Source organism: Nelumbo nucifera, chromosome 3, assembly GCF_055504915.1.
Source record: "Nelumbo nucifera cultivar China Antique chromosome 3, China Antique-T2T, whole genome shotgun sequence".
NCBI lineage: Eukaryota > Viridiplantae > Streptophyta > Magnoliopsida > Proteales > Nelumbonaceae > Nelumbo > Nelumbo nucifera.
Window position 1 is genome coordinate 55,633,259 of NC_142651.1, and position 58,200 is coordinate 55,691,458.

General features: G+C 35.2%; 2 protein-coding genes, 1 long non-coding RNA gene and 1 pseudogene across 16 annotated transcripts; 3 read left to right on the forward strand and 1 right to left on the reverse strand.

Annotated features, from left to right (window-relative positions):
• Positions 1–9,551: 9,551 nt before the first annotated feature.
• LOC148801230 (uncharacterized) lies at positions 9,552–15,533 on the forward strand. The gene is made up of 3 exons (XR_016084131.1): positions 9,552–10,536; positions 10,646–10,776; positions 13,855–15,533. It is a non-coding gene; the product is annotated as an uncharacterized LOC148801230 (long non-coding RNA).
• Positions 15,534–15,852: 319 nt separating this feature from the next.
• On the reverse strand, positions 15,853–38,885 carry LOC104600986 (histone-lysine N-methyltransferase family member SUVH9-like). 14 transcript variants are annotated; one of them, XM_088901390.1, is made up of 6 exons: positions 36,629–38,885; positions 34,415–34,541; positions 34,214–34,336; positions 17,525–17,615; positions 17,331–17,433; positions 15,853–16,239 (listed from the first exon to the last, which is right to left on the reverse strand). In XM_088901390.1, the coding sequence occupies exon 1, from the start codon at positions 38,677–38,679 to the stop codon at positions 36,715–36,717; it is 1,965 nt and encodes a 654-aa protein (XP_088757516.1). In that variant the 5' UTR covers positions 38,680–38,885; the 3' UTR covers positions 15,853–16,239; positions 17,331–17,433; positions 17,525–17,615; positions 34,214–34,336; positions 34,415–34,541; positions 36,629–36,714. The 14 variants fall into 14 exon arrangements, with proteins under 14 accessions (XP_088757516.1, XP_088757517.1, XP_088757518.1 ...); XM_088901391.1 differs by lacking the exons at positions 34,214–34,336; positions 34,415–34,541 and having other exon boundaries at positions 15,853–16,070; positions 16,164–16,239; XM_088901392.1 differs by lacking the exons at positions 34,214–34,336; positions 34,415–34,541 and having other exon boundaries at positions 15,853–16,070; positions 16,164–16,239; positions 17,318–17,433.
• Positions 23,262–23,780, forward strand: LOC148801231 (uncharacterized). The gene has a single exon (XM_088900360.1). The coding sequence runs from the start codon at positions 23,262–23,264 to the stop codon at positions 23,778–23,780; it is 519 nt and encodes a 172-aa protein (XP_088756486.1).
• Positions 38,886–40,244: 1,359 nt separating the features above from the next.
• LOC104601033 (aquaporin PIP2-7 pseudogene) lies at positions 40,245–40,622 on the forward strand (annotated as a pseudogene).
• The last annotated feature ends 17,578 nt before the right edge of the window (positions 40,623–58,200 follow it).

Below are 58,200 nucleotides of genomic sequence, written 5' to 3' on the forward strand. Positions count from 1 at the left end.
ACTAACAAGTGCTAATGAAAACCCGGGCGACTCGGGTTGAGTCGGTCCGAGTTGGTCGGTTTGGTCGGGTTGGGCCTTCTTATGAACAACCCTATTTGGGTAATTGATGTTATGAAGTTCAAATTAGTAAGATGAAAGCTTATAGATTTTAATTTTATGTGGATTTTGATTTTTGATAGTTGATGTTAAAGTTCAAATTAGTAATTTAATGAAAGCTTTTAGATTTCGATTTCTAATATATGTTAAAAGATTATTAAGTTTATATGGATTTTGAATTTGTTATTTGATGAAAGTTTAGCAGGTTTTGATGTTCAAATCAGTTATTTGATTTCAATATTTGATGGAAGTTTACTAAATTAATATGGATTTTGATTTTTTATGTTTGATGTTGAAAATATATCAAAAAATCATTTTGAAAAATTGACAGAGGTCTTGTGATTGTTGTAGCGCATGCTGTTGCTCTGATAGGTGACAAGAGCCCTTCAGGTAGGAGCAGTTTACACGTTAAAACATCGAAAAATCAAATGATGAAAACTATGTGGTGCAAGTGTATGGTGTTGAAGTATAAGTCTAATGCCCCTAATAACGGTTTAGACTCTATGAAGGTGGTTTAAGGACAGGGTAGTCTGGTTATGAGTTATCAAATTTTCTATACTTCTAGACATATTGTTGTGCATTGGAAATAAAAAGATTTTTGAACTCTATAATTGATTTTAAGAATGTACATGAACTGAATTTTTTTTGCTTGCTTTATGATTATGTACGAGTGGAAAGCTATTGATTGATTTGCTCGAAGGCAGCTCACACAGGATGAAAGATTTTTTGCATTTCTCCAAATTAGGATTGTTGGATTATGCCAAGTGAATACTTTTGATTGATCTTAAGATTATTTCTGAAGGCGGGTTGCACGAAACGAGAGATTTTGATAGATTTTGGATTATGCCAAAGGCGGAATGCACTAAGTGAGCGATTTTGATAAATTTTGGATGGATTTTGGATTGTGCCAAAGGCGGATCGCATGAAGTGAAAGCTTCTAATGAAATTTGATGAATTTTTTGTGGATTTTAGATTATGACTGAAGGTGAACCGCACGAAGCAAACACTTTTGATGAATTTTGATGGATTTTAGATTATGCCCGAAGGCAAATCACATGAAGCAAAAGTTTTTGATAAATTTTGATGGGTTTTAGATTATCCCCAAAGGTGAACCGCACGAAGTGAAAGCTTTTGATGAATTTTGATGGATTTTTTATTATGCCCGAAGGCAGATCGCATGAAGCGAAAGCTTTTGGTGAATTTTGATAAATTTTAGATTATGCTCGAAGGCAAATCACACAAGGTGGAAGCTTTTGATGGATTTTAGGTTATGCTCGAAGGTGAATCACATGAATCAAAGTTTTGGATGGATTTTAGATTACATCAAGAGACAAATTACACGAGATGAAAGCTTTTAATGGATTTTAGGTTATGCCCAAAGGCAAATTGCACGAAGCGAAAGCTTTTGATGATTTTTGATGGACTTTAGATTATACCTAAAGGCGAATCACATGAAGTGAAAGCTTTTGATGAATTTTGATAGATGTTAGATTATGCTCAAAGGAAAATCGCACGAAGTGAAAGCTTTTGATGAATTTTAAATGGATTTTAGATTAGATTTTGGATTTAATGAAAGAAATTTGAATAAAAACTTTTGGATTTGGACAAATTATATGAAATGCATTTGATGAACTTGCGTAAAAAGGATTCTGGATGAAAAAAACTTGATGCAAACAATTTTAGATAATTTTGAATTTGGATGAAAGAATAGGATAGATGATGCAAAGAACTTTGGGTGAAATGTATGTCAAAATTTGGATGAAAAAATTTGATGAAAGATTTTGGATAATAAAAGAAATTTGTATGAAAAATTTTGGATAATGAAAGATTTCATTTTAACAAATGCCCAAGCATTGGGGGAAACATGAATTTGACGTTTCCCCAAATGCCCCATTCACATAAATCAAAGCGTTTCAGTTTTCTAATGTTTATTTGATAAATGCTGAAAATAAACAGTAGTTTCATATACAAAATAAACACCAACGCCCATGTGATGCTGATGTGATGATGTTTTTTCAATAAACACTCACATAACCAAACATATACTTATTTTTCCTCACATACATACATCTTTCTAATTGAAATTCATATATGACGTGGTAACATATTTTTCTCATAAATTTTTATTAATCAAACCAAAATGCAATGGCAATAAATTCCACTGTACCAAAGACCTCCCTTGGTAAAACGGTTTATTATGAGTATTGCATTGGTTTCCAGTCATGTATTAAACTTAAGTCTAATGAGATGCAACCACTGTAAAGCTCCGTACAGTCAAATTTTATGGCTTAGAAGATAATTGTCATGAGTCTGGAGTTCCCATATTTGTCACCTTGTACTAAGTCATACACTAACCAATGAAAATTCATCAAAATTTATAGGGATTTTGATTGTCAAACCTCCTCAAATGTTCAAATGTAAGAGTTGGTATGATACCATAAGATCTCATATATTAAAAGTTTGATTAATCAAAATCAACCTTGATGAATTTTCATCGGTTAGTGTACGCCTAACTCTTTTATTACCGAGGTGATGATGAGTCATTGAGATACAATGTTTGAGTCTTTGAGATACAACATTTCCTACAATGCAAAAGCTTAACAAGGATAAATGATAAATGAGATGGATCTAAATTAGTGTTGGAAAGTGTGATTATTGATCTCTTCAACTAATTATAATAAGCTATTAATTAATATGGGTTAAATCATATACAATGCACGTGTGACTTAGAGAAGGTGGCTTTATCAAAGGAAAAATGTCTAGATGGGTTTCACTATTTCACTAATCTTCAGTGACACATTTCAAAAAAAAAAAATCTTCAATGACAAACAACAACTTAGCTTTTGGCTTTTGTTTTATATAAAAAATACATATAAATGAAACTCTAAAAGGAGTGGAGGTTGCAAAACTATAAGGGTGTTCAATAGTGTGGAAAATTTATGGATTGTCTAGTTCTGAAACACGCTTTGATGTCACAAAGTATCTTAATATTAGCCTGGTGTAAACGGGATTGGATCCCAAGCCTCCACTACAAGAGACCGGATCTTCTCCTCATACGCACATCCTACCATGCATTAGGAATATCTCCAGTACTTATAAGTTATTATTCACCAGAAATGTTCCCAATGCATGATGGATGTGCCTGTGAGCCGTCCCAGTGTAAGGATCAGATCCCGTTCCCCACTACAACCACTAAGAAGCCTTACCAACCAACTAGTTGGCACCTTGCAATTATTGATACTTGCCATGCACAAAAACTGTGTACCACAACATTTCAAAAATAAATGTATTAGAAGGAATTCTAATGTTTAAACCTATAGAACCCTCCTAAATCCTAGTAATTTAGTGTATCCACAACGTTACACTTCAATACCATTTACAAATAGTACAAAAATGTATACAATATCGCAGTTTTGCAATAAAATAGCATGGATTCTAATGTTGCTCGATAGACAAGGAAAAATCTTGAAATGCACCAAAGATCATGCATGGCTGAAGAGGCCACCTAATGTCACAAACAAATGTTAGAGACCTCAGAGTGGGGTCTTGATATGAAGACTCCGACAGTCAAATTAGCAAGAGTGGGAGTGGGGATGAATTGAAGAGTTCAGTTAATAAGTTGAGGTGCAAGGTGAGCCGAGGTGATTAATGAGTAGGGGAATTAGAGAGTAAGAGTGTCCAGTGAATCATACTTTCGAAAAAGCTTGCTTGTTTATAGGTGAAGAAACAGTTAGATGTTAGAGCAGTAGGTCTCATAATGGCTCTCCAAGTCGGACCTCCTCCTTTGCCCATAGGGGGCAAGTTGTGCACATGTGGTCGATCGTTAATGGCATGATCAGGTCAGCCGATGTGTAATGATCGAGCGTTACAGCTTCACATGTTACATCCAAGTTGTCTGATAAAATTTCCAAATTACCCTTCAAGAAGTGGTGAATTGACCAAATTACCCTCTGGAGTGAGACATATGGTGCTTCATCATTGGCATAATTAATTCGACCACATTAGCTATCCCAACCATCCATTTTCTTCATTATGGGAGTTCATAACAGAATTGCCCTCTAACAGGGAGTTACAAATCTCTTGCCACATTCTGCTTAATCCAAAACTTACACACCTAACTTTGGTGCCTTTCACATGACTACAAAGTGGAGCCTACTTAATGTAATAATTATTATGTGATTATGACCCTTTACTATTTATGCATGTTTCATAGTCATCAATAATCACTCGAAAACAAGATTTGTGGGTCAGTGTTAGAAGGGATCAGCCTATCTAGTTATAAAGTGAATCCATACCCTGCAGCCCCATTAGTCAAAAAGTGAATGGAGAAAACCCACCCAACTCTTAAGATTCAGTTTGGAAGGAGTATAAGTACAAACATATAGAGTGAAAAATCTTATATTTTGTATTATTTTATATGTATTTGTACTATTTATATTTGTATTTGTACTAGCTCAATTTGGAAGGAATACAAATATAAATATGTACAGTACAAATACATACAAAATAACACAAAATACAAGATTTTGCACTCTACATATTTGTATTTATACTCCTTTCAAATAGAACCTTCAATTTGGGAAGAGTGCAAATCAAATGTTTTAAAACTCGGACCAAATTAATAATAAGGTGCCAATCAACTAGTTGGTAAGGTCTCCTACTGGTCGTAAAGGAGACTTGGGATCGAATCCCGCCTACACTTGGGTTGGGATTTGTATTTGCACTCTTTCCAAACTGAGCATAATAAAATAAGAATATTGTCTCTAAAATCAATTAAATGGAATAATTTTCTTTTATTTATTAATTTGCTTATAAGATTTGATTAATGATACAAATGATTTCTTACCCCATATTTGAATACACCCTGTTCATGGAGGAGCAATTGGTTTGATTTAACCACTCAAGAATAAAAAGCAGAAAGAAAGAGAAAATAAATATTTATTGAATGGCCACTTGAGATATACAAGAGCAATCTACAAGGTCTGACGATTCAATTTAATGATCACATGTTCATAATTTATAATTGAATGATTTGTTACTTTTGTCTTTCAGTGGGTAATATAATTATATGAACCAGAAGACAAAGCAATAAATCATTCAATCCATGTATTTCAACTGTTACCAAACAACCTCTTAAAAGGTTAGGTTTTGTCACGGGGGGTTTCATGTGATGGGGCCCATTGAACATGGAATGGCCGAATGGGCTTTAACTCATGCAGCTACATGAAAAAGTCTAAAATACAAAGACCTGACAATTTACAAGTGGGGAATTGCCTCATAATGCCTATGTTAGTATGTTCGGAGCTCGGAGGTTAGGCGTCTCTCTCTCCTCTCTTCCCAGTGCTTGCAAAGTATGGTAGTGAAAGTCACAAACATGATTTTAAAATCGGATTGGATCGGACGGTCAGGTTGGAAAAATTGGGAATCGTTCTGTTTTACCCCTTATTTTGTTAAAAACTGTTGATTTGGTCAATAAATTATTGATTTGGACAATTGAATCATACGAACTGTTTAACTGTTTTGGTTATTTTTTAATTTTTTAAATTTTTTTGTTAGAACGGGCCATCTGTTCAATTTGAATGATTGGACCGTTCGACCTGAAAACTGGACCCCTGACTGGTTCGTTGTCCAATTCAATTTTAAAAACCTTGGTCACAAAGGACCTACCAGGATTTATCAATCAAAAAGAAAAAAGGCCTACCTGGATTCCTGCGGCTTTGCACTTGTTATCTTGCTTTGTCTTATTACTTTAATTTTTAAAGGTGTTTCTTTTTTATCTTTTTTTTTCTTGTTTTTGGGTAAATTGTTTAGACTTTCCCCTTAATTTTGTAACATAGTTGCAAGTAGACCCTTTTTTGTTAAAATCCTCTCTTTATAGGCATTGAAATGTCTAAAATGCCCATACAGTTAATTTTCTCTTCATTTGAATTGTTAGTCTAATCCCTCTAAAATTGATTTATTTTCCAATCAATCACTCAGGGGAGATGAATGCTATTACCAAATTTCAGAGGAGGTTTCAGCTATTTACCATTTTTCTTTTGATATCTCAAGGTGGCTTCCTTGTGAGTTATGATGATTGTAAAATCCTTTTGCTTCCTTGTGCGCTATGATCATTAAAAGCCTTTTGCTTTTAATAATTAGTATCAGTTATTTGTTTTTCTTGCTCTACTACATTCTTTTGAAACCCAGTTCCGGTTTAATTGTTCTTTTGGATCAATGGTTCAACCATCTAGGTCAAATAATCTTTTGTAATATAACGAGTTAAAGATGTTGCCATTAAAGGTGTCAATGGACCGGTTTTAGATTGGACCCCGTCCAGTCCAAAATCAATTTGGATGGATTAGATGGACCAACAAGACATTGGATTGGACCAATCCGATCTAAAATATTTATTAAATTGGATTGAACCTGATCTGTCCATAACAAATTTATATTGGATTGGATTGGATTAAGCCAATATCTGGTCTATTGATATAAGATAAGAATATATGTGTCAATGGACCGGGTTTGAGTTGAAATCAATCTAAATCAAAATGAATTTGAACAGATTGGATGGTCCACACATTAAATTGGACTGATCCAAATTGATCCAAAACATTCATTGGATTGGACTGGACCTGATCCAATTATAATGGGTTCACATTGGACTGGATTAGATTGGACCAAATCCAGTCCAATTGACACCCTTTAATGTAGCCATACTGGCTGGGCTGGGATTATGACTGTTACCATACCACCGTTCACCGGGTGGTGATTGTGCGTCTGCATCATCCACCATATGCAGTGATCAGTGATGGATAGTGGTAGATGAACCATTTGTATCTCACGCAGATGTAAATGCAACAGTAAGAGTGTTGGAGAGAGGCTGTGGACAGCCAAAGTTTTCTTGTGGTGTTGGGCCGGCCAATCATGATCTGCCATGTCAGCTGTAGCCATGTACAAAGCTGATGTGGTGCATAATGATCGGCGGCCTGATAATGAATGATAGATATATTAAGGAAAGCCTAGGGCTTTCTTTTGACATTTGACAGTTGACACCATATGTTGAAGCACAATGGCTTTTGGGTTTTCTAGGTGGGCTTCATGGACAGCCCAAAGCGACTGTCCCTCAACGACAGAGATACGAACCTTGACGATGAACAAAACTCTTGGAATCAAGGTTTAAAATATCGATACGCCCTACGTTAATAGGGGCATATTGGGCATTTCCATATTTGATTTTTTATTTTTTTTTTTCAAAACTGGTTTAGGGGAGACGGTCTCCAATACATCCACTGTAAGGACATATCAGAAGGGTCCTGGAACGATGTATCGGCCGATATGGCCCGATACATAACAATACTTTGAACCTTGCTTGGAATGAAACCAAGGCCTTGATCAAGGTAGACGACCTGTTCAGTTGAACTGTTGGCATCGTTTGGATTGGATTGTAATAGGCACAAGGTAGAAACAATCTCAGCTGTGATGATTGGAGAAAACCCAAATTGGCACAAAGCTCAAAGGAGTCGACTAGAATTCAAAAAAACAGGTTTGGCAAAGAAGAAGAATAAGAACCCTAGATTTGTGACTTATAACTCATGACGTGAGAGCTTTTATCAAACATGTGAAAGGGAGTGAATGGACCGGCAATGGTGAAAGTTGTCAGTGACCAACAGGGGAAGCAGTCGAGCAGATGGAGGCGGGAGAGAAAGACGACGTGCTCTCTTATAACTGACCTACAGCCCACTCAACGGCAATGGGGCATTCTACAAATTCAAACTCGCCAAAAATTTTTATTTTTTTATTTTTTGTCTTTGTTGTGCTTTTGGGCTTTAAAAGCACAAACCTTGAAACTCCAAACACAATCTACATTTTTGGTTGATAATGCGTTTTGTTCGAAGAAGGAAGACGTGCTGTTGTAGATGAAGAAATAAGATGCCATTATTCTCTCTTTATTCTGCTGAAACCAAACACTGCTTGATATTTTTAGATACCAAACATTGTTTCTTTCTAAAAGCTTGACAAGAAGGGCTAGAGGTATTTTTTGAATAAACAACGATGAGCCTATGCTCCTAAACATTTTCGCCTTGGTTTAGGTGGTGTGGTCACTTGACCGGTCAGCAATATAAAATGGTTCTTAATGAAACATCAATTAAGTAAAATGGTTGTAAACTGTAGGGGTGTTTAAATAAAATGCCAACTGTAGGGTAAGTTTTAGTACATCAGTGAAATTATAGGGCCTATTTTAGTAAATGACCCTCATATGTATGTACGTTTATTCTTATTTTTTTATATATTTCTTTTGTAGATATGGCAATTATAGACAAGTAAAAAAATTACGTTGAAAAACAGTTCCACCAATCATCATCTATTTTTTGTGAGGCTTTCATCTTCTCTTAGAACTACCATATCAAGTTGGACTTTGCAAATGGCAATGTGTGTTTACATCCTACCATATATTTAACGGAAAATTCCCAATTAGTACCCTATATTTTGGGTCTACTGTCACTTTGGTCTCCGAATTTTAAAATACAATAATTCAGTATCCGAATTTTCAAAACATGACAATCCAGTACCTGTTGTTAACTCGTTGTTAACCAACCGTTAAATGGCATTTGAAAAAGACACAAATGTCCTTCAAGTGTCATCTAATTTTCTGTATCAACTATCCAAACATTGACAAAAAATTAATAGTCCCAAATCTTTGTCTTTTCCATTCAAAAAAGTTGGGATCACGTTTGAGTGGGCATTCTGGTGACCCCAACTTTCTTGAATAGAAGAGACAGATTTGAGACTGTTAATTTTTTTTCAATGTTTAGATGGTTGATAAAGAAAATTAGATGACACTTAAAAGACATTTGTGTTTTTTTCAAATGGCACTTAACAGCAGGTACTGGATTGTCATGTTTTGAAAATTCGGATACTGAATTATTGCATTTTAAAATTCAGAGACCAAAGTGGCACTAAACCCAAAGTACAGGGTACTACCCAATCAGGAATTTTCCCTATATTTAATAATGACAAACAAGGACTTTGATTAGACTGACCATTTCAAAAAAAAAAGAACAAAAACAAAAAGGAAGAAAAAAAATTGGGCCTAAGGTCCTAAATTTTCCCTTTCAGTTAAAGAGTTTGGTCCATTCTAACATGGTCAAGTTATCCCTTTCTTTTACGAGGACTTTGAATTCTGCTTTGTTGGAGATTTTGCTGGTTGAGTTGTTTTCTCTGTTGGAGTTTGATCCTCTTGCGCACCTAGCGCCATTTGCAGAGCTCTGTCAATTCACTTTCCTCCTGGTGCTCAGTTTACTCGTGTTTTATTACAGCAGTTGGATCTGTGTCATGTTTTATCTGTTTTTTTCTTTTCTGCTGTCTATGTGACTGGAACTATATTCTGAGCATTATGAAATATGAATGGCTTAAAAACTCAAAAATCCAGATATCACTAATTGAAGATGTATAATATATAATAGCCACAGCAATATTCATGGTTGATTTCGCCTTGGTGATCCGAGATGTAATCATACATACTTACATAGTAACATTCTCTTTCGTGACAAAAATGAAAAGAGATGTTGACCATCCTGAATATCAGAACTTTTGTCTGGGACATTTCTTATAGTTAAGGCTGTGTGGTTTGAAAGAAAAGGTAGGGAAAACTATATAAAAATACAAATGCAAATATTTACAGTGCAAATACAGGTTTAGAAATACAAAATACAAGGCTTTACACCGTATATATTTGTATTTATACTCTTTCCAAACTGGAGCCTTTTTTTCAAACCAAACAACGGGTTAAATGCCAACAGTGAACTGAAGATTTTATAACATGGGATTTGGAACCAAGTAAACGAACCCCTTCAAATATAGAAAACATGTAAAGGCCGTTACCCATGATGGCGATTTAAATATCAAATTGAATGTCACCAATTTTATTCCAGACAAGATACACTAATGGGAGAGAAATAAACACATTTGAAAATCCTTCGATATAAGGTCATCCAAAATGTCTAAAATCTGCAAAGTTTGAGCGTAGATGCATAAATCTGATGAACTTGACTGTGCATTCAACTGATACAAGATAATCCAAAAATCCTTAGATTGAGATCGTTATGAGGATATTAGTTTTGATATTTAGCTGTGAGTTAGACCTATATTCAACCACTTCGCAAGTGCCAAGGAAGGGGTGTCAATGGACCGATTTTGGGTTGGACACCATCCGAATCAGAAGTGATATAGACAGACTGGACGGTCATAAAAAAGATATGGACGCAGACCGGTCCGAACATGAATAGTCCATTCATAGAATGGACCGAAAGTGGACAAAGCCACTAGTTCGAATGGTCCGTTCAATGTTCATTTTCGTTTGAACTTCGAAGCATCAGATGTGAAAGCTTTCGAAGGCTAGGGTTCAACGCCTCTGCGCCTCCATTGCTCCATCCTCAGTCTCGCTGGCGAACGGCGGTATTTCGTTTGATCACCTGATTTTGTTATTTCACCATGCCTGATGCCATGTGCTCTCTCTCTCTCACTCTCGCTCTCTCCCCTACATTTGAGCCATTGTCACTTGCAGGAAGTATACTTTGTTCCGGTGGAGGAGAAGGCCCCATCCTTGCCGAGAAAGGATTATCCGAAGCCATTAATCTTCCACAACGGACGGGCAGTGGCAAGGCCTACACCATTAAACGTGTCGGCAGTGCTACTGTGGGTACCTATGGGAGTCATTCTAGCCAAATGCATGATTCAGTTGAAAGAGTGATTGATTTATTCAGATTTTTTCTTTTATTTTCTTTTTCTATTTTAGAAAGCCAAATGCATGATTCATTGTATAGACACTCGTGAAAAATGGGAGTTTCCAAAGGGAAATGTTTTTTATTTATTTTTTCTTTCTATTTGTTCAGTTCAGTATGTATTGACAGCTACGTTGAGAGGGGTTTATGGAGATCTATTATCTCCTAGTAAATAGGGATACATATCGTATGATATGCACTGATACATTGTGATATTTTGAGCATTTGCCCAACGGTATTCACAGTTATCTAATGACCTTGTACATATATTTAACTATTGTTTGGGATTACCAGGTTTTGATCATTTGGGTTAGGCTTTCTATTTCTTTTAGGACAATAAATTAGGTTGGATATGTAATTGAAAAATCCATTTCACTGATTGGACCATGAACAATAAATTTATTTTTTAACATACCTAACAAAAAAATATCATCACTGATTAGATTTTAAGTTCTTTTTTGCCTAAAATATTTGATTTTCCTGTTTATATTCTGGCCTTTGATGCCTATACTTTCAGATGTTAAATTTGTTTTTCCAATTTGGGCTTTTTACTCGTTCATTTTAAGTGAAGTCTATGCATATGATGTCTTACAATTGATCTCTAAGGTAAGTTCATGTGTTGACAAGTACATGGAATAGAAAAAAGCTCTAAAAGGTTGCTCTCATTAGAGACTCTGTGGAAGTAGATATCAGTCATGTGATGGTATACGAGGGATTGGTTGCAGTGGACTACTGCTCTATGTCAAATTCTACAAGCCAGAGTTATAAAAGACATGAAAAGATATTAATGGGAGTTTGGAGACCATACAAACGCAGGTAAAAATCACTAAAGCACCCTACACAAATATTCCTACATGATCCAAATATGCTCCCTAACGTGGAGGAACATTTTACTTGTTTTTTCTGTTTTTCCCTTTGACCGATTGCAGAGCACATTTTTGTTTTTATTGTATCTTAAGACCTATTATTTGGGGTGTTTAAATAAAAGTTAACCCCACCTTACTTTGATATTTCAAATAGAATTGACTGAATCTTCATCGCCCGCTTCACTGTCACTGCTACTGCTCCCACTCCCACTCCACTCTCACTGCTGTTCTCACTGCTCCCACTTGAACTTGAAGTCTGCTCATCTCTTTCTTCAGCATTCACCTGAGCCCTCAAGGCCTCTACGGCATTAGGGCCCTTTTCTGCCTCATCATCACTGACATTGAGGGTTGGAATCTCTAAAGGTAATTCCCCAGACAAATTGTTCTGAGACAGAGAGATATCTGAGGGTTGGAATCTTCCAAATGCTTATGGGAATCTCTCCAGTCAATCTGTTTGTAAACAACGAAGTTCTCTAATTTACTCAAAGATCCCAACTCACTTGTAATTTTGCCTTCGAGTTGGTTTTTCTGCAAGAGTAATTCCTTCAAGGAACTACAGGTCCCAATCTCTGGTGGAATTACCCTTGACAAAGAGTTCTCATTGAGGTAAAGTAGCTCCAATTTAGTTAGTATTCCAAAGGAGGGGATCTGACCTATTAATTTATTATCCAGAGCTGCCAAGAATCTTAATCCACTGCAATTGCCCAAGCCTGATGGTATTTCTCCATCAAATTGATTGTAAGTCAAGACCAACTCCTGCAAATTCCTGCAATTACCTGAACCCCCCAACTTTATCCTGCCCTCAAGTCTGTTCGAACTGACATCCAAGTAAGCAAGGAACTGAAGATTGTTTAGGCTCTTAGGCAAAACTCCAACTAACTGGTTCTCAATAAGATAGAGTTCTTCCAATTTAGTACAATTCCCAATAGATTCTGGTATCATCCCTGATAATTGATTACTATAGAGCCACAGAGATGAGAAGGTTTACTAAGACGTTAATGGTAGTGACCCACAACTGAACCGGCAGATGATGCAGTAAACTGCTTGTGTGAAATGAAATCATATCCTTTTATGTTGACTTTTAATGGCTTTCAGATGACGTTAATGGCTTTCAAAACAGATCAGATGATGCAGTAAACTGCTTGTGTGAAATGAAATCATATCCTTTTATGTTGACTTTTAATGGCTTTCAGATGACATTAATGGCTTTCAAAACAAATCAGATGACGCAGTAAACTGCTTGTGTGATGAAATCATATCCTTTTATGTTGATTTTTAAGTAGGGAAAACATTTTTTGAGGAAAACATTTAATTTGGACTGGATTGGGACCGGTTTGTATGGGGTTTGGACCGGATTTGGTCCAGTCCATTTGTAAATGGACCAATGTTGGACTGGATCGGATTGGACCAAATCCAGTCTAATTGACAGCCCTACATTCCACCATGATACATGCAAGATGGCAGCTGGTGAGAACAAAGTCGATAATTCTCATGTAGTACTCCAACCAAGAAAAATTGTAAGGCCAGACTTGTAACACAAATTACAGATATGGCTTAGCATAAAGGAACCTCTACTTCAGATACAGCAACTTCCAAGAGGCAAAACTTTGAACTTGTATGTCTATTCCCTAGTTCCATAGCAACCAACAATAATCTTTACTAATAATTAGTAATAATCTTAATAAAAAAAAAAGTATAAGCTTCACATCAAAGTACAAAAAGTCAGCATATTTGTTGAGAAAAAGTGTTTGGTTGTATTTGGATATATTTGTAATATTGAGAAATTATGGGGACCTATATGTATTCATAGGAGAAAGAGGCTTCTGTGTAAATCTGATATATTTCGGTCTATTGCTTATTTAAGCTAGTGGTTGTGTGAGATTAGAGTTTGACGAAGAGAGTGCGAGTGAGAGAGAGAGAGTTGTATCTCTTGTTCTCATAGTGGATATTTTTCCTCTCCTATGGATGTAGGCTACCATGCCGAACCACATTAAAGCTTAGTGTTTCTCCTTGATTTGCTATTCTATTTTATGTTAGTTGACATGGTATCAAAGCGGGTTTTTTTTACTGTATTTGCTTTATGCTCATTCACGAATCTCTCAAAGGCTGCTGATTTTTGGGTGCAGGAAATGTGAAAAAGGTCTAGTAGGGTTTCCTCTAACAATTGAAGGTGTTCCACTTGCTGTGAAGAGTTTAATAGTGGTATGATAAGTGATTTTGTGAGCTATGAAGTTATTCCGGTTGCTGCTATTTCATGTTCAGTTGTAGTAGTTGACTACTACAAAATATCCTCATGTAGTAGTCAACTACTAGCCACAGGTTGCAGTTGTTTGTGAGTTGGTGGTGGTTTTGTGAGTTGAAAAAGTGGCTTTGATGCCTCAAGTTGTGATTGTTTGTGATTTTGTGAGCTATGAAGTTATTCCGGTTGCTGCTATTTCATGTTCAGTTGTAGTAGTTGACTACTACAAAATATCCTCATGTAGTAGTCAACTACTAGCCTTAGGTTGCAGTTGTTTGTGAGTTGGTGGTGGTTTTGTGAGTTGAAAAAGTGGCTTTGATGCCTCAAGTTGTGATTGTTTGTGATTTTGTGAGTTAGAAAAGAGGTTATGATGCCTCAAGTTGTCATTGTTTGTTAGTGGTGGTTTTGTGAGTTAGAAAAGGGGCTTTGATGCCTCAAGCTGTAGTTGTTTGTTGGTGGTGGTTTTGTAGGTTGAAAAAGAGGCTATGATGATCAAGTTGTGGTTGTTTGTGAGTTGAAAATGGGGTTTTGATGCCTTGAGTTATGGTTGTTTAATGGTTTGTTGGTAAGAGGCCATGATGCCTCAAGTTGTGGTTGTTTGTGAGTTGAAAAAGGGGTTTTGATGCCTCAAGTTGTGATTGTTTGTGAGTTGAAAAAGGGGTTTTGATGCCTCAAGTTGTGGTTGGTTGGAAAAGGGGCTTTGATGCCTCAAGCTGTGGTTGCTTGTGAGTTGGTGAGTTGGAAAAGGGGTTGTAATGCCTTAAGTTGTAATTCTTTGTTGGTGGTGGTTATGTGAGTTGGAAAAGGGGCTTTGATGCCTCGAGCGGTGGTTGTTTGTTGGTGGTGGTTTTATGAGTTGGAAAAGAGGCTATGAAGCCTATGATGCCTCGAGCTGTGGTTGTTTGTTGGTAGTGGTTTTATGAGTTGGAAAAGAGGCTATGAAGCCTATGATGCCTCAAGTTGTGAATGTTTGTGAGTAATGGTTTGTGGTATGGTGATAACTCTGTTGGTGAACATCGGTGAACTGTTGCTTCAAAGGTCCTTTCAACATCTCCAAGGTTCATGGCTGTTGCTGCTTCAATAGTAAACCTATTTCCATGAAGGTTGCTTCAACATCCTACTTGCAAACTCAAGCTGGTTTTCCCACCTTGAGTTTGAGGGGGTGTGTTGAAAGAAATATTGTGTTTGGTTGTATTTGGGAATATTTGTAATATTGATAATTCTGATATATTTTGGTCCATTTTAAGCTAGTGGTTGTGTGAAATTAGGGTTTGAGGAAGAGAGTGAGAGAGAGAGAGAGAGTTTGTAATATCTTGCTCTCATATTGGATATTTTTCCTCTCCTCCTATGGATGTAGTCTATCAAGCCGAACCACATTAAATCTTGGTGTTCTCTCTATTTCTTCTTATTTTCTCCTTGATTTGCTATTCTATTTTATGTTAGTTGACAATGCTAATGAGAAGAAGAAAGAGAACAAAAGGAAAACTAAGATAATAAAAAGAAGGGGTGGAAACCTTGTTTTTTCCACAGAGAAAGAATAAAAGAAAAGGGCAGAAGAAGAGTGTCCCAAGAACGGAATGAAAAAATTTAGAGAATAACGAGGAGTGAATCCCCTGTTTTTGTCCTAGAAAAATAAAAAAAGAAGGGGGTAAAGAAGAATAAAAAGAAAAATAAGAAATTCATATTTGGTTGATTTGTCTGTTGATCAGAAAAAATTCTTGAAGTTCTTCCTCACTTATAAGTTGAGGTTTTCAAGTCTTAAGAGTTCAACACAATGTCCACCAACTTGGTTTTTTTTTTCCTTTTTGATGAAAATGTCCACCGACTTGTTTGTTAATCAAAAACTAACAAACAGGAAAATGATAAAAAGAAACTAGTACATGAATTATGAAAACATTATAAACACACTAAATGGATAATTTAGTTAAACAAGGTCTATTGTAACATTATAACTTCACAAAATAAAAAAATATAAAAATATTATATGGCACCTTGTACAAAAAAGCTAGGTGTTTTCACAAGGCAACCCTCCACAGATGCTTAGTCGCCTTGACAACTATGATCTAATTTCTAGGGAATACTTGACCACTAGAAATGCAATTTCTGCATATATTGGATAATTGGAGAATATAAAATAGTTTTAGTGACTGAACATTATATGGATTTTTAATAATTGTACCAAAAAGTATGACTTACTTTACAGATTGTTTTACTTCTAGTCGAAGCTGTTGGCTTACTAAAATGGTAAAACAATGCACCTGTACAGAAGAACCTGCATTCAAGATCCACATTTAGATACACATGATGAAAGCAAAGAAATCAGACTCAGATCAACTAAACAAAAAATTGACTTGGTAAGTCATAATAGTGTGCTTTGTCTTAATAATATATGAAAAAAGGAGTGAAACATGACATAAACACCAAAATTACTGGTTATTGAGAGAAGGAAATATATATTTCATGCCACAACGTTTTTAACAACAAAAGGTTTAATAGAATAGCAGCATAGTAGTAAACACAATTACGCATGCTTCCATAAGTGTATGTTCCACCATATATTCATCCCCAGCTCTTTATTGATAGCTGAGCTACCAAGAGGCCTTGACACATTTATTCACTTGATGCTCCCAGAACTCGCTACAATTCCAGCGTGTTTTCTCTAAAAGTCCCAACAGATAATTCTAATAGGGTGGTGCATGAGGTTCTTCCATTACAACTGATCAATCACCTACAGGGAGCCCTACCACGAGTCACAAAATGGTCTTGTTTCTTGCCAAAATTCCATGCTTATTACCTTCCTGGCTTAAACTGTATCTCCAAGAAACTAAACACATTTGATACAAGAAACTTGAAAGATGATTTTCCACTGACATCAATGACTGCCACAGTTACAGTTAGAAGATGTCCTTAGTAAAGGAGTCAACAGGGCCGGTCTACATGAGATTACTAACAAGTTAGGCATGATTGACATCATTGCAACAACTTGAGGAGTGACTGGAGTGTTGAGTGACACTATGCAAGGGTAAATTGGGAATATTTTTATAATCTAGACCTGTTCAGACTTTATATATTTGTAGAGGAGTATAAGAATCCTTTTCCCCATGATCATTCTTATACTAAAACAAAGAAGTGGGTGGTCATTAGATACAGAAGATCAAACCCATGATTTATCCTATCTTCTCTCCTTCCTACCTCTACATGAAGCCCTTATTATTGTGCACCAAATACATCAAATTCAATGCCATAAGTTTGCATAACCCCTTTACTACTAACCAAGCTTTTAGCCATTCAATTACACCATCAAGTATATTCCATGATATAAACCCATTTACATCCAACCAATTTCTTACTAAGAGTAAGTACCAAGTCCCATGTATCATTCTGATCCAAGGCTGACTTTCCTATTCCATTGCTGCCCTCCATCCATAACCAGTCATGGCCTCCTGTACAGACTTAGGAACAGAAACTACAGACAAAGAAGAAATGAAACAATGAAGAACAGAAAATAAGTAATCGCAAGAAATAAAGCAATTGGTAAGTAGTGCAAGAACACTTACTCTTCCAAAGTGCATTTGGCATATCAAGATCAATGGAAGGAGTTGATTATGTATTAGATCCATAAATCATCGAAATAGATGATGGCTGAACCTGAGTAAGTGATTACCATGTATAAACCTATGTGATTCTTGGGAGGTTTTGTTGAATACAATCAAAGCTCATCAAATAATAGAATGGATAAAGAAGTATCGGAAGAGCAGGAGTGTAACTCAAGAAATATAGAATAGACTCAAAAAAGGTAACATCAATAGTGATGAAATGATGTCTTACAAGATTATAACACTTACAACCTTTCTTAGTTCGAGAATAACCAAGGAAAACATTTTATTCTTCAGGAGTCAAGTTAACCAAGTTTAGAATCAAACAAGTGAACAAGGAAAAAACAACCAAAGGCATGTCCACTAAGAGAGAATAAGGGACCATAGTTTAAAATGTCCATAAATTTCCTAATATTTCTACAAAAATATTTCCATTTCCATGGTTTCTGACACAACATTTTACTGGAATCAACATCTTCCCTAGTGAACACCACCAGCATTATGTAGAGTACAAGAGATAGTATTATAACATAAGTTTGCAACAGTATTGTAGATAATGTGGAGTAGCAATGCTATTGTCTGCCTAATGGACATGATTCTTTCCAAACATGAAGTTAAATATTAGTTTGTGTTTATTAATAGATTCTTTGATTGATCTATTAGAACTGCATGGATTATCTATGAGTTTTAAACTTTGCTTGAACTCATTCTATTGTGTAATTTTAACCAAGGTTCAAAATATTGATGCACCCCAATAACACCATAAGGTGCATATCAGGGGTTTGAACAACACACTACCTATTTTCTTAGTTTTCTTTCAAAACTTTATAGGAGCTGATCTTAGCAAGGCCTACCCCCTGAAAATATAAAAATTTTTAAAAAATTAATATTCCACATATCAGAATGGAGCCAATACAATACAATATGCCCGATATGCCTTGATATGTGACCAAAATTTGAACCTTGATTTTATAGGAGCTGATCTGTACTTTTGTCTGATTTTTGCTTGAAAAAATCACAAAAAATCATGGAAGCTTCAAACAGCTGCAAGAGTCATACCAAAATATTCCTAAAATCAAGGCACATCAAACCTACCAGCTTAAAGAGCTGCTGTGGTGGTGGTCTAACATCAGCAGGTCTCTGTAGTTTGGGTCAGCAGAAAAGGTCTTCCCACAACCAAGAGTGGCTCTGATACCAAGTAGAAAGAATAGGAAGAGAAGAAGAAGGGTTCAAATGCGGTGTGTTGTTCATTGTTCACACCCATAAACCAAAAAATCTAATATAATGACAAATTACACTAGTGCCCTTATTTGGGTGCCCAAAATATAAATAGTGGTATAGACAAAAATACCCTTGCAATACAATGTATTCTCAACACTTAGATACGATGCTTGCTTGGGTAATGAAGTTCTTTTCTAGGACACCTGGATTGAGGACTCTTAACGATAGATTCCTGAGTACGCATGCCCTCTCTTTAAATAAATTCAAGGACATTTCTTCCCCCAATGTGTCAGAGGCTCTTGGGATTTGACCTTAAGGGATTCAAAAGTGGATTTTGAAGATGATTTATTCACTCTTGTGAATTCAGTGTTTTTGGATCAATCTTGCCCAGATAGAAGAATTTGGTCAAAGTCCTCATGTTTCTTCTCTTACTCTTCGTTTTTCAATGCCCTACTTCAGTCTGCTAATGTGCCTGTTTTATTTTCCTTTTAAAGAAGTGTGGTTGTTCTTGTACCACCAAAGATTAGTGTCTTTTGTTGGGAAGTGGTTCTCCAAAAATTAATACTATGGATGTGCTTCAAAGAATAAGGCCTTTTGGTGCCTCTCCCCACATATTTGTAGCCTTTGTTTGGGGAGTGGTGAGATATTGACTCATCCATTAATCTCCTGTCCCTTTGTTTCTTATATTCAGGACTGGTTCTCCTCTCTTTGGTTGTAGGTGGAATCCTCCCTAGAGAATGGTGAACCTTTCCGACTCTAGCTTCTTCCAACAACCAAAGAAGAGGGTTAGGGTGATGAGGAGAACAACTAGAACAGCTATAATGTGGTCGATTTGGTAATATAGAAACAACAGGATATTCTGAGGGCAAGAAAGAATCAAAGAACTCACTGAAGGCATAGCCATCAAGATAATACATTGGTTGAAAACATTGGATATTTTCAATGACTTTTCTTTAGATGATTTCTTTAGGGGATGGAGTGCTATAGCGGCTTTATCTTCCTCTTCTCCCATTGTTCAAGAAAGTTGGTCCCCACCTCTATCTTGTATGAAATTGAATTTTCATGGAAGCTCTATGGGTAACCCAAGTCCTTCTGGAAATGGGGGTATCTTTAGGAATGAAGAAGGAAGAGTACTAGGTCTTTATTTTGGCCTAGTTGAGGTAGGAGATTCCTTAAGGGCAGAAGTGTTGGCTTTACTCCAAGGTCTCAGATTGGCTAAACAAATGGGGATTGCAACAGCTAGATGTGGAAAGAGATTCCAAGTTGGTAATAGGTTGGCTGCAAATAGGAAGTTTGGGCCCTTGGCCCTTCAGACAGAATATAAGAGGCTTTTGTGTCTAGCAAGGGAGCTTGGGGTGCAAGTTAGATGGACTAGAAGATCAGAAAATGGAATGGATGACACCTTTGCAAAACAGTTGTACTCTTTTTTGTGTGGTGAGAATTATACTCTTTAATTAGTCAATGGAGCTACCATTTCCTATCAAAAATATTTCCACTAACATCGTTCAAATTCAACCACTGAACCAAAAACTAAACCAAATCGAGTGAGTGATTTCAGTTTGGTTTTTTCAGTTCACAGTTTGGTTTGGTTTTAGCATTTCAAAAAAAAAATCAATTTTGATTTTTGGTTCGGTTTGACCAAAATTTTCAACTGAACAGAACAGAAAACTGAACTACAAATGGTGATATATATAAAAAATATATATTAATATTATAAGTTTATAACCAATCAGCCAGTCCCAGTGTCCCATCCCTTTTACCCTTTATATTTTTTGTTTCTTTAAAATACCCCCATCCAATCCCCACCCCCCACATTCAAATAATGCTCTACCAACCCTACACAACAAACATAACCCCCTAACTCTAAATCTCATTCTCTCATTGAGAAAGAACAAAGAACAACTGTCTGAACTAATTCAACTAAAGAACAAAGGTGCCACCCTGCTAGTCCACCACTATTTTGCACTGCCTACCGGCCTGCCACATAGCCATTGTCCTATCCTGCCACTGCCAACATGCTGCACTTCCATTGCCGATTTGTCGCCAGTTTATAATCCCTTGGACAAAATTCAAAATTCAGAAGTACCATTCCATGCTTGGGAGCCCTCAAATCCATCAAGTCTCTAGATTTCTCTAGTCTCCAGCAATGGAATAGAAGGGACCTTTCCAGGCCAACGTATGACTAATGTAAGGACTAAAGGATGTTCATTTTCGTCTCATTAATTTCTCTTAACAGTCAGCACCTTGTAAAGAGTTAGAACTTAGAATTTCTCTCTTTCTTGATTGTTATTATTATTGGTTTTAAATTTTGTGGTTTTGTAATTTGTAGAATTGGCAGCTCTACAAAACTTGGATTCTTGGAAACATTGAATTTGAGTCTCTACTCTCTAATTAATCTCTATCAATTTGATAACACCCTACATATCCAAGCTATGTCTAATTGAGACATTGAGTCATAATATTAAATGCATGGAACAATGGATGCATGGTGATATAAAAGGGAATTGTAGGAAGTCCTGAAAAGTATAAAAAATAGAACGAAACCGGTTTGTCATGTTCAGAAAAGTGAAAGTTCCTTTACAGTGAGTTTCATGGGAACAAAATGATTTAAAAATCAAACCAAACCGATTTAAATCTGGTATGATTCGTTTCGGTTCTGATATCCAAGTCAGTTTGGTTTGGTTCACGAGAACAGTTAAACCAAAATGTTGGTTAGGTTCTCAGTTCTAACCAAACTGAACCTAAAAGATTGAATGAACACCCCTACTTTTCAGGGACTATTAGGAAAAGAAGATAAGAATGTTTACTATCTAAAATTGAGAAAAGCATATGGTTTATAAGATAACACGTTGTAAGGACAATATTGCTCCAATAAGACATGGGGACCAACATCTAATGTGTTGGTGGCTTTCAAAACCAAAAGATGTTTATTCTTCCTTTTAGCAAAAAGGTATCGATACATTCAAGTTCGCTGCCATATACCATATTAAATAAAGAAATAAAAAAATAAAGATGGTAGATATTCTTTTGCATTATTAAATCAAGTCTTTATTTCCATCAAAAAAAAGGATTTAAAAATTGATAACAAATTCAAATTTATCTGTCATTAAGTACAATCATGTCATCTAAGAATGATCATCAACAAGTGTGAAACTTTTTTTGGACTAAAATTACCCTCTATTTCTTTGTTTGAACAAGGGTATAAAAGTCATTTTATTATAGTTTTAATGGCCATATTTGTGTATTTAATCCATCTCTAATTGTAAGGGTTGAAAATTTAACTTCAATTATTACTTTCCACCTCATTTAATCCTCTCTCATTAAGTCTTATACTTAAGGTATTTTTAAGTTATTTTTCGCTAATAAATGCTACTAATTAAATCTATGTCAATATTTTTAACAGTATAAATCCATATATTTTAAAATTGACTCAAAAACAAAACCATTCTTTATCAAGTGGTGGTTAAGCAATTCAACCATCGGAATCAAATTTATCAATCTACGAAGTCATAATTAGGTAATACAATTTTTAAAATAGAAATAAATAAAGAAAATTACAAAAAACGTAGAAAAAATAGTTCATCTTTTGAGTTAAATGTATCAAACTTTAATGTCATAAATAAATAATAAAAATTAATAAAATATAAAAATAAAAAATACATACATTTTGCAAAAAAAGCATTCAGACACATGAATAATATCATATATTTATCATATAAAACAAAAAGTAAGTGTAAAATATCAAATTTAGTTTTACAAACAAAAATTCAAAAAAACTATAGTAAAAATTGAACACATATAAATCTATATTTACACTACTATTAAAAATATGAATAAGTGTCGACAAATTAAGAAAGACAGGATTTGCGACAAATTAAGAAAGATATGATTTGAGATTTGAATAAATTTAGGAAATATTAGATTTGAATAAATTTAGGAAAGTCAAATCCTAGGATTAAGGGAAAGATTTAGTCAATCCCTAATTGAGAGAAATTCTAGGAGTTTGTCTCTCCTATCTTTTCTTATTTAAGGTGTATGCTCAATATGTTTTGAATCATCAATAAAGAAAATCTTCTTCTTTTCTCCCTCTATATTTCGCAACATGGTATCAGAGCCATAGGGTTCGATCATGAATTTTAAGGCCGCCATGGTTGGCTCAGGATCAGCATCTTCAGATGCTACCAGTGGTGTGACGTCTTCGGAGGGAGGTATTCAGCCTGCGGCTATTTCTCTTTCTGAGAATTCCCTTCAAATTACCATTCACAAACTGAATGGAAAAAATTATCTTGAGTGGTCTCAGTCCGCGCAATTGGTGATTGACGGCAAAGGGAAACTCGGCTACTTGAATGGTGAAGTGAAACCACCAGCCATTGATGATCCAAAGTACGGGCAGTGGCGTTCTGAAAACTCTATGGTTACCGCCTAGTTGATCAACTCTATGGATCCGGTGGTTGGAAATGCATTCATGTTTCTGCCGATGGCTCGCGATGTGTGGGAAGCTGTTAGGGAAACCTATTCAGATTTAGACAATCATTCACAACTGTTCGAACTGAATACCCGAATGTGGAAGATGCAACAAGGTGAACGTGAAGTAACAGCCTATTATAATGAGATGATGGCTGTTTGGCAGGAGTTGGATTTATTTGAAGAAGAAGAATGGGAAAGTCCAAGTGACAGTGCTCGGTACAAAAAGAAGATAGAAAGAGGTCGGGTTTTTGTCTTCTTGGCTGGTTTGAACAAAGAACTCGATGAGGTTCGAGGACGTATCTTAGGACGAAAGCCCTTGCCTACTATAAGAGAGGTTTTTTCAGAAGTGCGTAGAGAAGAAGCACGACGGAAAGTGATGTTAAAGAATGTTAGTGAAACAAAAACAGAGAATGAAGGGTCCGCTCTTGTGGCCCGAGGTGTAGACTTAGCCGGAGATAAACGAGGAGGAAAGCAGAGGCCTAGGTGTGATCATTGTAGAAAGCCATGGCATACTCGGGAAACCTGCTAGAAGCTGCACGGGAAACCAGCAGGTTGGAAGAAAAAATCAGGCAGTGACAACAAGTCAGGGGGAAATGTCCGCGCACTTCAAGTAAGCAACTCGGATCCAGGGCAGCAGTCATCCTCAGAGTCTCTTCCTTTCACAAAGGAACAAATAGAGCACTTATATAAAATGTTTCAATCTCAATCGTTAAGAAACCCTAACCCATCCTATTCTCTAGCTCAGTTAGGTAATTTCTTCACTGCAGCCATTGCTTGTACCAAATCTAATGGCTCCTAGATACTAGATTCAGGTGCCACTGATCATATGACCGGCACTTCGCAATTCTTTTCTTCATATATACCCTGTGCAGGGAATCAAAAGGTTAAGATTGCAGATGGTCCCTTTGCTACTGTTGCTGGGAAAGGAACTGTACCTATTTCTCCTTCTCTAAACCTCAAAGATGTTCTTCATGTTCCTAACCTATCATACAATCTCTTATCAGTCAACAAACTCACCCTTGATCATAATTGTCGAGTTAATTTTTGGTCTTCTTGTTGTGAATTTCAAGATTTAACCTTGGGAAAGATGATTGGGGGTGCTAAACAGGATGGTGGTCTCTACCGCTTTAATAAAGGATCTACCTTTGGAAGGCAAGACCGACAGACTTGTTTCAGCTCTATCTTTGTTTCTAGTGACAGTGATGTTTTGTTATGGCATTATCGATTAGGTCATCCTAACTTTCAATATTTAAAGCATCTATTTCCCAAGTTATTCATGAATAAAAATCATTCAGTTTTCAAGTGTGAATCTTGTGAATTAGCAAAACATCATCATGTTGTTTTTCAGTCTCAACCATATAAAAAATCAAAACCATTTACCATGATTCACAGTGATGTTTGGGGCCCTTCTAGAGTAACAACTCTTTCTGGAAAACGTTGGTTCATTACTTTTATTGATGATCATGCTAGGGTAACTTGGGTTTTCCTTTTAAAAGAGAAATCCGATGCTGAAATTGTATTCAAAAATTTCTATAACATAGTTCAAACACAATTTCAGACTCGGATTAAAATTTTTCGAAATGATAATGGAAAGGAATTTTTTAACAATGTGTTAGGGAATTTTTTTGCTGAGAAAGGAATTGTACACCAAAGTTCGTGTAATAATACACCTCAACAAAATGGGGTGGCTGAAAGGAAAAACAAACATCTCCTTGAAGTTGTTAGAGCCCTAAGTTTTCAAACTAAGGTTCCTAAGTATCTTTGGGGAGAAGCCATTTTAACAACCACTTATTTGATTAACAGAATGCCTACACGAGTTTTGGATTTTAAAACACCCATATAGGTTTTCATTGACTGTTTTCCAAACTCTCGGCTAGTGACAAACATTCCCTTAAAAATTTTTGGAAGTGTGGCATTTGTTCATAACCATGATCCTAAACGTTCAAAACTTGATCCAAAAGCACATAAATGTATTTTTGTAGGCTATCCCACTAATCAAAGAGGGTACAAATGCTTTGATCCAGTTTTGAAAAGGATGTTTGTGACTATGGATGTCACATTTTTTGAAGGAACCTCGTACTACAGCAACTCCCATCTTCAAGGGGAGAGCAACACTAGTGAAGATGGTCTTTTAGATAGTTCTGATTTAATGTTTGAATTTGTCCATAATGATGTTCCTCACAACCAGTCACCAAAAGAAAGCGAGGCAGAAAATACAAAATTAGTGGAAACAAATGAATTAAATATTGAAAATAAACAACCTTTGGTGATACCATCTCAAAATGAAAAAGCTGAAACAACAGAGATGCGTGCGAAACAGTATAAAGGCCTTGTATATTCAAGGGAATATCTAGCACAGAAAAGGAGAGGCACTATTCCGCAGCATCAACAAGAATCTGATCTAAGGTTGGATCATGAAACTCATGATAATTCTCCAAAAATCCCTGAAAATATTCCTCCAGGTAATTCTAATTCTTCCAGTCAGCTTGATCTTCCCATTGCTCTCAGGAAGAGTGTTAGGTCTTGTACAAAACATCCTCTATCAAATTTTGTATCTTACAAAAATATTTCACCTTCATATTGTACCTTTATTTCACAAGTGTCTAGTGTATCCACTCCTAACAGTATCCAGGAGGCTCTAAATGTTCCTGAGTGGAAAGAAGTTGTTTTTGAGGAGATGAGAGCTTTGGAAAAGAATGCTACTTTGGAGAAAGTGGACCTGCCGGATGGAAAGACAGTTGTCGGTTGTAAATGGGTGTTCACTCTGAAGTACAACTCAGATGGATCCTTGGAGAGATACAAGGCTCGCCTAGTAGTGAAAGGCTTTACTCAGACATATGGAGTAGACTACTCTGAGACCTTTTCTCCAGTGGCAAAGCTAAATACAGTTCGAGTACTCTTATCTATTGCAGCTAATCTTGATTGGCCACAGAATCAGCTGGATGTGAAGAATGCATTTTTGAATGGAGACTTGGAAGAAGTATATATGGAGTCTCCGCCTGGTTTCACTGAGAAGTTTGGAATTAAGGTATGCAAGCTAAAAAAATTTCTATATGGACTTAAACAGTCTCCCAGAGCCTGGTTTGAAATATTCACAAGGTTCGTCAAAAGTCAAGAATATAGTCAAGGACAATCTGATCATACTCTTTTCACAAAAAGATCCACTAAAGACAAGGTTTCGGTTCTGATTGTCTATGTTGATGACATAATCTTGACTGGAGATGATATTGAAGAGATGCGCAGACTAAAGCAGAGCCTAGCCAAGGAAGTCGAGATTAAAGACTTAGGCCAGCTAAGGTACTTTCTTGGAATGGAAGTGGCAAGATCAAAGAAGGGCATTGTGGTTTCGCAACGAAAATATATTTTAGATCTTGAAAGAAACTGGAATGAGTGGATGCAAACCTTCAGACACTCCGATAGAAGTTAATACTAAACTTGGAGAAATTAAAGATGAGGCTCCAGTAGATACAGGAAGATACCAAAGGCTGGTAGGAAGATTGATTTACTTGTCACATACACGTCCTGATATTGCCTTCGCCGTGAGCATGGTGAGTCAATTTATGCACTCCCCGTACGAAGAACATCTTGAAGCTATGTATCGAATTCTTAAGTACCAAAAAGGCACACCAGGAAAAGGACTCTTCTTCAAGAAAAATGAGAAGAAAGGGGTTGAGGTGTATACAGATGCGGATTGGGCAGGCTCGATCACTGATAGAAGGTCAAATTCGGGGTACTGCACATTTCTTTGGGGTAATTTAGTTACTTGGAGAAGCAAGAAGCAAAGTGTAGTTGCTAGAAGTAGTGCTAAGGCTGAATTCAGATCAATGGCTCAAGGAGTGTGTGAGGTTCTTTGGCTAAAGAAGGTGCTGGCAGATCTCAAGATACTAGTGAGCTTTCCTATGAAACTGTATTGTGAACAAGGCAGCTATCAGCATTGCTCATAATCCGGTTCTACATGACAGGACTAAACATGTTGAGATTGACAGACACTTTATAAAGGAGAAGCTTGAAGAAGGAATAATCTGCACTCCATTTGTACCAACCACATAGCAAGTTGCAAATATTTTAACTAAGGGATTGTTGAGTCAGCCATTTGAACTTCAAGTTAGCAAGTTGGGCATGATAGATATCTTTGCACCAACTTGAGGGGGAGTGTCGGCAAATTAAGAAAGACAGGATTTGCGGCAAATTAAGAAAGATATGATTTGAGATTTGAATAAATTTAGGAAATATTAGATTTGAATAAATTTAGGAAAGTCAAATCCTAGGATTAAGGGAAAGATTTAGTCAATCCCTATATTTCGCAACAATATGCTCAATATGTTTTGAATCATCAATAAAGAAATCTTCTTCTTTTCTCCCTCTATATTTCGCAACAATAAGATTGTAGAATTTTCTTTTGACTAAAATACTCATTTTTGAATTTAGTCCCTATTTAATTGTAAGGTTTAAATTGTAAATTGAACTACTACTTTTTACCACATTCAATTCACTCTGTTTAAATCTTACATTTTTTTTGATAAATGAACAATAAAAAGATACACAAAAAAAAACATTACAAAATGAAGAATCTAGCCAAGCAGTAGGGGTGCAAATGGATCGGATCATGATCCGATCCGATCGTTTATGTCAAATTTGGATATCCCCAGTCTGGATCTTCGGGTCGGATCAGGCCGGATAATAGGATCCAATCATAAACTAGATTAAATTTGGATCACTCCCTATCTGATCCTATATATATATATATATGTGTGTGTGTGTGTGTGTGTGTGTGTGTGTTATTTATTTATTTATTTATTTATAAATATATGATTTATATTGCAGTTTTGTAAATTTGTTATATTATTTATTTTTTTATAAAAAAATGTATATATATGATGAAAATAGTTGAAAATATGCAATCAGATCTGTTGTTTATGAGATGCGATCGGATCTGTTGTTAATAGTATTGGATCGGATTCGGATATTCCCTGATTCGAATCCGATCCAATCCGTTTGCATCCCAATCAAGCAGGTAGGCTTGTCAATGATACTTGAAACTTCACAACTCAATCCGATTATCACATATTTGTATGAGGTGCTTATGTAATCAGATTTGGATTTTGCATTCTACATCAGATATATATATAAGCCCAAATAAGACAAAACTGGGCACAGTCCCCATACACCTAAATGTATTAACTGAGAGGGATGTGAGATATGACTCACAACTCAAGATGAAAAATAAACTCTGTGGCATTTACTGATTTTTTTTTTTGATAAATGATATAAGCTTTATTAGAACATGGTTAAGTATCACAAGATTACAGAGTACAACCAGCAGTGGCGCAAGATGCAGCCCCAACCATATAACCAGATTATAACTGAGCCCATAATAATTCAGACTTATGCACCCCTTATTTTGCAAAGAAATCAGCCATCCTGTTAGCCGACCTCCTTTCCCATAGGGCTGAAATTGTCATATCTCTGACCAGCCACTTAAATCTTTTCATATATTCTTTTATTTCCAAATTACAGTTTCCGGTTCCTTCAACCACCCTATTACCAGTTTAGAGTCACCTTCAATTAACAATCTATCATAAGTTAAATCTCTAGCAAGCTTTACTCCTTGCAGGACAGCTTGGAACTCTGCAAAAACCGAGTCCCCTACTCCAACTGGACCTGAGAACATAGCAATAACATGACCTTCATAGTTTCTAAAAACTCCCCCTATACCAGCCGGGCCTGGGTTCCATAAGCTGCAGCCATCAAAGTTCAGTTTGATAAATCCTTCATCCAGTGGTTTACAGCCCACGACAGGTTTACTCCTTGTAGCAGAACTTCTAGCTACAGCTTCCAGATTTCTCCACATATCATCAAAGGAAAAAACAGAAAATAACTTTAGGGACTTGGCCCACATTAAAGCTCTATATAAGATGCAATCCAGAACTGCTTCCTTTTTTCTTTCTTTATCATTGAACACTCTGCCATTCCTTTCCTCCCACACCGTCCAAATCAATGCAGCCCTGATACATCTCCACAGAATTTTACTGCTTCTCTTTGGCGAACTGAAGGTCGTTGGTTCAAAGAGACTTCTAATATGAGTAGGCAAGCTCTACCTTTGCCCAAGAAGCTCAAAAATCTTTTCCAAGAGACTATCAACAAAAGGGCATATCAGAAGATGGTAGCAGTTTTCTCCACTTTATTTACACAAGGTACACCAGTTAGGGGATAGGCACATAAAGGGTCTTCTTTTTTGCAAAACATCCAGAGTGTTTATTTTCCCATGGAAAACTTCCCAGCACAAAGCCCCAACCTTGGGAGGAATAGGTTTAGACCAGACTTCATCAGTAGGGCAAGGAAGAGAGTTTGGGTCTGAACACAAGAAAGAGGAAAAGGAGGAACAAGAAAAATGACCTTTGGGGTGTGGAATCCAAATCCGGCCATCTGATTTAGAGAAATCCAGGGCAACAGAATCAAGAATTTGTAACAATGAGGTTGCCCTTTCTGATTCAAGGTCCCTTAAATTTCTTAGTTCCAGCTTAACATAGTCAACTCAGAAAGGGAAACAAAGTGAGAGAAAGGTTCTTTTTGAAACAAAGAAAGAGAAAACAAAGAGGGGAACAGATCTTTAAGGGTTGAATTACCAATCCAAAGGTCCGCCCAAAAAAGAACCTTGTCTCCCGAGCAAACATCATACCTGATCTGGCTTAGGAACTGAGGAAGCACTCCACAAATAGATTTCCAAGGAGAAGCCAAAGTAGCCCTCGACGATACCCCAGCATCCCAACCAGTGCCTGCAGAACCATGGATATTACCAATCACCTCCTGCCACAATCTTCCCCTCTCCTAAGTCCACCTCCAAAGCCATTTACCTAGTAGAGAGGAGTTTTTCTTATTTAGATTTCCCATGCCTAGACCCCCTTGATCTTTACTTTCACACACTACAACCCATTTGATTAAATGATCCTTTTTACCTTCCCCTAGCTCCCACAAAAATCTCTCATCAACTTTTCTAGCTTCATCACTTCCCTCTTTGGCATTCTAAACACCAATAAATAATAGGCTGGCAAATTTGCTAACGTGGACTTTATCAATGTAGTTCTACCTCCCATCGAAATATAATTTCTCTTCCAGGCAGCCAATCTCTTAGAACACCTTTCCACAACTGGGTTCCAAAACCTACTTTCTTTCGGATTGTCTCCTAGTGGCATCCCAAGGTATTTCAATGGCCAAACAGTTATCGGGCATCCAAAAGACTCTGCTACTTCCTCAAGCTCCTCCTGCTCCAAATTCATTCCTGCCACACAACTTTTCTCAAAATTTATTTTCAACTTAGACATATGTTCAAACAACTTGATCACCTCCTTCAGCTGCCTTGCCTTTAAAGGATCCCCACCCTCACAGAAGATAATTGTATCGTCTACAAACTGTAAATGTGTCACCACTGTATTAAGCCTGCCTACTCTCCAACCTTTAAAGAGATCCATCAAATCTGCTCTTAGGAGGACTCACTAAACATATCCGCTATTAGGGTAAAAAGGAAGGGGGACAAGGGATCCCTTTGTCTTAATCCCCTAGTAGCCGGGAAAAAAATCCCTCACCACACCATTTACCAGTACCGAGTAATGACAGGTTTTCAAACAACCTTCAATCCATCCACACCATCTCTCCCCAAAACCATAGCATTTCAATACTTCCAACAGGAAAATCCAGTCCACCATGTCATAGGCCTTCTCCAAGTCTAATTTACACACGAAACCTTTTCTCCTCCTCCTCCTATAATCCTCCACACATTCATTAGCTATCAGAATTTGATTGGTAATTTGTCTACCTTGAAAGAATGCCCCTTGAGGTTGTGAAACCAAACTAGAGAGGACCTCTTTCAGCCTCAATGACAGGACTTTAGACTGAATTTTATACATGCTAGTCACCAAAGTAATAGGTCTAAAATCTCTAGGACTAATGGCATCATCCTTCTTAGGTATCAAAGCCAAGAAAGTGGAATTGATCCCAGGGCTAAGGAAATGTTCCTCAGCAAATTCCTCAAAAAATGTTAGCAAATCAAATTTAATTATCTCCCAACAATTTTGGTAAAAAGCCATTGTCAAGCCATCCGACCCCGGAGCTTTAGACCTATCCATTGAGAAAACTGCCTTTCTAATTTCTTCCAACTCAAAGTCCTTTTCCAGCATCCTTGCCACTTCTAGGTCCAACCTTGGCCAGTCTAACCCTTCCACCATCACTCCTTTATCACTCACCTTCTTATATACTCTCTTAAAATGCTCCACAAAACAATTTGCAATTTCCTCTTGGCTCCTCGAGATTTCACCATTTATTTCCAATTTATCCACAAAATTTTTCCCTCTTCTTCCATTGGCTATTGCATGAAACAACTTTGCATTGCCATCACCCTCCTCAATCCACTTATGTCTTGACTTGTGCCTCCAACAGATCTCGTCTCTAAGTAATATTTCCTCTATCTCCTTTTTTAAGGTCCATCTTAAGCTTCTTTCCTCCTCAGTCAACCTTTGACTTTCCTTTTGATCCAACTGCTCAATTCTAGAGGTCACATTCAATTTTCTTTCCTCAACTCTTCCAAAAACATCCCTATTCCACTCCTTCAACTTGCCTTTTAAATGTTGTATCTTTCTGTGAAACCTTACTCCTTTCCAATCAAAAGCCCCCACCTCCTCATTCCACCAATCTTTCACTCTACTAGTAAATTCGGGATGGGTAAGCCTACATATTTTCAAATCTAAAAGGAGTAGGACCTGTCAAAAAGTCTTTTGTGCCTATATTAATTGGATAGTGATCTGAGGTAACCCTAGGCAAAGCACTCACCATTAGTGCTCCCCAATACTCCTCCCAAGCAACATTGAACACCAATCTATCCAACTTTAAACAAATGGGGGAGGCTTGAAAATTGGACCAAGTGAACTAGGTCTGCTGAATTGTTATTTCTTTTAGTTCAAAATCCTCAATAAACTCATTGAACCTTCTCATGCTTGTGGAAATCACTTGATTGGGGATTGTTTGCCTCATTTGTAAATCTTATCACATTAAAACCACCTCCTGGGCACCACGGCCCCTCCCAAAGACCCTTAATATCATAAAGCTCCTCCCATAATTGGCAAAAATATCACAATATCAAATGATATTGGCAAAAATATCCCCATTTTGCTAGGTAGCTATACAAAATTTTCCGGGTATCTTTATTCCAGATATCTCCAATATCGATGATATTTCAAATTTCACTGATAGATTATATATTTAAGGTTTAAATTCTAGAATGGTAGTAAAAACATTTAGATATTTCATTAAAATAATTATAACTTTTAAAAATATCTTCTTAAAAGAACCATGGGGAATTGGTGATATTTCAGATTTCATTGATACACTATATTTTTAAAGTTTAAAATTTTAGAAGATTATTAAAAAGTTTTCAATATTTTGTTAAAATCACTATAATTTTTTGATTTTATGATCAGGGCTCACCTTATACTTCTGTAGGTGACAGTTATATTTCTGTTTATCAAGTTAATGAAAGTTACCGCTTCCCATCAAAAAAAGTCACCATAATTTAAAGAATATATATTTTCCTAAAAGAACCATAGGGAATCGATGATTAATCAAAATGTATAGTAACAAAATAGAGGAAAAAAAAAGTCAAATGGCACGTAATTGACACATTTAATGAAGAGAAGATAGATAAAAGGCTAAAATGAAGACAAAGAGAAAGATACCAATAAAGTCTCTCAATTTTCTCCTATTTGATATATACAATTCTTTTCCAAGGTTTTTTGAGGCTTAAATGTGCAATTATATTTATTTTAATTATTCCTTGAAGGTTTAATAATTAATTCCATTTTTCTAGAAATTTTTCCCAATATTTTTAGATTTTCCAAATATCTTAGCAAATTAGCAAAATATCTCTGAAATTTCTCCATCTCTACATAGAGAAATGCCCATCAATATTGAAATTGTGAACCATTGGGCACAATTCCCATGACAAATGCTCCCAAAAACAGCTACCACAGCTCAATCAATAGGGATGTAGGAGAAGAATTTGAAAATCTAGCTACCTTAAGTAAAGAATACACCTCCTCCAAACAAAACGACTCAGGGCTGCCCAAGACCTGAAATTGGGCTGACTCATACTCAGGTCTCAGGCTTAATTCTTGATAAGAACTTTGCAACATAAGAATCTTTTCTTTGTTGCTTTATAACTGTAATATTCGAGGTGGTTGGTTGATAAATATTAAGTTCCTCACAGAGACCCACCATATCAGAATAACACTCCTCAAGGGACTTATCTCCTTGCTATAGATTGAAGAATGATTGAAATAGCTAGTAAATACAAGTAATACTATTGCTGTCAGATGTACATTCTCTTCACTTATTTCCATATTTCCTCAGAAGCATCAAGAACAATCAGTGAATTGCTGATTTTGGGCTGCATTTAATTCCATAACCATGTCTTGATATGAGCATCTTCTTGTATCCAATCTGAATGGGTAGACTTTCCACTTCAGGTTTCTTATCAGTTAGGTACTTCACTTTCCCTTTGCTGTAATAAAAACCTCAACAGATTTGACCCATACAGCATAATTGCTCCCATTTAACTTTATAGATGTCATCTGAACAGACATGAAGTCTGTAGACAGAATGTGCCAATTTAGAATCCATTCTCCCACCTTAAAGAAAGAGAGATTACGGAAAAGATGTGACCAGAATTGAGAATACCCTCATATCACCACTGTCAAATGCTCATCAAAGAGTCAAACACACATCAATTAGTTTATTTTAGCAGCAGAAAACATATTCACCAGCCTGATCACCCGTTACCTTTACTGCACAAATCACATAATATATTGCATAAACAACACTTCTGAAATCAGTAACAGACCACTTCATAGTTCTGGTCACCACACGCAATTACTTGAATTCACAAATGTCAGTCACATCACATAGGAATCATACCTCACAATCAGTTTTCTTCATCAGAGTCAGCATAATCCCTCTCAGATTAATACCCAGTAGAGGGTTCCACACACCAATCACTCACCATACAGATACTGATGGATGAAACCGTCACAGATCACTCTGAAACACAATCCGACTTGGTTTGATTCTCAGAACTTTGTAGAGAACTAGAAAACCAAATGGAAGAACAGATCATACCAGGAGAAAGATGAAGGCACTTCAGCTTACCACAATCCCTGCTCCAATACCATGAAATATATTTATAATACGGCTTACCCCTGTATGTGCAGGGGCAAGACTGTGTACATCTGTCCCTCCCTAGACCCTGCATTGACGGGAGAGTCGGAGACTCATGCACTGGACTGCCTTTTTAGAACAGAAAGAGAAGAAGAGAAGAGATGAAAAGAAAGATGAAATAGAAGAGAATAACCAAAGCTGTTTTAGGTTGAGAAAAACCTTAACTCACACCAACCAGCTGGCTAGGATAAATAGGTTACTAATCAAGGCTAAAATTACATCACTATCCCTGTTATGTAAAATATAAGGACGGAGTGTCCTTATTAATAGTTGAGAAAAGTCTAAACTACCCCATCACCCATAACTATGTAATTAACATAATTTTTACATATCTCTCAGCAATGCTAAACTTGCCTAGAAAGAGGGATTTAACTTGGCCATGTAGCTGGGGCTTTCTGGCCTCAAACTCACCTTACCAAAAGGGATAGCTAAATGAACATGTGGAGCCATTGAGGTCCCAAAACTATTTTTCCATGTAGAAGAAACCTTGATCATCCATTTATATGCATGTATACAAGTATGTATATGTGTGTTGATAAGCAATAGTTAGGGCCCTGATATGCAATGTTTTAAACTCAGCTGGACACAAAACTGTTTTGGTCAAGGGGTCATGGGTCAAATGGTCCAATTAGTGGGTCAACCCAACCTGTGACATCACACTTGATACATATGTAATATACTATAATTTTAAAACATACCTTAGTTGTGGCTTAATGGTTTGATATCTCATTTCTATGTATGTGGATTGTGTTTGAATCACCTTAATTGTATTTTATAACAAACAAACATGGCAATAACTATGATGCCAGAAAGGTATGATATCAGAAGAATTTTGACCAATTAACACCCCCCGGGTGAATTTTGGTGAATACCAGCTCATTGGTTACCACTTTTATGATACCAGCTGATTGGTTATAAGTTCATCAAATATCACGCCTTTCTGGTATCATAGTACAACTCAACAAACATAGATTTTTAATGTATATGAACTAAATAAGTGATTTTACACACAAAGAGAACCGTGGCTTGGTAATCTTGAACTCATAAAGAAAATGCTTGGGTTTTCTAAAACCCATTAGTTCTTTGAAAATCAGATGGTTTTCAATACTGCCCCAGTCAGTGGCAGTTCAAGTGTTTCTTAAAAAACTTAAAAACTGGGTTTTCTAAAACCCAGAATGGCCACTTTGGTGAACAAGACAATTTTTTTATGGTGCTGGAAAGCAAACCAATAATTTTGACTTCAACAAGCAAAAGAGCATATGAAGAAAAAATTCTATAAAGTTAACAAAAACCCTACAATAGAGACCCCACATTTGACCAGAAGAATGCATTAATGGGTATAGTTAATAATAGGGGCAAGAAGAAAGCAATATAATAAATTCCTTATCAAAAATCCAGCCAAAGAAAACACACACACACACACACACACACATATATATATATATAGATAGATATTGATAGATAAATATTTTTAGTATGATAAGGTTGAAACTGGAGAAAAAAAAAATTGATAGTCATATTTCATTAATTCAAAGATCGATTACATGAAAATCCCCTTAGAGAGGCACAAGGTGCTGCCTTTCCATACAGAAAACACAAAAACTACATCAAAAAGTGCATGACTGTTAAAAAGACGCAAATTACAGTTGCGCCCAGAACAATGTTTCCCTGTTTGTCCCTTATTTTGCCAAGACATCAGCAAATGCATTAGCTGATCTCCCAACCCACTACCCAAAGTTGGTCCCAGAAAAATATTACAGCACCTATAGGAAGGCCACTACCCAAAGTTGGTCCCAGATATCTGGGTCTTGGGAGGGGTGGACTGGACATGCACCTAACCTTTGTCTTTTTTATTATTATTATTTTTTTTCTAGCACAAAATGGCCACTCTCAGACTTGAACCCACATTCTCATACTTGTCAGCCTGAGATTTTACCCTCATACCAAGCAATGGCCCCTATATGTAGGTTGTATGTAAGTTAAACAATTTGTTATTACTTATAAGGAAACAATGACAATAGGCTCATAAAAAACAACAATCAAGAAGAGTATAACTTAAACCATAAATGGTAAAGAGATAGATTGAATAAACTAAAAGGAGATGGTGGGTGTTACCGTGGATAAAATGTTCAGTAGATCCAAACAAAAAGCTTGAAACATCATCTCCTCAACAGACTGCTTCACCACATTTTCAGAAGTATTTAGTTACAAATAGCAAGCTTCCCTGTCCATTCATCAGCCACCCCATAATCCAAGCTCATCTCTCTCAGAGGTGGGATGTTCTCCAATGCAAAAAGCATAAGATGAGGATAAAACACGTTATGGTGATCATATAGTACAAATTGCACAAGCACATTGGGACTTGAGCTATGACTGAAATAGCAAGCAATGTTCCTCGTTCCTGATACATCCAATGCAAAATCTAGTGGAGGAATGGATGGATATTGTGGCCGTAAAAAATCAGGAAAAATTTGAGATAGGTCACCCCATTCAACCCATCTCCCGGGGAATCGATGTGGATAGACTAAACTATCACCATTCATCGTTAATATTACAACTTGTTCCTTGGTGAGCACAACCCCTGTATATTCACAAATGAAAGCACCAGCCGCAATCAAATCCAAGGACCTAACTCCCCAACCTGTTTCCCTTGACCTAAACACTTCAAAGTGATTCTGCACACCTTTTTGACTTACACGATTCCGGCAACTAGGAGGGCAACGACAAGAGCTGCCACACTCAATTATCAAAGGCTTTCCTCTCAAGAGGATACCTTTTCGATCATAGGCAAACTCACCACCATTTCTCTGGGCGCAATAACAACCATCGGAACAGCCCGAGACACAATCACATCCACCATTTCTGATTTGCTGAAATGCAAAAGGGGGATAAACAGGCCTCTCAAGGTACTCAAATGACATTGGATCTTGATCAGAATCAATGTCATTAAATAGGAGAACTGGCAATTTCTCCTTCCCTTTTGAGATATCAAGAGACAAACAACCATACGGCCTTGCAGACAAAGGGTTCTTTTTCAAGTTCTCAGCTAACTTAAACATAGAACTCCCCATTTCAGGTTGGTTAGGAATTCTCAAAAGCTTATACTTGTAAACTCCAAAACCAGACTTACCAACATCAAACCATGAACGCACTACTCTATACAGACCATCATAAACATAGGCCTTACCAGTAACGCTTTTCTCATATTTGATCCCCCGAATGACTCTTATTTCTATTTCGTGTTCCATGCTCCGTTGTAATGCAAGATTCCCGCCCTCAAGCTTCTGGTTAACACACTGCTTTGCAAAACGCCTATCTTGCCCACCCTGACCAGTGTAGATTATCTCCTCCCCAGCATCCTCGTCATCTTCATACCCACCAGACACAATAATACTCGTCGCAATGGGCTCCCCGTTCGAACTCTGGCTCGCCGGAACATAGTCAATCCCAGCTTGAGGATGCCCATGCAGACCAACAACACACAATTCAACCCGGTAAAAGAACACATCTCCAATGTAAACTCCAGGAATTGTCCCAACAATCCTCTTCTCTCTGTTCAACCACAGGCCACGGTCCTTCATCAGAGTCGCAGCTTTTAAATCCGCCCTCATCCTCCTACCCGAACCTTGTTCTTTCTGTTCCTCATCCTGCATAAAGACAACCCGCATGGATTCGTAGAGCATCCTCGTCCTCCTCACCAAATCTCTAAAATACCTCTGATCCTCAATCCCCATGTCTGTAACCCTAACCATCTCTCCTGACCGACCGCTCTTCTTCTTGTTATGCCTAGCAACAGCCATGGAAACACTAACCTCCGGCTGAGGCATAACTGCCTGTGAATTCGAACCAAGAACCGCCACATCTCCATACTTCCTCGCGGAAGCAGACTGAAAGAGCTGAGAAATCCGAAAGAATTCCGAGTACAAATCATTTTCCTCAGCAGTAAACTCCGATACCGGAGAGATTTCTTGGAGAGGATCGGGGTCAGAGCTCGAGCATTGCTCATAACCAGGATTAAAGTTAGGGTCGAGATAATGATCAGAAGTAGGACCAAGGTTCAGAAAGTTAGGTTCTGGATCAAGAGGTTCGACTTTGGGTTCGATCTTGGGAGTGATGAAGTGGTCCGGAAGGAGATTCAGGTCTAGATATGGGACCAAAGATCCCATTTTCAGACGAAAAAATCACAAAAAGACGATCTAACAACAAGATTTTCATCACAACGAACAACTAGTTCTGCAGAGCTTTGAAGGAGTGTTCATGGCAGCTCAAACATGAGAACGCAGAGGCAATGAACGATCCAAGTTACCAACTAATCACTACTTATCAAGCATTTCGCGTGTCCGAAACCAGACAAATAAAGCATTTTACGTGCCGGCGGAAACAAGCTCGAGATAAACATTTTGTATAAAAGTGCCCCTAATATTAGTTATATTAACCAAACTACCATCACATCCCAACCGTGTATTAGAATCATCTCCCAATGCAGTGAAATATAGTCTGCAGCGTTTTTGGAGCATTCTGTCATTCTGTGGGAGGCAGATGTAAACTCTGAGCGGACCAATGCCATAACCCTTTTCACTGTTGGATTGAAGACCTGGGATCTGTTCTTCTTCCTCGTAGAGGGCACCTTACACCGACTTTATAGACATATCCCGCCCTGTATTAGGTACATTACGGGAGATGTTTTGATGTGTAGTTAGAACGTATTGTGTGTTTGGTGTGAGGAGCAGATTCAGACTCTGGATTGAAACTCTGTCATAACTCATGAGTCCTGATCACTTGCTCATATATGGTGGGTCTTAGTTTTACTTTTATGATAAACTCAGTTTCACATTGAGATGTGTGGTGTTGGGTCAAGTTGGTAGGGTGTTGGAATTTGTTTTGTTGATGGGAGATCTCAACTCTTTTAATGTTATAGCGAGGAGTTTATATTTACATCTCACAAAACATATCACATATCTTTGGGAACATATCACATACAAATGTTCCCAATGTAAGATTAGGGTCGGCTTTAGTCAAAGCTTTATAATTCAAACACCATTCAAACATTATGAGAGAACACACGCATTCATAAGCACGTATGCATACTATATACGTGGTAAACGGACGTTTACCATTCTCCGGTCTCCACCCAAATCGACCCACTGAACCCCTGTTCTGCTATCCTCTCCAACCGGCGAAGACAAAAGCATCACCGGTAAAATCTTCTTCCGGGACAGGCAATATAGAGCAAGTAAATCTTCCTTATTCTTTACTTCTCTAAAACACAGTCTTCTCCCATGAAAAGCCTGACCCTTACTGTTGATGATGGCAGTGATATTCCGCCAGCGACGAACGATTTCTTCTGCAACTGATCCGCCAGCAACCGACGATAAATATTGGATAATAACTAGGCCAGCAGACAGAAGCAATTCCTGGTTTACCATGAAAATAAAAGAAAGTTGGAAATATCTCCCAACACAACATTACCTCTCAGACAGGCAGAGAGGGGCCCGTGCCCATGAAACAGGGACAAAATCGATTTCAATGGGAGTAGGGGCGGCAAAATCAACTTAATAAACCTTAATTTTTTTTCCTCAGATTCACCCTTTCCCACTTTACTTTCCTCTCACTCATTCCCACTCCTATCCAAGCATAACAATGAGTGCCTTCTCTCTCCTTCTCTCCTCCACTCCCTTCTTTTCCAGCTCTTGTAAACTTATTGTTTTCGAGCTCTTGCACTCATTACGGCATGGGGAAGGACGTTGAGGTTGCTAAAAACGGCCATTTCTCCACCAAGGACTACCACAACCCACCTCCGGTGCCTTTGATCGATGCCGTGGAATTGACCAAGTGGTCCTTCTACAGGGCTCTCATCGCTGAATTCATTGCAACTCTTTTGTTTCTCTACATTACTGTGTTGACGGTCATCGGTTACAAAAGCCAGACTGTCCAGGCTCACAACGGTGGTGATTGTGACGGAGTTGGCATCCTTGGCATCGCTTGGACTTTTGGAGAAGCAAAGAAGAAGGGTCAGGCTTGGACATTCGGTGGCATCGCTGGCGGATCAGTTGTAGATGAAGTCATTTGTCGCCGGAGGAATATCACTGTCATCAACAGTAAGGTTTAGGCTTTTCATGGGAGAATACTGTGTTTTAGAGAAATAAAAAAGAAGGAAGATTTACCTGCTCTATATCGCCGGTCGCCGAAGAAGATTTCACCACCGGTGATGCTTTTTGTTTTCACCGGTTGGAGAGGATAGAAGAACAGGGGTTCAGCGGGTCAATTTGGGTGGAGACCGGAGACGTGGGAAAGAAGAGAATAGAAAGGGTAAGGCGAAATGTTTATGTTTTGAATCGGGAGATGGCTAACGGCGTTCGTGGTAAACGTTCATTTACCATTCTCGTACGTATATAGAATATACACATGCCTATGAACGCGTGTCGTTTTCTCATAATGTTCAAATGGTGTTCGAACTTATAAAGCTTTGACCGAAGTGTTCGAACTCATAAAGCTTTGACCGAAGCCGAACCCCATTCTGTGAGGTGCAGATGTGAATTTCATGGGGAGTGGTTTCTTCTACATTATGACCTGATAAATCTAGACCGTTCATAAGAAGTTCGGATTATCTACCAAAGACCGGAAAACATTTGTCGAATATCTCATATGCGGCTACAATGTATTGTGGGTTGACGTGGGAGAGTTATATGGGAACCGATCGGAAATTATACAAGGCTCTTCCAACTGCAACTCACATTTGCCTACGATAGTGGAGATTGGCTTCAATGCCCACTCCGTTTGCATAGCCGTAGTGTATTGGGAATATTTTCATACTTCATAAATATTCTCAACGAGACTTTAATTGACTGTGCAAATGATGTAAGAACGGTCTTGTGAGGATTATTCAGATTTCACGAAAGTGTCATAGTAACCTTGTACTAAAACAACTAAATCAAAGCCTTTGATTTGTTGCTATAGCCCCACCTTGAATTAGATAAAGTGACTTCTTGGTGGGGCCATTGTAGTACATATAAGGTCATGATTTTTTTGTTTTATACCTGGACTAAGGCATTTTTTAAGTTAAAGTGAACTCTTTTGGTGATGATGCAATTAAAAATTAAATTGGTACACTTTGGGACACTTGGTCTCAGTTTGGAAGTACAAATGCAAATATGTTGCATTTGCACTCTTTCCAAACTGAGCCTTAGGGCAGTCAGAATGTCAACTCTAGGTAGAATCAATCTCAAACCATTATTAATGGGGACAAAATTAGACCTAGAACCATCCAGATTAATAGTTGGATCTATGGGAGCCAAACTTGATAGACTCATATATTGAAAATTATATTTGTTTATTTAAATGATAACATAAAATTTAAATTTTGATAATATAATCTTAATAAAAATGATATATAAATACTAAATTATTTAATGTTAATAAATTAAATCATTTTAACTAATATTATTTAAGGAAATTTTCCTAAAATATCCATATAGTTTAGGAAATTAACTAATTATACCCTTATTATTTACATATAATCTTAAAGTACTATTTGACTTTGTTGACAATTGTTTAAAACCTCCCTTGTCATTAACTTTTTGTCACATCCCATTTATATGTGACATCACATAATTGGTATATTTTGAAAAATTCCTAAAATTCCCTTTTATGATTACTGTGTTATCTCTGTCTCTATCTCATCAATGCAAACATCTATGCCATTCTTCCCAAATGGTGGTCATTCGAATATTTCTCGAGGAGAGAAGAAAACCCACAAAAACGAAGATGAGGAATCGACTCCGGGAGCTAGAGAAACAACTCTTGGATGACAACAAGAAAGATGAAGGAGATGCCGCTTTAGTGGTTACCGATAACGAGTAGAGTGAAATTGTGCAAAATTTGAGAACCCAAATCAGTCTATGTCCCCCTCTCCAACTTCTGGATCGTCTTCGTCATCAGCTTTGCCATAGTCATATTTCAGTTGTTCGCAATTAATACCAACGAGCAAACAAGAAAGAAGGGGAACCTCACAAGCCTCTCGAATCATCTACTCCCTCTTCAATTCTTGAACGTCAAATATTTCAAATACCCATATTCTCAACTTCATTTATTGGTAGGTTCTTTATTTCCCCCCTCCCTGAAAAAATGTTCTTCTCTTTTTTTGGTGGAGGCTCATATGCTCGAAAATGACTGGTCTCTTTCCTCGATCAGCCCTAGCACCAGCAAGCACCGGCGGCCGAGGAGTTCTCTCGGCTGGCATCACATCCCTCGATGGCTGTCTCTATGACGGGCCTCCGCCTGGCATCCTCTTCAAGGACTTAACCTTCTCCAACATCTATTTAGTGTCGAGAGGCATCTCTACAAAGGAACAAAGCAAGTGTATCAGTACTCATGCACAAGAAAAGAAAAGCCGACAACAGGAGTTTTCCTACCGAGGCAGGCGGAGCTGAGACTAACTAACACTAAAGGTAACTCCTCCTCCACCAGGGGCTTGGCTCGGATCTTCCCCAACACTTGGATGCGGGTAATCATCACAGCTTCATCGTCCCGAAGATAAGGGGATGCATTCTCAACAGTCAAGTTCATCTCCCTCAGGGCAAGAAACAAAGAAGAATTTCTTCTTCCAGTTATGCACGGACATGGGGTTGTCGACCACTTGGTCATGGCAGGCCTGGAAGTAATATATGCCCAACTCTTGAGGGTGCGACCACGACATGAACATGCCTCGGAAGATCTTTTTGGTCAACTCAACATCTCGAAGACAAGCCATCACCAGCACCGCTATTATGGTCCTGAGGGCGTTGGGGGCTAGTTGGTTTATTGTGATGCCATACCACCTTAGCAACTCACGGATGAGTAAAGGAAGAGGGAACCTAAGGCCGAACTCTAAGTAATGTTGGAAGACGCAGATTTCGCCCTCCTCTAGCACCCATGGCCAATCACTGGTGCCTGGGACCCTAAGCCTATAGTTTTTAGGGATATAATACTTCTTGGTAAGGACCTTCACTTGCTCAGTACTGAGGATGCTATCCAGTTTAGAGCGGGGAAGACACACCACTATCGCCCCTCAGGCCGCATACTTGGCCATCGTTCTCAGACTGGGCTCAGGAACTTCTTCGCCCTCAACTACCTCGGGTGACCCCAAGGACCCCTCGGCTTCCCTTGGCATTGTGGACCCAACACTTTCACAGGGAGAAACACCGCCCCTTCGGCTGCATTCAGTGCCTATGGGGTAGTCCTCTCCCTCAGCTACAATTTTGTGCCTCGAGACAAGGACCTCAGGCTCACTAGAATGGCCTTCACTACACTTGGCCAACGTTGAGGTGTGGAAGGAGCTCACTCCCGAGGGATCAAGGAGGTCATAGCACTCAAGGCCAGAATCTGAGTAAGATATCGCCACAAGCTGAAGTTGTTTACCTAAAAGGACGACGTCTGAAAAATTCATGAGGTCAAGGTCTCTGAAGTCTAAAGCTCTTGGAAGCAAATGGTGAAGGTGGTCTCAACTAAGTCCCCTATTTAAAGGAGAATGGATGGCTCAGATCGCATCCCATCCAACGGCCACAGAACAACCGACTTAACGATCAGAACCAACGCCCGACATGCATCACTCGCCTCAAGAAGACGAAATGACGTTGAGAAAGTTAGTCGGTCCATTCACTGAGTCGAGTGGTTTGCCCAGTGATCCTAAACCAGAAGTAGCACGACCCAACCAACCCAACGCTCGTCCAACGACCACAGAACAACCGACTTAACGATCAGAACCAACGCCCGACATGCATCACTCGCCTCAAGAAGACGAAATGACGTTGAGAAAATTAGTCGGTCCATTCACTGAGTCGAGTGGTTTGCCCAGTGATCCTAAACCAGAAGTAGCATGACCCAACCAACCCAACGCTCGTCTCGTGTACGGATATGATGCGACGATCCATCTCACGTATGGTCACGACCCGAGGCCCGTCTTGGGTACGGTCCTAACACGTTAACTTGGGGACTCGTAGTGCGCATTGTCCTCACCTAGTGCCGAGACCTGTCTCCTCCATAGTCCCCCAGCTCACCAATAGTAGCACCCATCCTATGCACGGTCACGACACAACCATTCGTCACCCGTATCTCACATGGTGACCACCAGCCGAGGCCGATGCCTCGCACAGATTCCCACAATACTAGTAAAGTGCATAACTAGGGGGCACGTATGTCTCATACCCGTACATAGCACAGTACCAAACTCCCTAAAGCCGAGGCCGATGCCTCTACACGACTAGTCCTCCACAACACTCCTCAGAGGCAAAATCAAAGCCTAAGTTAACCCCATTGTGATCAAAGACAAAGTACCTCCTTGACAAGTCAAAGCTGAGGTCGAGATCCTCATCAAAGAAAGTCACTCAACGCCTCTCAGCAATGATAACACAATCTCCTCGGTTGAAGTCGAAGTCCTCAACTAAGACCTCCATCACGGTCTCAAGAGTGGGGGTAAATGATATAAGCGCTTATGGCAGACCAATGGCATGCCCACGCGTGGCAGAGAGTGTGACCCTCCACTCTTGAGAATTCCATTATGACATCGTCTAATCTGTCTGGGCCTCGTCCACCTCTCATCACACCCTCAATAATCTCATCATTGGAGTCTCCACCTCAAGTTAGCACAGGGCCTTTGACATATAACTCTTCGTCTACAAGACTGACCTATTGGCCCTCGGCCCATCCAAGGCTGCAACATTAATCAAAATAAAATCATAAAAATAGAGCTGTTATAAATCGGTATCAGTTTGGGTCCGCTGAAAAGACCCGAAGGTTGGAATCGGTATCGGTTTGTGTCTATAAAGGATGTTTTCGTCCTTTTAAAATTATTATTATTTAATCGGGCATTTTAGGTGTTTCTGCTTCACGGGTAGATGTCGTACACGTGTTATAATTGGATGTCATACACGTGTATAAAGCAAATTGGACGTCAATCCAAAAATGTACGGTATATGCACTGTTGCCGTAAATGAGCATTCCAAAATGCGAATTTATGTTGATGGAGAGTTAGGTGGAATTTTCTCACATAGCAAATAAATCTGATTTAATACGATTTGTTTTTATTTGCGCAAGCACGAATGGCAATTTTTCCAGCCGAATTTAATATGATTCGTATTTATATGCGCATAACGCCCTACATCCACATCTCAGCGTTAATAGCAACATCTCTTTGAATTATCAATGTGACACGTTTTTAATATACAGTTGGGATATGTTGTTGGGCACCTCTATGGGGTGCAGATGTGAATTTGGCATTGGTATTTATAGCAATTTTCTCATTTCTGCCAGTTACCTGGTTTGATACCCGACCAGGGATGATATCTGATAGGGACGAGGACAGGGATCGGAGAAAATTTTTGTTTGTCATTTCTGTAAGACAATAGATTCATTAGAATCTCAACTTTACCTCTTCTTTGAATGGAGATCTACCCTTTACATATGACTCGGAATTTGCTATCCACAAATTGTATCTACATCCATACCAACAGAGCTCCACCACCATTTATTGGGAATCTCCCCATGAATGACAAGGGAGATATTCCCAATATACAATTGTCATGTCTCGTGGGTAGAGAAGTGGAAACATCTCGTGGATAGCAGATTCGAGCTCTTTACAAATATGGGGGCAATTGGATGATTAATTCCAGAATTCACATCTGCGCTCCACTAGGGGGTGCCCCACAGCACATCCCCACCTTATATTGGGAACATCTCCCGATGATTTCTCATCATCTCCTATACTTGTTCCGGGAGATGTTCACAATACAAGGTGAAGATGTGCTGTGGGGCATTGCGGGGCGCAGATATATATGAACTCTAAACTCCAAACTGTAACAATTCTACTATGAGATTCATTCTCCTCACTATCAGATTTGAACCTCGCTTAAATCAATCTTTAGTGGTGAACCATCTTTACTTTAACCAAACTAAATCTAGGAATGACATTGTTATTCCACCAAGATCACAATTAGGTTAGGTTGTGTTTGGTTTGAAGGAAAAACTAGGGAAAGGTGGAGAAACCTTTACAAATCTTGTATGAATTTTTCTACCTTTCCCTGTTTTTTCCTTCAAACCAAACATAGCCTTAAAGATAGTCATCTTCATTTTGGTTTTAATTTTTTAGTCATGTAAAGGTAACATCAAGAAGAGAGAGGCGGAGCCATGCACATTTTTTAGGACAAAATGTCTAACAAATAGGGCTGTAAATAAGTCAGATCTGAATTGATGTAAGAGTTGGATTGGATATCTCTTATAATTATAATAAAAAGAATCAAATCCATTAAAGCTATGTTTGGTTTGAAGGAAAAGGTAGGGAAAGGAAGGGAAAGATATGGAATCTTTACAACCCTTGTATTGGTTTTCCTGTCTTTCCCTTCTTTTCCCTACCTTTTCCTTCAAACCAAACATAGACTAAGTTATCATATTGAATTCGGATATACCACAATTTGATCCGATAAGATCTTATCCAATCACTTAGTTATGAAATGTTATTTATATTATATTATAGATTATAGTAAATAATATATAGATTATTTATATAATTATATATTATATTATCAACATTATATCATGAATTTTTTGTTACAATCCAAATGGAATTAAGCATCCAATATGATGATCAAATTTAAATTCAAACCATATCTTAAAAATCCGATAGATTCTTATCGAATTCGAATCAATTGAATTTCTTATTGAATCAAAATCAATATCAATATACCCCTTATTGAATTTAATTTGATCCATTTGTAGCCCTACAAATAGATGAGCAATAACATGGTTTAGAAACAAAGGACATTATTTAATTGGATTAGTAGACAAGATGGTAGAATTAAATTAGTAGAAACTAGCGGGGACTCGTGCAATGCATGGACTTTGTTAAGTGAAAGCTAAACAATAAAAACATATAAGAGTGGACAATTGTTTTATATTTTTAACTTTTATATATTATTTTAAATATTTTTTTGCATTACAAAAAATAACAATGATTAATTTCAACTAGGGTTGTTCATCAAATTGATGAAACGAACCCGACCCAACTTGACTCGAGTTGGTTGGTTTTCTAGTATTTTTGATCGGTTCTAGTTCAACAATTTCCCAACCCGACCATGTTGGGTTAATTTTAGTTTGGCCATTTGTAAATCGAACCAACTTGACCATATTTTATATTTTAAATATAATTTTTTTAATATAGGAAAGTGGGACAGTTCCCATATTTCTTTGTCTAAAGTATTTTATATTGTAAATATAATTTTTTTTAATTTATTTTTCAATAACATCATTGTTTTTTTTAAATTTAATTTTTAAGTTTAGATCTTTTGAACCGATCGACCAAATTGAAAATTGTGTTTTCAACCCGGCATTGACCCGGCTGGTTGAATCGTTTGAACTATCACTCGGCCTTGATTCTAGGTCTGATTCTATTAAAACCCATCCTTCAGTAAAAAATGATTAACTTGTACAAAAACTGTTTGGCTCGGATGATTCAATTATCAACCCATTCACCGGGGTGCGATTGCACACATAATGTATGTGCAAACTTTCAGAGGGCATAACATTGCACTCTGATGTCTGATTGAGGTAATTTTTGTTTTGACTTTGGATAAATTTTCGAGATTTATGCATCCCAAGGTGTTTTTGCCACCTTGCCTCGCTATTTTTGCAAAAAAACTCTTTTTTGGTCTCAAATAATAATTTTTGTAAATAAAAATTAAAAATAAATTAAATAAAAAATAACACATATGTTATATGTAAAACATGATTATACACTATTTATTGACATAACTATACACCTTGCCTCACTATATATCAAGGATTAAAGTATCAGTATCGGGTATCATATCGGACAGTTTGGATACGTATACGAATACACTAAAAAAATAATACAAATTTCATAAATACATCAATTATCTTAACTTTAAAAGTCAAAATAGAAACAAATAAAGTATAAATACATAAAAATATATATTTTAATGATAAAGAAATATATTACTAATCTATCAATCAAGAGTCCAAAGCTCATATTATGTAGTTGTAACAAAATAAAACATGCACAAAACCATTATTATGTTAAATTTTGTAAATCCAAGACACAAAACATATGCAATTATTATATTCTAATTAATATAGCAATTATTTTCTATTTTTACTTTTCAACATTGACAAAAAAGTCAATTAAATATTAAATTTTAAAATGTTTGATAATATCAAAATTATTATCATGTGAAATTCATATTTTTCTACATAAATTATTATCATATTTTTACTTTAATCTTAACTGAAAATATATCAAAATTATTAAAATTTCTAAGATACATATCATATGAAATTGATAATTTTTAATTACTAAAGTAACAATTCCATTATGAACATTTTTATTTCTATTAATTTTCTGAAATAAAAAATCATTTTTATATAAATTTAAATTAGTGGATTTGATAAATTTAATTTAATATTATATTCTTGAATATTTTGTAAATAATTTTTTTTTATTTTTATAAATAATAAATATGTAATTTTTAGTCTAAATTAAAATATTAATGAATAATTTATAGAAATTATATTAAAATTTGAAGATACATATAATATAATGTACAAATTTATGAATTTTAAGTATTAAAATAATTATTCTATTATTAATATTTTTATTTGTATAAATTTATTGAGAGCGAAAAACAATTTTTTGATATAAATGTAAATTTGATAGATTGTTTACTTCATTAATGTTTATAAAATACTAATTTTTAATGTTATTTTTTATTTTAAGTTTTTCTTTTCGAACATAAACATATATTATTTATTTATATTGCATATTAATAATAAAGTTAATAACAATTATTTTATTTTGCTTGATATCGCAAGTTGCATGATGGTGTAGTGGCTCAAGACGTTAGTTGCATAGTGGCATAGGTGTCAGGACTTGTGTTTGAGTCTTAGCAAACACGTTTTTAAATAAGAGAATCACATGTATCAGTGTGTATCGGCACGTACCGGTCTGTATCGGTCGATGCAGTGCGATAGCGGTACGCACCAATATTAACCTGTATCTTGTCGATACACACAATTGAACGTGTATTGTACTAGTAGGAGCTTGTCTTGTATCGGGCGTATCGTATCAATATTTTAATATATATATATACACACATACATACATACATACATACATACATACATACATACATACATACATACATACATACATACATACATACATACATACATACATACATACATACATACATACATACATACATACATACATACATACATACATACATACATACATACATACATACATACATACATACATACATACATACATACATACATACATACATACATACATACATACATACACATTTATATATGTATATAAATATATATTTATTTAAATATATAGAGTGCTGATGTAGAATGGTCTAACTCGTGACTTGGAGGCAAAAGCAAGTCGGCTTCTGGGTCGGTTTTTAAAACATTGACCGATACAACTAATATTAGTTAGTTTTCACTAATAACCGGTCAGTTTCAAGTAACCAATTCCTCAACCTGACCATGTCAATTTAATTAGCCAAACAATCTCCAACCGAACTAACTAGTAAACACTCCTAATTTCAGCTAAATTAAGAGTCTAATCACTAACAAAAAACAATAGTTCAATCTCAAATAATTATTGAAAATTTATAGAAAAAATACACAATTATTGAAAATAAATTTATAACGAAAATACAAATAAAAAACTAAAAAAATAAAATAATTATGAAAATACAATAAATAGTAAAAATATATGAAATTAGATAATAAATGGTGTAATCTCCAATAGTAGTTTAATATCTAATAAATATTAATCAAAAAGTTATAATGAAAATAAATAATGACTAAAAATAAATTTATAACAAAATTAAAATAAATCCAATAAGTACAACAAATTAAATTTAAAAAGCTAAATAACAATTTTTTAATCTCCAATAATTATTGAAAACTTTCTATTAAATAACAAAGCAAAAATAGATTTATACATAATTATTGAAAATATATTAATTTACAAAAATACAATAAATAATTGTTGAAAATAAAATAAATAATGATTTTAGTATATATAAATATATAATGATTATAGATAAAGAATTTAAAAATATTATTTTTTCTGAAAGTTTTTTTTTCTAGAATTATTAATTGATATAAGTGAAATAATGTTTTTATTATGTACATTAATAATTGAAATTATAATTCTAATTTTAATATCTATTAAAAAATATTTTTTGAAGGTCATTACGTAAATTTTCTATTTGGAAGCTTCAATACCTATAATTTATTTAATATATTTTTCATTATTTAAATAAAATTTAATTTTTTAAAAATTATTTATACTTTATATTCTTATTATTGAATATTATTAAATCTATTATAAGGACTTTTTTTGTTTTTTATAAATGTTTTAAAGTTACTACATAATTTCGTTATTTAATCTATTTCTGTTTTTAAATAATATTTAAAATATGATTTAGATATTAAGTTTTTAGATATTTAAAATATTTAAAAATTGGTTCTTTACAATTTTATTTAGTTACTTTCTAAATTATTTATATTTGATATTGTTATTATAAAAACATATTAAATTTATTATAATTTGTTTTTGTGTTTTTGATAATTTTTTAAAGTTATTACATAATTTCGTAATTTAATCTGTTTTCTAAATTTTAAGTAATATTTAAGATATGATTTAGTTATTAAATTTTTTTGATATTTAAAATATTTAAGAATTAGTTGTTTAAAATATTACTTAGTTATTTAAATAATATCATTTAAAAAATTTTTAAGATATTAATTATTTATAAAATTTAATAATCCATAAAGTTATAATTTATACTATTCTTACATAATTGTTTATTAATTTTTGTAAAACACAAAATTATTATTAATTTAAATATTTTGAATATCATTTAAATTTTAAATGATTTTCTATTTTTTAATTTCATATTTTTATAATTTGAATAACATTTACATAATTTTTTTATTTAAAATATTTATTGAATATATTATAATTATTTTATGTATTTTTAATAAATATTTTAAAGTTATTTAATAATTTTATTGTAATATTTAAATAATTGTTAAAATTTTCAATTCAAACTTTTTTAGATAGAAATAGATGAAAAGTAGGGGAGAGGATAAATAGTAATTCGAGGTAATTTATGAGAGAAACTCTCTCCTAAATTAGAGATAATTTATGAGATAAATAGGAATTAGAGATAATTTAGTAGAAAGTGGGGGATAATGGTGTCACATGGCTTGGGGAGAATAGGAACAAATTAGTGTAAGGATTGGTTTTACAAAGGACTCTTGTATCTTTCCTAAAAACACAAGTGTTCACTATATGAATTTTATTAGTTTCTTAGGCTGAGTTTGAAAGGAGTACAAATGCAAATATGTAGAGTGCAAAACCTTATATTTTATATTATTTTATATGTATTCATGCTGTACATAGTTGCATTTGTACTCTTTCCAAACTGAGCCTTAAAAACAAGGAGAGCAAAGGGGGGGGGGGAGATAATACAAATTTGTAGAGTACAAAACCTTGAATTTTGTATTATTTTGTATGTATTTGTACTGTACATATTTAAATTTGTATTCCTTCCAAACTGAGCCTTATGTGAAACACATGTGACATCGATTGTTTTGAGTCTTTTGACCAATATTTTGCAAGTGACCATTTTGAACCAACCCTTGGCAAGGAAAATCCCAATTAGGTGTAGTTGATGGTTGACATGGGGTGTTAAACAGCCCCTATTGCAACTATCAAGTGCAGCCAACCTAGACATCATCAATGCTCATGGTTAGTGAAGGCAAACCCCACCTAGAAATCAAATATGTGTTTGGTTCCGTTTACATTTATTGAGTAAATGGTGCCACATAGGCACTCCATCAGCAAATGCCTCATTAAAAACAAACATCGATTTCTGTGTGTCTTTTCCATTTCAGAAAGCTTCATCTTGGAGCTTCCTGAAACGGGTAGGCGTTAGTTGGCACTTTCTGATGTGGTGCCTAATGGCACCTATATGTCATAAACGCCCTCATTAATTACTTTTCTCGATTTTTCAGCCACACAAGTAAAAAACATTTACTCAATAAACATAAACGGAACCAAACACCCTCCAAATCCCGGAAAAGGAAATACAACTTGGAAATGGATTTGCCTAAACCAAAATAGTTCTGGTTCCTTGGTTTTGATTGCCTCTGCCCCCTCCCATGGGATGTTTCATGCGAAGTTACTTGTTTCGGAGAGAGAGAGCTAATAACCATGAGAACTCCACATATGAGAACTATCATGATATGGGCCATCTGACATGGCCAAATTGAACTTCTAATAAGGATGATATGGAAAAAAGAATCAAATGACAATATGAAGAAAATAATATAATATTTCATATGTCAAAAAATTGGAGAAGAAAAAGATAGCACACCTAAAGAAGTATAATTGGAAGGAAAAAAAAAGAAAATATATGTATATTTTACAAAAATAAAAACATGTTAAATAAAGGGAGGGGAAAAAATACTTGGGTAAGATGACATTATCCTGTTTCCTCTCTAGACAGACTCCTTCTGAGAGAAGTCTCTTAAGGCAGCCCCCTATTACCAAGATAAAGCCTCTTTAATTTGGTGTGCCCACACTCTTTGATATCAATATTGTGATTCCTTCCATTACAAAATCCAATGTAAATCACTACAACTGCCTCTTCAATTCCCTATTTTGTGTCATTTTTCCTCTTTCCCTCTCAATGGAAGAATCACCAAGATATGGAGAAGAAGACAAGACACTAAATATTTGAATGAAAATGGTTATGATGATTGATGAGTGTTCCTTTCACGTAGTTGCCATTACCAAAAAACCTATCAGCTGTGTAGTAAGTAAAACAAAAGAACAAAAACACAAACCACAAAAACTCACTAAGGTTCAAGAAAAAGAATATTTTTTCTGAACATGGCCTCAATGAGCTGCTGCAAGAGAAAGCAAGCTAAATTCTCTGAAACACATTGAAAAAATTTGTTATGAGGTATGTGGGAGTGAGAATGGAAAAAATAGAAACTGATCTACAATGGTGGAAGTGACCGAAGGAATGGTTAGAGAAAGCAAGTTATATTCTTTGAAACACATTGATATTTTTGAGGTATGTGTGAACAGAAAGGAAAAACAAAGAAACAATGAAAACTAAAAAAATAGAAACTAATCTATAATGATAGAAGAGAGATAATCTTTAACAATATGTTTCCTAGAAATAAGGGATTATGGATTAGGTAGAAAGTGAGCTCAGAAATCACTTCTAATTTTCTAGGTTTCTTAATTACAAAACTATTAGAAAATTTGATTGGTTTCCTATTATACACTCGGCGTGTCGAACCTCAGTTTGACAACAAACGTGAATTCAATATAAAAAGTGTTATTAGTGCAACTTGAACCCAAGACCAAACAATGCATCTTTAACCACTGAGCCAACTTTTATTTCATATTAATAAGTGGAATACATTAACTGTTACTACTTAATATCTACATAAAATTCCAACAACCAACATACACTTATCTTCAACAACTCCAATTACAAATTAAAAAGAATAATATTTAAAATTAATATTTTATAAACCAATGGAATAAATAATCTATCAAATCCATATTTATATCAAAAAGTTGATTTTTAATTTAAAGAAATTTAAAATATTAATAATAGAATAATTATTTTAATACTTAATATTTACATATTTGCACATGATATATATCTCAAAATTTTTATAAATTATTAATTAATATTTTAATTTGCATTAAATAACTATGTATTTATTATTTACAAAAATAACAATATTATTTATAAAATGTTTAAAAATGTAATATTAATTTGTAAAACTCTACATAATATGTTTCTTGGAATCTTTATTGATGCATATCAATAAAATTGTATGAGATCTATGCATCCCGCTATATTAATTATAATATATTTCTTCATATATACCATCAAAATATACAATTCTTATGTAGTTATACATTATTTGTAGCTATTTTGACATTAAACCTACTGTTACTAATATATTTTTATGGAATTAATATTCATTTTCTAGAGTATCCAAAAGTTTTCATGTCTTTCGTCCATATCTATGCGTTTCCAAAACGTATCCATATCCATATCCGAGTTATTCGATACGATACCCAACACCAATACTTTAATCTTTAATCCTTGGATAAGGGAGCAAGGAGAGGGCTGTTGACATGACAAGCTCTACTTTAGTATATATACTTGCGGGGACACATGTGATGCATAGGAAAATTTGAAAGATTTAATAATTTTATTTACTATTAATTATTATTAAATTAATAATCAATTTTTTTTTTGTTAATTAACTAAAAGTATTCAAAGTTATTGTTAATATCTAAAATTTTAATAACTGTATTTTTCATTTAATGTTGATTTACAAAAAATAATTATTGTTAATTTAATATGAATGAATATTTTTTAATAAATTTAGTTTTATTAATAATTTGTAGTAATTTTAATAATTGTTATTATTATTTTTTATTTTTACATGAAATTTTGATTAACTTTAAATAAATAAAAATAATTACAAAAGCTAACATTTTTGTTATTTTACTAATAATTAACAATTATATAGGAATGACAATGGGGTGGGTTCAGGGCAGGGCACCCCATCCCTGTCTCTGCCCCATAGTCAAGACACTCTATCCCATCATCGCCTCTTCCCAGTGTTATGCAGGTTCAGGGCAAGGCAATCACTCCTCAATGTCGGGCGAGTTTAGGGGCAAGGAACCCCACTCCTCATCAAAGATGGGGAATCCTCGAATTTCCCCACCCCGTCCCCAATATTGGGTGGGTTCAAGTAGAGGTATAAATTGGGTCGTGTTGGGCTGACACGATACGACCCGCATGCGGCCTGTACTGGCCCACGGGGCGTCTTGGGCCGTGCCTTCCTCCCCTAGCCCGACCCATTGTTTTTAGGCTTGGACAAAATTTCAAGTCCGTGGGTTCGATCTTGGGCTTTCTTAAATAAGCCCGGCCCGATACTATTACATATATAAAAAAATACTTATGTTATATATAATAAATATATATATATATATATGCTTCTTAAATTATTAATAAATATCAATTTACTATTAGGAAATATAAATTAGTTTATTAATTTATTACTAAATTAATATAATATTAGTTTATAAACTATACTGAAAATATGACATTTTGTGTACAGGTTGAGCTTTAGGCTCGGGCTTGCACATTTTTTGTTGATAAAGAGGCCTATGTTGATTATAAAACTATGATTTTTTACAAATTAAAATTTTTATTTAATTGTAGTCTAGTATAAAAAATATACAACACTTCTATATATATATATATATATTAATATAAAGATTGTTATTTAAATATTATATAATAATATTTACCATATATGCATATAACTTCCAAGTTGAGCTTATAAGGGGTTGTTTAACTTGGGCCCTATCCTCTAAAGCCATCATTGTACTCCAAAAGTTTGATACCCAAGTAGATTTTGAATCTGATTATTCCTGATAATGTGTGGGCATGGTGCATATCTCAGCTAGACTTAACTCAAAAGAAAATAGTTGTTTGAGCCTACAATTTTATAGATCTAATCGGGTTAGGTTAAGTTGTAAACAATTTGTTACTTTTTATTATTAATTATTAAACTATTGTTAGCTATTAAAATATTGTAGTTATTAAATTATTGTATTTATTTAAAATACAGTAATTTCTAGAAATTATCATATATTCAGAAATATTGCTAATTTCTTGGCTAAAATTTATTAAGTGTAATTTTTAGTAATTAAGTATAACTTTTTGGAAATTAATTGTAATTTTATACTATTTATAGCTTAAATTATAAGTAATGTTAATTACAGTTTAAAAATAATTATTTTTAGTTATATTACTATTAATAATTAAAATACATTATTTTTTTCATTATTATTCAATATTTTTTGCAATAAAATACAATTAAGTTAAATTTTTAATTATTTTTAGCATTTTAAATAACCTTTAGGTTTTCAGAATTTTTGGATTTTAATTAATTTTTGGTGTTTTTTAAATAACTAAATAAATACCATAGTTAATAAAAAATACAATTAATTTTTAATATTTTTTCAATAATTTCTGGCTGTGTATTTTTAAATAATTTTTGGGATTTTTAATAATAAAAAACTATTAATTGTACTTTTTAATTAGTTTCAATAAATACCCTTATTAATATAAAACATTATTTAGTTATTTTTAGTATTTTAATTCTGTTTAGCTTTTTTTAGAATTTTCTAGATTTTACTTAATTGTTGGTATTTTTTCATTATTATTCTGTAATTTTTGCATATGAGTGATTTTTGCAATAAAATACTATTAATAAGACATGTTCTGCATTTTAAATTTTCATTAAATTTTATCATTTTTAATGAGTTCATTATGCACAATAAAAGTCTAAACTCATAAAAATTTTTAATTAATTAAAAATGCATTGATACAAAGTTATCTAATAATATAATTAAAACTATCAATTAATATTTTTATATTTAAATTTATTATTTTTAATTAATTGTTTGTATTTTTCATTATTATTCAATAATTTTTGCAATAAAACATTGTTAATAAAATGGGTTTTGCATTTTTAATTTTCATTAATTTTTATCATTTTTAATGAGTTCGTTATGCACAATAAAGGGCTAAACTCATAAGTTATCTAATAATATTATTAAAATTATCAATTAATATTTTTATATTTAAATTTATTATTGTTAATTAATTGTTGGTATTTTTTCATTATTATTTAGTAACTTTTGTAATAAAATACCGTTAATAAAATAGGTTCTACATTTTAGATTTTCATTATTTTTTTACATTTTTAATGAGTTCATTATGCACAATAAAGGTCTCAACTCATAAGTTATCTAATAATATTATTAAAATTATCAATTAATATTTTTATATTTAAATTTCTTATTTTTATTAGCATTTATTAAGTTTGATTTTTAAGTGGAATTGAGACACATTTTTAATATTTACTATGTTTTGTTAATATTTATTTTTAGTGGATTTTTAAATTAATAATTTTTTGATTGTTTAACCAATTAACATCAACCTATTTATATTATTTGATTTAAATTATTACTATTCTCTCTCTCTCTCTCTTAAATGTAATAATTACATGCATTAAAATAAGAGGTCTTGGAAAACCCAAATGTCTCTCTCTCTTAAATGTAATAATAACATGCATTAAAATAAGAGGCCTTGGAAAACCCAAAGGTCTCTCTCTCTTAAATGTCTTTTTTAAGTGTAATAATAACATTCATTAAAATAAGAGGCCTTATAAAACCCAGAGGTCTCTCTCTCTCTCTCTCTTAATGTCTTTTTTAAATGTAAATATAACATTCATTAAAATAAGAGGCCTTGGAAAACCCAAAGGTCTCTCTCTAATAATGTGCAACTTTATTAATCTAATCAAGATAAGTAATAATTACTGTTTTATATTTTTAAAACAAAAAAAAGAAAAATACAAAAAGATGGAGAAAATAAAATAAATAGATAATTAAAAAATTAAAAGCATGCTGACATGGACTGTACATTCATAGATAATTAAAAAATTAGAAGTCAATCCAAAAAAGTATTGCATGTGCATTGTTGCCATAAATG

Excerpts from the sequence above, each read along its gene's own strand:
- LOC148801231 (XM_088900360.1), top strand. The coding sequence starts at position 23,262 with ATGGCTCGCGATGTGTGGGAAGCTGTTAGGGAAACCTATTCAGATTTA.
- LOC104600986 (XM_088901397.1), bottom strand. The coding sequence starts at position 38,679 with ATGGGATCTTTGGTCCCATATCTAGACCTGAATCTCCTTCCGGACCAC.